At 37.5% G+C, this 72,089-nt stretch overlaps 2 long non-coding RNA genes across 6 annotated transcripts; one reads left to right on the top strand and one right to left on the bottom strand.

Moving 5' to 3' along the window:
- The first annotated feature begins 26,931 nt into the window (after nucleotides 1–26,931).
- LOC134807505 (uncharacterized) lies at nucleotides 26,932–64,987 on the top strand. Its single transcript, XR_010148135.1, has 3 exons — nucleotides 26,932–26,993; nucleotides 27,128–27,197; nucleotides 64,899–64,987. It is a non-coding gene; the product is annotated as an uncharacterized LOC134807505 (long non-coding RNA).
- Nucleotides 27,057–53,703, bottom strand: LOC107967621 (uncharacterized). 5 transcript variants are annotated; one of them, XR_001708233.3, is made up of 7 exons: nucleotides 53,564–53,703; nucleotides 50,220–50,337; nucleotides 49,230–49,339; nucleotides 45,860–45,984; nucleotides 42,497–42,731; nucleotides 41,010–41,044; nucleotides 27,057–27,277 (listed from the first exon to the last, which is right to left on the bottom strand). It is a non-coding gene; the product is annotated as an uncharacterized LOC107967621 (long non-coding RNA). The 5 variants fall into 5 exon arrangements; XR_010148133.1 differs by having other exon boundaries at nucleotides 27,060–27,277; nucleotides 50,220–50,342; nucleotides 53,564–53,666; XR_010148134.1 differs by lacking the exon at nucleotides 50,220–50,337 and having other exon boundaries at nucleotides 53,564–53,666.
- Nucleotides 64,988–72,089: the final 7,102 nt, after the last annotated feature.

The raw sequence follows: 72,089 nt of genomic DNA, 5'->3' as shown, positions 1-72,089 counted from the left end.
CCAGCCATGTGGAACTGTGAGTCCATTAAAACTCTTTCCTTTATAAATTACCCAGGTTTGGGTATGTCTTTATTAGCAGTGTGAAAACGAACTAGTACTCGGGCTATACATACTTTCAACTTTCCAAGATAACATCGAACAGCTTATTTTCCAACGAATAGTGTTTTTGTTCCCATTGTTCCACAGCCTCATCGACACTTACTATTTTTGATTGTCATCTTTTTTGTTGTTTGCTTGTTTTTAATGTAGCCATATGGTAGCTATTCAGCCATGTCTCATTATGGTTTTATCTTCCACTTCCCTGGTGACTAGTCAGTTTGAGCATCTTTTCAAATATATTTGTTATTCGTTAAGATTTCCTTTTTGTAGAGGAGGCTGTTTTTGCCCTTTTTTTAACTTTCTCTTTTTCCTAGTGAATTAAATAAGATCTTTATATATTTTAGATGTATCAATATTGTAAATTAGGTCAATATTACAAATATTTTATTCTACTTTATGGCTGCCTTTTCATCTTCTTCTTCATGTCCCAAAAGTTTTTAATTTTAAGGTAATCAAAATTTATAAATTATTTTTGTCTTGTGAAATGCTGTGACCTTCAGTTTGCATAAGTAGTTTGGATTCATATACCTTGAAATATACAGATACAGTGAAATATACTACCTCATTCAATTGTGTGATGAGACGATATCTTGTGCTATTTTTCCTAAAAAAGCATTTTGAGCGTCTGGAAAGAGAAATGATTTGCTTTGCAAGATAAATTTACCTTCATTTTAACTTCAGGTTCTTTTCATTTTGACCATTGAATACACATGGATATGGAACTAGTTATTTAAACAAAAGAGACCTGCAAAGATATAAAAATGTACAAATTCAAATTCAACTAATTTTTCAAAGTTGTAATCTCTTTTCAGTAGACATGATCGTTGCAGTAGTTGAGGAAAAAAAATTAACTCAGCAGGAGGCAGAAAAGAAAATCTGTCATGTACAAGCTGGAAAAATGAAAAGGGTTTAAATGAGTTAATGGACTGATGGTTTTGTAATGGGATTATTTAAAGAAGTTGAAAGTTTTAGGGTCTGTCCATAACCTTTTAAGAACTATGTCACTTAGGGCAATGACTCCCAGCAGTTCCTTAAAGCCATCTCATTGGCCATTAGCAAGGTTATTTGACCCTGACGTATTTCAAACTGTGAATTTCCTTTTCCCCTGTGCATCTCCCAGGGCCAAGAATGTAGGCGCAAATTTAAGATGGTGGAGATTGAAGCTGTGCCTGCATAGTGGGAGTTTGACTTGTACATCTTGCTGGTTTTGCCAGCTGAAGAAGTGATTTTATCATCATAGAAGCTGGAGCTTATAGGGGAAAGTAACCTGGTCCTGGGGCTGGGCTTTTCCTTCAATAATGTCCTTCCTATCAAAAATAAATTTCTGCTCTCCTCCTTTACATCTTTGCCATTCTCTGGCCTAAAATGTTGGGTGCTCATCTTTCCTAGCATTACATCTCAATTTTTCAGTAGACGTTTGGTTACACATATCTGTGCTGTAACCCAAAGTTGAGAGTCTCTGATATCAAGCAACCACACCTCTCCTTTTGTTGCTAGCTAGATACTTGGTACTATTTAGTGACTGGCCACAAAAGGGGAATTGTCATGCTCTTATGTTTGGGAAACCCAATCTGTCATTGTACTTCAGTATTCCTATTAGTGATGTCTTATCTGTGTGTCCTTGTGCCAGGAGGAGCTCCCATCTGAAAAGTTAAATTTCCATTTCTGTCTCAAGTAAAGATGTCAACAACCCATAGCTTTTAATTAATTAACCCAGAGTGGACATTTTTTTAAAGTAATTATGAGCTTTAAATCCTCAAGTCTCCAAGTTTTGATAGGTTAACCCACTTGGCTTCAATAAACACTCAAAATCAACATTTTCCTAGCAACCTTTGCCTGGGTCCAGTAAACATTATTCTTTTTCACTGCATAGGTTTTGATCAAAATTGAAAAAATAAAACAAAACACTAAAGGAACTATGACAAAAATCCTGTGATAACATGCCCTATGAAATCACGGGATTGGTGATCAGGGGCAATCCCCCATCCAGCTCCCTCTCTCAAGTTGCAGGGGATGAGTGACACAGAGGGAAGGGCAAAGCTAGGTGAGGAAACTTCAGACAACCACATCTTGACAAATGGGGAAGTGAAAGGTGGGTCTCCATATCCCTGGTATTCTCCTGGCCCAATATCCCTGTATCAGTATGACAAAACAAATATCAAATATCTGGGAGAGCCTGAAGTTGCTGCCACTACCCTTCAAGTCCTAGTCAGGCACAAAATCTTGAGTCAGTCATCCTCAATGGTGTAGTGCCAGAATAGATTTAGATCACAAATTGGAACACCATAACCAGGTGCTAGGACAAATTTAGATCACAAATCGAAATACCAGCTAGCTATACAGGTGTACCTGATTAGTCCATCAATCTCACAATAAACTGACTGAAAATCCAACAGCTGAATTGTTTGGCCCCCTCACCACTTACTATGTCAATGCAGGGTCTTTACTATTTGTCCCATATTACCAGTGAAAGCTAAGTTGAAGGAAGTCACTTAGCTTGAGACAAAAAAGCTTGCTGCCTGAGCCCTAGAAGGAGACAGATTTGTCCACCAGACAGAAGCAATGCTCCTTATATTGGAGTCAGGAAAACGGTAACTAGACTAAGACTTACGGCACAGAAAAGCAGAAAACTTCCTGTGGCAGCTTCTCCAAAAGGGAAAAATGGATGAGCTGAGGCAAGCATACACAGTTTATTCTTTCCAGATTTTCCAGTTAGACTCAACTGTTAACACTCAATGGTCTTCTGTTAAGTGGAGATATACTAACTCCTTTCCAGGTATTTTCAGGGTGTATGATCTCAAATCCTTGTCCCTCTACACTTAGAAAATCTTGGAAAGAAGAAGTATTTGTAGAGATTCATCTGAAGAATGGGTAGACCCATTCTTTTCCCTGGGTAAATGGGTCTCAAAAGGCCTTTGTTTGGACTCTTTAGCAAAATACTTTATTTCAAGTGAAGTATGTAAACAGATCCAAGAAGATACTGTAAACGGAATGGAACTCTGGGACACAGATCCACCTTTACTCGTCCTGATTCTTGCCAGCCTTGGCAAGTTCTAGAGACCACTGGGATCCTTCCAGTACTCCACAGGAAATCGTAGGTTTAGAGAAACAAGCAATTTGATGGATTAATCCAGGGCTACAGAAAGCTGGATTCCCAGAGTCTGTGGTTGCTGGCCCTGGTAGAGTTATTAGGTTACTAGGTGTTTGCATTGTTGAAGTTTGCCATTTGATATTAGAATACATTCTTAAATAAATGTGGTAATGTTATACATCATTTTGATGCACATTTCTTGCTTTTTTTTTTTTGCTAATTACTTATTACTTGCTTATTTTATATTTATTTTAGACTATGCAAATGATGTTAACAAAAAGCAAACGAGTGATTTTCTTATTCAACTTCAAAATGGGTCATAAAGCAGTGAAGACAACTCACAACATCAACGCATTTGGCCCAGGAACTACTAATAAACGTACAGTGCAGTGGTGGTTCAAGAAGTTTTGCAAAGGAGATGAGAGGCTTGAAGATGAGAAGCATAGTGGCTGGCCATCAGAAGTTGACAACGGCCAATTGAGAGCAATCATCGAAGCTGATCCTCTTACAACTACGTGAGGAGTTGCTGAAGAACTCAACCTTGACCATTCTATGGTCATTCAGCATTTGAAGCAAATTGGAAGGGTGAAAAATCTCGATAAGTGGGTGCCTCATGAGCTGAGCAAAATTTTTTTTTTAATTTTCATTTTGAAGTGTTGTCTTCTCTTATTCTATGCAACAACAACGAACCATTTCTTGATCGCATTGTGATTTGAGATGAAAAGTGGATTTTATAGGATATCCGACAATGCCCAGCTCAGCGGTTGGATGGAGAAGAAGCTCCAAAGCAAGCACTTCACAAAGCCAAACTTGCACCAAAAAACGGTCATGGTCACTGTTTGGTGGTCTGCTGCCACTCTGATCCACTACGGCTTTCTGAATCCCAGCAAAACCGTTACATCTGAAAAGTATGCTCAGCAAATCAATGAGATGCACCAAAAACTTCAATACTGGCAGCCAGCATTGGTCAGCAGAAAGGGCCCAATTTTTCTCCATAACAATGCCTGATGGCATGTCACACAGCTAATGCTTCAAAAGTTGAATAAATTAGCTTATGAAGTTTTGCCTCATCTGCCGTATTCACCTGACCTCTCGCCAACTGACTACCACTTCTTCAAGCACCTTGACAACTTTTTGCAGGGAAAATGCTTCCATAACCAGCAGGATGCAGAAATTGCTTTCCAAGAGATCATCGAATCCCAAAGCACAGATTTTTATGATACAGAAATAAACAAGCTTATTTCTCATTGGCAAAAATGTGTTGATTGTAATTGTTCCTATTTTGATGAATAAAGATGTGTTTGAGCCTAATTATAATGATTTAAAATTCTTGGTCTAAAACTGCAATTACTTTTGCACCAACCTAAAACTTAGTTATATTTAGTTGTAATGTCTTCCACTTCCACTAAGAGAAGTTATTGAAAAACAAACAGGCATACAAAACTAATTATACTTATTGTAAGGATGTTATTGAGAATGTTTACTGCATTAAATAATGTCATTCTTTTTTTCAAATTCAACATACATAATTAATGTGTACAACTTGATGAATTTGGAGCTGAGTACACACCTGCAAAGCCATCACCTCAATCTATGCCATTAACCTATCCATCACCTCTAAAAGTTTCCTCCTGCTCTTATTTATTATTTTTTTGTGTGATTAGAACACAATATAATATATATCCTTTTATGGCATATATGCAATATAGTATTGTTAACTTTAGGTGCTATAATATACAGTAAATCTCTGTAATTTGATTAAGTTGTATAACTGAAACTTTATGCCTTTTGACTAATACCTCTCTGCTTCCCTGTTTCCCCAGTCACTGGCAACCACCATTCCACTTTCTACTTCTAAGCGTTTGACTAATCCAGATTTATCATATAAGGGGTGTCATGTAGTATTTGCCCTTCTGTGTCTGGCTTATTTCATTTAGCATAATGTCCTCTAAGTTCACCCATTTTGTTTCAAATAAGCAGGGTTTTCTTCTTTTTTAAGCCTGATTAATATTCCACATATGTGTATACCGTATTTTCTTTTTCCATTCATCTGTTAATGGACATTTAGATTGTTTCCATATCTTTGCTATTGTGAATAAAACTGCAATGAACATGGGAGTGCAAATATCTCTTCCAGATCCTGATTTCAATGTGTTTGCATCCATACTCAAGAATGAAATTCCTGGATCATATGGTTGTTCCACTTTTAGTTTTCTGGGGACCTCCAAACCGTTTTCTGAATTGGCTGTACCAATTCACATACCCATTAACATTGTAAAAGGGTTCCTTTTTCTCCAAATTTTCACCAGTATTTATCTTCCATTTTCTAAATGGAAAGATTTAGAAACAAAAGCCATCCTAACAGGTGTGAGTTGGTACCTCATTGTGTTTTTGATTTATATTTCTCTGATTATTACTGATTCTGAGCAACTTTTTATACACCTGGTGTTCAATTGTGTGTCTTCTTCAGAGAAATGTTTGTTTATTAATAGTTTCTTTGCCTATTTTAACATTAGGTTATTTGTTTTTTTGCTATTGAGTTGTAGAAGTTCTTTACCTATTTTGGGTATTAACCCTTTATCAAATATGTGGTTTACAAATATTTTCCCCCATTCTGTCAGTCACCTTCTCATTTTGTTGACTGTATTCTTGGCTGTGAGGAAGACTTTTAGGTTGACTTATCTAATTTTACCTATATTGTCTGTGTTTTTTGTGTCATATCCAAAAAAATTATTGCCAACGTCAGTGTCCAAAAGGTTTCCCTTATGCTTATTTTCAGGAATTATGTGGTTTCAAATATTGTGTTTATAATGAATTATTATTATAATTCATTTTGAGTTGATTTTTAGGACTGGTGTGAGTTGAGGGTTCAATTTCATTCCTTTGAATGTGGATATCCAGCTTTTCCAACACTTTATTAAAGAAACTATTCTTTCACCATTATGTATTCTTGGTACTCTTGTGAAACATCATTGACCATATATGCCTGGATTTATTCCTGTGGTCTCTATTCTGTCCCATTGGTTTATATGTCTGTTTTGCCACCAGAACCACACTGTTTTGATTACTGTAGTTTTATAATATATTTTGAAATCAGGTAGTGTGATGTTTCCAGCTTCATTCATATTGCTCAAAATTCCTATGACTATTTGGGGTCTTCTAATATTATTTTTCTGTATCTCTAAAAATTGCTATTGGAGCAGCAAGATGACTGACTAGAAGCAGCCAGGAAGAGCTTTCCCCACCTAGAGACCAGACCATCAAGAAGACTGGCACATTCTGAGTAAATCCTTGGAAGGAAGGCATTGAGAGTGGATGGAGGGAAGATGCAGATCCTGGGATCATGGGGGAGGAAGCTAGGAACCCTGCATGGGATTGCTAAACACAGGGACTTGTCCCTGGTCCTGAGCAAATCTCAGAGAAGGGGTGAGTTAAGCAGGTGTGGAGTAGCACACTCTTGCCACAGACCTCAGGAATCCTAGCTGCAGGGGGCCCCATGAACCCCATGGACATTTGAGCTGGAAGGCAGAGCTGCTTGCAGAGTCAGCAGTGACAGGACTACAGCCTGTGCAGAGCCCAGATCGTTTGGCATGAGAACAGTTACAGTGGAGCATGGCCAGGGATGCCCATCTCACAAGGATCACCATGCTCCTCTAGGTGGCTTTGGCCTTTGGTGACTGTTGGACCTGGACAAGTAGGGTGGTCTTGCTTGTGGAGTGGTGTCAGTCTGGTCTGAGCACCAATCTGTCTGCCGGCCTCTCCCAGGGTTCTTGCCTGGCTGAGCTCAATTGCAGTGCAGCCTCACATGCCCAACCACAGTGCTTCCCAGTGCCACTGTCATAGCTCCTTCGCTGGCAGAGGTCACCTATCTGTCAAAGAGCTTCTGCAGGTGAAGCTAGTGCATGCTTGCCCACAGCCTCTCCCTCTGTTTTGCTGGCACTCACTCACCCACGGCCATCCCCTACTGTGTTACTGGAGTGTGTATGCAGATCCTGTTGCTTCACCGCCACTATTGCATGTGTGCAGACCTCACTGTCACTGCCTGCTTCTGTGTGTGTGTATGTGCACAGGTGCTGCTACTCTACTGCTGGCAGCACACACATGTGACTGTGGATCCTGCTGCCTCTGTCCCAGTGAAACACTTTTGCTGGGACCCCCTCCCCCATTGGAATGTTATTGTCAGTGGACTGGGAACACCTGGGTCTCTTCAGTACAGCAGGTGCTCAACCTTAAGGGGCCAGAGAACAAAGCCATGGGCCTGGTCCCAGCCCCCTACAATTACAGCATGCAGCCCAGGAGTGCTGAGCTGAGGCTTGTCTCACTGAAGTCATCCAGAAACAAAGCCGGTTGACTGAACCCAACTCATACAAAAACCAAACCCTCACAGCCATCAAAGAGTATAAAAGCAAAAAGCCCTATCCAAAGGAAGGAACTTCAAAGATTGAAGGAACATCAGCCAGACAGATGAGAAACAACCAGTGCAATAACTCTGTCAATTCAAAAAACCAGAGGGTCTTCTTGCCTCCAAGTGACCATACTAGCTCTCCAGCAATGATTCTTAATCAGACTTAAATAGCTGGAATAAAAGACATAGCATTCAGAATCTGGATGGCAAGGAAGATCATCGAGATTCAGGAGAAAATTGAAACCCAATCCAAGGAATCTAAGGAATGTATTAAAACAATACAAGATCTGAGAGATGAAACAGTCATTTTATGAATGACCCAAACTGGTCTTAAAAAGCTAAAACAAACTCACTACAAGTATTTCACAATATAATCGGAAGTATTAACAGCTGAATAGACCAAGCTGAGGAAAGAATCTCAGATCCCCACCAAGGGAACCCTATCAGGCTAACATCAGAACTTTTAGCAGAAACTGTACAAGCCAGAACAGATTAGAGGCCTACATTCAGCATCCTTAATGAAAATAAATTCCAACCAAAAATTCTATATCCAGCCAAACCGAGCTCCATAAACAAAAGTGAAATAAAATCTTTTTCAGACAAGCAAATGCTAAGGGAAATTGTTACCACCAGACCTTCCTTAGAAAAGGTACTTAAGGGAATGCTAAACACAGAAATGAAAAAACATTACCAGCTACCACAAAAACACACTTAAGTCCATAGACCAATGACACTATACATCAACTATACAATTAAGTCTACATACCAACCAGCTAAGAACATGATGACAGGATCAAATCTGCACGTATCAATATGAGTCTTAAATGTAAATGGGCTAAACACCTCACTTAAAAGGCACACAATGGCAAGTTGGATACAGAAGCAAAACCCAACTGTATATTATCTTCAAGAGACCCTCTCACATTCAATGACACCTGTAAGCTCAAAGAAAAGGAATGGAAAAAATCTATCAAGCAAACAGCAGACAAGAGTAGAGGTCGCTATTCTTATTTCAGAAAAAAAACAGACTTTAAACCAACAATGACTTAAAAGGACAAATAAGGGTATTGCATAATAATAAAGACAGATTCAACAAGAATACTTAACTATTCTAAATATATATATGCCCAACACTAGAGCACCTAGATTCATAAAACAAATTCTGAAAAACCCACAAAGCGATATAAGAGTGGCAGACTTCAATATCCCACTAATAGTATTAGCCAGATCATCGAGGCAGAAAACTAACAAAAATACTTGGGACCTAAACTCAGTACTTGACCAAATGGACCTAATAGACATCTACAGAACATACTGCCCAACAACAACAGAATATACATTCTTCTCATCTGTACGTGGTGTATACTCTAAAATCAACCACATACTTAGTGATAAAACAATTCTGAACAAATTCAAAAGAACACAAAACGAAATCATATTAAACATACTCTAGAACACAGCAATAAAAATAGAAATCAACAGCAAGAAGATCTCCCAAAACAGTACAATTATATGGAAATTAAACAATCTCCTCTTGAATGACTTTTGAATAAATAATGAAATTAAGGAAGAAAGCAATAAATTGTTTGAAACTAATGAAAACAAAGTTACAACATAACAAAACATTTGGGATACTGCTAGCACAGTGTTAAAAGGAAAGTTTATAGCACTAAATGCCCATATCAAAAGACTCCTTATACAATAAATGATGTCGGGATTCAATAATTGGCTAGCTATGTGCAGAAGATTGAAACTGGACCCCTTCCTTTTACCATATACAAGTATAAACTAAAGATGGATGAAAAACTTAAATATAAAACCTAAAACTATGAAAACCCCAGAGGCAAATTCAGGAAATATCATTCTGAACATAGGCCCTGGCAAAGATTTCATGATAAAGACTCCAAAAGCAATTACAACAAAAACAAAAATTGAGAAATTGGATTTAATTAAACTAAAGAGCTTCTGCACAGCAAAGGAAATTGTCAACAGAGTAAACAGATGACCTACAGAATAGGAAAAAATATTTGCAAACCATACATCTGACAGAATCTGATAGAATCTATAAACAACTTAAAAATATTAATGAGCAAAAAACAACCCCATTAAAAAATGGGCAAATGACATGAACAGACAATTTTCAAAAGAAAATATACATCTAGCCAACAAGCATATGAAAACATGCTTAACATCAATAATCATAATATAAATGCAAATCAAAATCACAATGAGATAGCATCTCATACCAGTCAGGATGGCCATTATTAAATGTCAAAAAATAACAGATGCTGGCAAGGTTGTGGAGAAAAGAGGATGCTTATACATTGCTGATGGGAATGCAAATTAGTTCAGCCACTCCGGAAAGCAGTTTGACAATTCCTCAAAGAACTTAAAACAGAACCATCATTCAACCCAGCAATTCCATTACTGGGTATATACCCAAAGGAATAGATATCATTCTACCATAAATACACATGCATGTGTATATTCATCATAGCACTATTCACAAAGCAAGACATGAAATCAACATAGATGCCCATCAGTGGTGGACTGGATAAAGAAAATGTGGTACATATGCACCGTGGTATACCACACAGCCATAAAAAAGCAAAATCACGTGCTTTGCGACAACATGGTTGGAATTGGAGGTCATTATCCTAACCGAATTAACACAGTAACAGAAAACCAAATACTGAATGTTCTTGCTTATAAGTGGGAGCTAAACACTGAGTTCATATTGACACAAAGAAGGAAAAATAGACACTAGGGATTACTTGAAGCTGGAAGGTGGAAGGAGAATGAGGATTGAAAAAAATACCTATCAGGTGCTATGTTTGTTACCTGGGTGATGAAATAATCTGAACACCAAACCCCACCAATACACAATTACCCACCTAACAAACCTGCACATGTACTTCCTGAAACAAAATAAAAGTTGGAAAAAATGCTATTGGAATTTTGATAGAGATTGAATCTAATTTATAGATCACTTTGGGTAGCATGTACATTTTAACAATATTAATTCTTCCAATTCGTGGACATGAGATGTCTTCCTTTTTATGTCTTCTTTAATTGTTTTCATAAGTGTTTGTATTATGATTTTCACTATAGATGTTTTCCACCTTTTCACTTGAGTTTATTCCTAAGTATTCTATTATTTTTGATGCTATCGTAAATGAAATTGTTTTTTGAATTTTCTTTTGGTATGCTTCGTTGTTAGTGTATGGAAAGGCAACTAATTTTTGTATGTTGATTTTGTTTCCTAAAAATATGCTGTATTTATTTACTAGTTCTAACAGTTTGTGGAGTCCTTTAGGCTTTTCTAGATATGAGATCATGTCATTTTCAAGCAAAGGTAATTTTACTTTTTCCTTTTCAATTTGGATGCCTTTTATTTCTTTCTCTTGCCTAATTTCTCTGGCTAGGAATTCCAGTACTCTACTGAATACAAGTGCAAGAGTGGGCATCTTTGCCTTGTTTTGATCTTACAGGAAAAGCTCTTCAATTTTCACTGTTGAGTATGCTACCTATGGGTTTTTCATATATAGCCTTTATTATGTGTCGAGGTAAGTTTCTTCGTATCTAATTTTTTGAGTTTTTTTTTTTTAGCATGAGATGTTAACTTTTTTCAAATGCTTTTTCTGCATCTATTGAGATGATAATATGATTTTATCCTTCATTTGTTAATGTGGACTATCATACTGATTAACTCGCATGTGTTAAGCCATGCTTGCATTTCAGGGATAAATCTTACTTGGTCATGGTGTATGATGCTTCTAATGCGGTTTGAATTCTGTTAGCAAATGTTTTGTTGAGGATTTTTGCCTTCATGTTCATCAAGGATAATGGCCTATAGTTTTGTGTTGGTGCCATTGTCTGCTTTTGGTATCAGAGTGATGCTGGGCTCACAAAAAAGAGTTTGGAAGTATTCCCTCTTCTAGTTTAAAAGTGATTGGTATTAATTCTTTTTTAAAAAATCTTTGGTAGAATTCACCTGTAAAGCCTTCTGGTCCTTGGCTTTTCTTTATTGGAAGGTTTTCGATTACTGATGCAATCTCTTTTGTTTTTGGCCTATTCAGTCTTTCTATTTCTTCTTGTTTCAGTCTTCTTAGATTGTACGTTTCTAGGAATTTATACATTTCTTATAGATTGTTCATTTTGTTGGTGTATAATTGTTCATAATTCCTTTTAATCTTTTTTATTTCTGTGGAACTTGTAGTGTCCCCTTTTTAATTTCATATTTTATTTAATTGCTTCTTTTTCTTGTTGATTTTGCTTATCTTTTTGAGGGAAGAACTCAGTTTTATAATTTTTTCCTTTTTTTATCCTTTATTTATTTCTGCCCTGACATTTATTATTTTTTTTTCTGTTAACTTAGAGCTTAGTTTTTTCTTCTTTTTTCTAGTGCCTTGAGGTAAACTATGAGATTGTTTAAATATTTCAGAGTTTCTCTCTCTTTTTTAAATATAGGTGCTTATCACTATAAATTTTCTCTTAATATTGCTTTTGCTGTATCCCATAGTTTTGGTATGTTGTTTTTATTTTTGTTCGTCTGAAGATATTTTCTAATTTTTAAAATTTATTCTTTGACCCATTGGTTGTTGATGAATGTGTTGGTGAATTTTCACATATTTGTGAGTTTTTCCTTTTCATTTTTTATTCATATTTAGTTTTATTCCATTTTGGTTGGGAAAGATACTTATGGAATAATTTCAATCTTTTAAAATTTGTTAAGATTTGTTTTGTGTTCTAGCATGTGATCTGTCCTGGAGAATGTTCCATATGTGCTTGAGAAGAAGGTATATTTTCTGCTGTTGAGTGGAATGTTCTGTATATAATTGTTAGGTTCATTTGCTCTACAGTGTAGTTTAAGTCAGCCTCCCTTGTTGATTTTCTGTCTGGATGATCTGTCCATTATTTCAAGGGGGATATTGAAGTCTTTTGCTATTATTGTATTGCTGTCTATTTCTCCCTTCAGATATATCAATCTTCGCTTTCTGTACTTAGGTGCTCTGATGCTGGATAAAAATATATTGATTGTTTTATCCTCCTTTTGAATTGACCTTTTTATCATTATGTAATGACCTATTTTGTCTCTCGTGACAGTTTTTGACTCAAAGTCTATCTTATCTCGTGTTACTATAGCACCTATTCTCTCTTTTGGTTACCATTTGCATGGAATATCTTTTTCCACCCTTCACTTTCAGCCTATGTGTATTCTTTTTTTTTTTTTTTTTTTTTTTTTTGAGATGGAGTCTCGCTCTGTTACCAGGCTGGAGTGCAGTTGCATGGTCTTGGCTTAGCTGCAACCTCTGCCTCCCAGGTTCAAGCGATTCTCCTGCCTCAGCCTCCTGAGTGGCTGGGACTACAGGCACACTCCACCACACCCAGCTAATTTATGTATTTTTAGTAGAGAGGGGGTTTCACCATGTTGGCCAGGATGGTCTTGATCTCTTGACCTCATGATCGGCCCACCTCAGTCTCCCAAAGTTCTGGGATTACAGACATGAGCCCTATGTGTATTCTTAAATCTAAAGTTGGTTTCTTGTAGGCGGCATATAATTGGATCTTTTTTAAAATCCAATCTACTAGTCTGTTATTTAATTATTGATGTAACTATTAATAGCTACTTACTATTGTTATTTTCTTTGTTGTTTTTGTCTGTTTGTGTTCTTTTGTTCCTCCTTTCCTCTCCTGCTGTCTTACTTTATCATTTGATGATTTTTTGTAGCAATATATTGTATACTATAGAATTTTTGTTTGTGGTTTTAGTGAGGTTTGTATAATACTTTTTATTGCTATAACAGTCTACTTTGAACTGAGAAAACTTTGTGTGGCTGTACATAAATTCAGTCACATACAAAAACTCAAACTTTTGCTCCTTCCACACACACTTGGTGTTACTGATGTCACAATTAGTTTTATATTGTATATCCATTTATTAACCAATTTTTATGGTTATAGCTCTTAATATTTTCTTTTCTTTTCTTTTTTTTTTTTTAGACACAGAGTCCCACTCTGTTGCACAAGCTGGGGTACAGTGCAATCTCAGCTCACTGCAGAGTCTGGACCTCCTGGTCTCTAGTAATCCTCCTGGCTCAGCCTCCCAAGTAGCTGGGAACACAAACATGGGCCACCATACCCAGATAATTTTTTTCTCTTTTGTATTTTTTTTTTTTTTTTTGTAGAGTGGAGGTTTCACCATGTTGCCCAGCTGGTCTTGAGCTCCTGAACTCAAGTAATCTGCCTGACCCAGCATCCCAAAGTATTGGGATTACAGGCATGAGCCACTGCACCCAGCCTGTCTTTTAATTTTTATACTAAGGTTAAAAGTGGTTCGTGCACCACCATTACAGTATTACATGATTTTGTATTTGTTTATATGTTTAGCTTAACTATGAGATTTATACCTTCACAAGTTTTTGTGTTGCTGTTTAGTGTCATTTTGTTTCAATTTGAAAAACTGTATTTGACACTTCTTTTGTAAAGCAGATCTAGTGATGATGGACTCTGTTTTGGTTTTCTGAGAAATCTTTTTTCTTTATTTATTTTTAGAAAACAGTTTTCTTGGTATAGTTTTCTTTGTTGGCAGGTTCCTCTCCCTCCAACAGAACTGTGAATATACGCAAACTACTCTTTTCTGTCCTGCAAGATTTCTACTGAGAAATCTACTGATAGTCTTATGAAGACTCCAGTATATGTAAAAAATCACTTTTCTCCTGTTGATTTTAAAATTACCTTTGTCTTTGACATTTGAAAACTTATAATGTTTTCTCAGTGTAGATCTCTTTAGGTTTAATCTATTCAAGGTCTTTTGTGTTTCATGAATTTGGATGTCTATTTTCTTCCTCATATTTGGGAAGTTTATGGCCATTATCTCTTTGAATAAACTTTCTGCCATTTTCTTTTCTCTTCTCTTTCTGAGAATTCCATAATATGTACATTGGTTTACTCGATGGTGTCACATAACTCCCACAGGCTTTCTTCATTCATTTTCATTCATTTTTCTCTTTTTGTTCCTCTGACTGAATAATTTCAAATGAACTGTCTTTGAGCTCTTTTATTCTTTCTTCTCTTTGATTGAATCTGCTATTGAAGCCCTATATGGCATTTTTCAGTTTAGTTATTGCATTCTTTAGCTCCAGAATTTGTTTTGTTCTTTTTTATGATTTCTATCTATCCTCAGCATTCTTTGTAGGCTTGGATTGATATATGTTCATTTGAAGAAGTATATCATAGTCAATATTAGATGTCAACTTGACTGGATTGAGGGATGCCTTGATGCCTGGTGAAGCCTTGTTTCTGAGTGTGTCAGTGGAGGTGTTGTGAGGGGGCTTATTTGACTCAGTGGGCTGGGAGAGGAAGGCCTACCCTCACTGTGAGTAGGCACCATCCAATCAGCAGCCAGTGAAGCTAGAACAAAGCAGGCAGAAGAAGGGGGATAAGCAGCTTGCTGAGTCTTCTCACTCTCTCTTTCTTCCCATGACAGACACTTTGCTTCTTCTCCTCCTGCCCTTGGACATTAGACTCTAGGGGTTGCCCAGAGGCTCTCAGGCCCTTGGCCTCAGACTGAGGTCTGCACTATCTGCTTCTCTAGTTTTGAGGCTTTTGGATTTGGACTGAGTCACACTACCAGCTTCTCTTTTGCCCCAATTTGCAGACTCCTATGATGGGACATTGCCTTGTAATTGTGTGAGCCAATTCTCCCAAATAAACTCTCTCTCTCCTCTGTGTGTGTGTATATATATATATATATATATACACACATGTATATCCTATTGTTCTGTCCCTCTGGAAAACCCAGACTAGTACAAAGTAGTTACCTCTTTCCATTCACACTGGACCTTGATAAAGAAAATGCTTCTCAACTCAGTCTGGCCAAATATTTTGAGTAAGTTGGCTGGCTAGGATTGTGGGTGGCCCTGCTGCTGAAGTCCATAGGCAGGCAGGTCTGATGCCTGGGTCTGTGGGTAGGAAAGCCTGTTGCCCAGGCAAATTGTTGTGGTTCCACTGGGGTGGGCCTGGTGCCTGGGTTTGTGGGTGCAGGCATGAAGCCTGAGTTCTCAGGAAGTTGGATGTTCATTTTACCCACTTTTTCCCACTAGAGCTCCTAGGAGGAAGATGTCTCTCTCAGGCCTACCCCAGGCCTACACTATGTAGATTTGGGGAATGGGTGATGTGAATGGAGTTAAACTGTCCTTCCTACACTCTTCAATGTTCTTTTCTTGTTTTTGTGTCCCATTTGGAAGCTGTGATCTGTCACTTGGATTTTGGAGATCTTGTGAAGGTATTTACATGCATGAGTGTTGTTAAATCAGCTCACATTTCCTTGAGGAGAGCTAGAATCTCTATCCCGCTGACATCTCCCAATAATGTCTCTTTTATGAAAGCCCATGAGAGAAATTTCTCTCCAGTTCCTGTTTCTAGGAATACTTGCTCTCCTTAAAGCATCTGGCTTGTTTTATTCTACAGACACTCTGAACCCTCAAAATAACTTCATATTTCTGTCTTTGTACTGACTGCTAAAAAGCTCAGACCCAAATCAGTGGTCTACCTGAAGCAAGTAGATGCATTTTGTGTGTTAATCCCAGCCTTGTTTTTGTCTCATGTTTTTAATTTTTCTTTTGATATTTGTTTCCATTAGGAGTTGTTTCTTTTGTAAGTCACATAAAACTCAACTAAACCTATCTTAACCAATTAAACAAATAGGAAAATCCAGAAGGAATTCTCAAATGCTAAAGTGATATTAACACACTCAGTTTTATACTCAGCTCTGTTGTTTTCCATGAAGCAGCTACATTTTAAGACTGACTTCTTTCATATTAGCCATATTTTGTTGCTATAAAGGATTACTGGAGACTGGGTAATTTGCAAAGAAAAGAGGTTTATTTTGGCTCACAGTTTTGTAGGCATAAAGATTTTGCAGGAATTGTGGTGCTGACACCACATCTGATGAAGCTTTCAGAAAGCTTACAATCATGGCAGAAGGCAAAGGAAGAGCCAGAGTATCATATGACAAGAGAGGAAGCAAGAGAGAGGTGGGGAGGTGCCAGCTTCTTTAAGCAATCAATTCTCATGTGAACTACCAGAGCAAGAACTCACCCCTTACATTGTGGATATCACCAAGCCATTCATAAGGGATCCACCCCCATGGCCCAAACACCTCCCACTAGGCCCTTCTCCAACACTGGAGGTCATATTTCAACATGAGATTTGGAGGGGAAAAATATCCAAACCATATCGCATAGTATCAAAACGGCTTCTGTGGTTCCAATCCTCACATCACATCACCAATAAATCAAGTGAAAGAAAAGACAACAAATATGCTGCAGTGTATACTGTTCAGGTGATAGGTGCACCACGTTCTCACAAATCTCCACTGAAGAACTCACTCATGTAACCAAATACCACCTGTACCCCAATAAACTTATGGAAAAATAAAATTAAAAAAGAAAGAAAAAAAGAAACATGTTAGACATTGCCAAAAAAATAAAAAGGAATCAAGTGAAAGAAAGAAACATTATCTTTTCCCAAAACTCTGGGAATTGTCTCCTTTTTTCTCCTTGGATCTATTCAGGTGAACTGCTCATTTCTGAACTAGTACAGTAGAAACACTGCTTGCCATAAGCCACACAGAGCCCAACTCTGAAGCTGAAGATGAGATTGAACCCACCCAAGAAACATAAATGAGAGAGGGAGATTTCAAAGGAAATTCAGAGTACTCTTACCAGAAGGAGAGAAATTGAGGTAGCAAGCAGTACACATTTACTATTCTGTTTCCCTGCCTGCCTATTTTTTAAAACTTGGCATAATTGTATGTAGTTTTGTAAGCCTCCTTAAATCCTCTTTTTGTAAGGAGTCAAGGCACACACAAATAAATGTTAAGTTATGTGGTGACCAGTGCCATTAAAAGTGTAGCTAGCAAGTGCTACAGAAATAAGAGGAAAGGTGAATTGAAAAGTTTTGGGTGAATTACCCAAAACTTTATTCCATGGCAAATCTTGATGCAGCTGCTGCTAAGAAAATGACAACAATTCCAGCCTTTTTTTAAACTTAGGACATTATTACCTTCCAAGAATTGCCCAAGTATAGATAACAGAGATACTTAAATGCCAATTATTATTCAGCCTTTCTTCAACTATTTTCCTCATTCTCATTGATATGAAAAGACCATACATTGGCAAAACAAAAGTATATGTTTTAAAGGGGCAAAGAGATCTTTACTTGCCATGATCATGTCTTCCTATCAAGAATGGAGTCTATAGCATGACCTCAGTGGTCATCCCATCTGCCCTTTCTGAGATACAGCTTAGCTTGGTAGTAAAAGTTGGCTTCTAGGGCCAGACAGCCTGTATTTGAATCCTATCTGCATTAATCATTAATGTTGTGACTATGGGAAAGTTCCCTAATGTCTCTGTGTTTCAGTTTTTTTTTTATTCTGTAAGGCAGTTAATTGTACTTATTCCATGGAAGCTTTATGAGGATTAAATGAGTTAGTCTGTAAAACTGATCTGTAAGATGCACTTAAAATAGTGTGTGGCCCTTGGTAAACATTATATAAATAGTATTATTCCTTATCTTGCTAAGGCAAAACAAATCATTCTTACCCATTTTGAGTTCCCTCCCTCCAAGAGAATGAGTCTAGTATTCAGAGCTAACCCTAAGAAAAACAAAAAGTCAGGAAAACCTGACTAGAGACTTCTTCCAGGATTTGATGGTATAGTATGTAATGTTTTATTGTGCTTTTGTGAGTTAGAGTAAATTTTTTTGGAACAAAGCATAATCTGAAATACAAATGAACAAATGAGAGAAGTGGTTAGTACCATCAAAGTAAGGTGGAAAGGGCAGAAAACAGGGTTCTCAGCTACATTTCTCTCTTTGGCTTTAGTTTCCTTTCCTGTTATATTAGGGGAAAAATAGGATGCGTCTTTCCTACATCTTATAATAATAATGAGGAGTAGACTGGTGGAAGATAATTCTGGAGCCCAAGGCCACTGGGTTCCAGGTGTGTCACCTCAAGAGCTTACATCCCACTTGAACCTTGTATTTTAAGAGATTGTATCCCTCACATACATCCATTAATTCATGATTTTTCATGAAATTTTTATGTTTCAAATTAATCAATCACATCCATAATAGCCAATTAAAAAACCAATCAACAAGAGTCTCTAGTGTCCTTATGATGAGATAACAAAGTTTCTGCCAAGAGCAAATGATTTATGCCATTTTGATTAGACAGTGTACCATTTCTTAGGCTTTTAAACATAATGAAAAATCACTTTTGAACCCATGTCAGCTCAAATTTTAAGTGCGTGGATGAAAGGCAAGAACTCTAAATTCTTATTCTCTTACATACCACCATCACTGAAAATTTATGAGGAAGATTAACAGAAGGAATACTCCTGGAAAACTGTTTTTACTATTAGCTACAATTTGACGTCATACTACAAGACAGTCTTTGAGTAAGCTGGATGAACTTTACGGAACCCTATGAACTTCTTTCCCAAGTTGATAGATAGTCCTAAAAGCCTATAGCCATGAAAACAAACCTGGTAGCTTTCTTGACCTAGTTCCACAGTCTATATCCTACTCTCTTCTGTCAAGAGACGGTAACTATAACAAAAGGTGGAAGTATTAATAACTTCTTTTGTATGTCCAGAGCTGTAATTATAAACCTACCATGCCCTAAGACTCATTTTACATGGGCCCCACTCTGGACCAACTTAGTTTCTTAAGGAAGGGAGCAGTTGAGGATGGCCAAATAGAAGGTTTTGGCCATTTTACCACACAAGGACTTGAAAGACTGTTTCTCAAGGGACATGTTGTATTAGTACATTTTCATGCTGCTGATAAAGACATACCCGAGACCGGAAAGAAAAAGAGGTTTAATTGGACTTACAGTTCCACATGGCTGAGGAGGCCTCAGAATCACGGCGGGAGGTGAAAGGCACTTCTTACATGGGGGCAGCAAGAGCAAAATGCAGAAGATGCAAAAGCAGAAACCCCTGACGAAACCATCAGATCTCATGAGAATTATTCACTACCACAAGAAGAGTATTGGGGAAACCACCCCCATGATTCAAATTCTCTCCCACCAGGTCCCTCCCACAATATGTGGGAATTACAGGAGTATAATTCAAGATGAGATCTGGGTGGGAACATAGAGTCAAACCATATCACATGTCAAAGAGACTGAGATTTCCAAGAGCCTGGCAGGAGAAAAAAGAAGGAAAGAAGGAAAGAGGGAAGGAAGAAGGAAGGAAGGAAGGAAGGAAGGGAAAAAGAAGGAAGGGTCTGTAGTAGATATTGTTGATGCTTACCCATATGCCAATGGTCCACACCTAAGTTCACCTGCAACTACAGTGGACGATGAGTGATCAAGCACAATCATAACTTCCTAGCTGAAGTACCTGTGACTCTTTGCTTATCTGCTGAAGAGCTTTCTCCAACACCATGGAAGCTAGCTTAGCCCAAGCACAGGTAGTCCAGAAATGTCAGGAATTTAACACTTTATCTAGGAGTCGCCCTTAGCCAATGAGGGACAGAAGAATCCAAGAGTAAATCCTAAATGTCCACAATAGAAAACCTCTTATGAATGCACTCTTTATTGCTTTTTCTCCCTGCTCAACTCATTTATCCCATACCCTTAGTTACTGTATTAGTTTTTTTAGGGCTACCATAAGAAAATACTACAGATTGGGTGGCTTAGACAACAGAAAATTATTTTCTTATCATTTTGGAAGGTAAAAATCTAAGATCAAGGTGTTAGTGGGTTTAGTTTCTTCTGAAGCCACTCTCCTTGGCTTGCAGATGGCTTCTTTATTGCTATGCCTTCATATGGTCTTTCCTCTGTGCATTCACATGTCTACATCCTAATCATCTTTCCTTACAAAGACAATAGTCATATTAGGCTAAGGATCACTTATATGACCTCATTTTTTCTTAGTTACCTTTTTAAAGACCCTATCTTTAAATATAGTCACATGCTGAGTTACTGGGGGTGAGAACTTTAACATATATATTTAGGGGGGGTGACAATTCAGCCTGTAGTACTTATGTTTTGTGTAATCATCTGCCCCCATGTCTTTGACTTGGGGTCTTCCTAAACTAGAAGAGAAACCAAGAAAGAATCTACCACAGAATTTTCTTTGTTTCTCATATACAGAGCACTACATAGCCATTCCCCACCCTCATCTATACCTTTCAGTTCAGATCCCTCTTCTCTAATATCCTTATCCCCAATTTTGTGCTTTCAAAAGGAAGTTTGACAATTATATGCTAGTTACAAAAATCTCATTTCAAACTCAATGACATAGGTAGGTTAAAATTAAAAGGATGGAAAAAGATATACCATGAAAACATTAATTTACAAAATCACTAATTTACTATATTAATACCTGATAAAGTAGACTTTAAAGAAAATTACTAGAGACCAAGTGGGGCATTATATAATGATATAAAGGTTAGTCCATCAGGAAAACATAAAGATCTTAACAGGTATGCACCAAACAATAAAACCTCAAAAGATGTGAAGCAAAAATTGATAGAGCTGAAAGGAGATAGACTAATCCTGAATTATAGTTGAGGATGTCAACACACAGTGTCCCCAGAAACTGACAGAATTAATAGACAGAAAATAAGCTTGGTTATAGAAGCTCTAAACAACATAATCACCAATGTGAGACATTATATATTAGCAGTGGCAACATACACAGCTTTTTCCAAGCATCTATGGGACATTCCCAACCAAGACAGAACATATCATGGGACATAAGACAAACTTCAACAAATTAAACAAAAACTTGTAATATAGAGTATATACTATAACCATAATAGAGAGAAACTAGAAAACAAGGACACAAAGACAACAGGAAAATCTCTAAATAGTGATTATTAAAAATACATTTCTAAATAATCCATAGATCACAGAGGAAGACTCAAAGTAAGTAAAAAATATACATAGAGCTAAATAAAAACGAGTGTATAAAATGTGGAAACATGTGAGACATAGTTAAAGCAGTGCTGAGAAGAAAATTTGTAACACAAAAAGTTTACATTAGAAAAGAGGAAAAATCACAAATCAATAATCTTAGTTCCTGTTTCAAGAAACTAGTAAATAAAGGGAAAATCAAACCCAAAGAATGAAAGGAAATAATAAAGATAAGAGCAGAAACCAATAAAATAAAAAATGTAAGACAATAGAAACAATTAATGAAACCAAAAGCTGGTTATTCAAAAAAAAATGATACATTGATAAATATCTGGCAAGACTGACAAAATAAAAATAAGGATAAAATTCACCAGTCTCAGCAATAAAATATAAAATCTCACTATAGGCTCTACATCTATTAAAAAGAGAGCAAGGGCTGGGCGTGGTGGCTCACGCCTGTAATCCCAGCACTTTGGGAGGCCAAGGCGGGTGGATCACGACATCAAGAGATCAAGACCACCCTGGCCAACATGGTGAAACCCCACCTCTACTAAAAATACAAAAATTAGCTGGGCATGGTGGCACGCTCCTGTAGTTCCAGCTACTCAGGAGGCTGAGGCAGGAGAATCTCTAGAACCTGGGTGGCAGAGGTTGCAGTGAACTGAGAACGGGCCACTGTACTCCAGCCTGGCGGCAGAGAAGAGATTCCGTCTTAAAATGAAATGAAATGAAATAGATCAAGAGAATGCAATTAAACCAACTTTATACAAATTCTTTCACAAAAATACAAGAGGAGTACAGTGATTATTATAAAAGGGCACCCTTGTAGTGATGGAATTGTTTCCTGACTATGATGGTAAATACTTGAAACTACATATGTTATAAAATTAAATAGAACTAAATGCACAGACAGAAATAAGTACAAGTAGAATGAAAAATCTGAATAAGATCAGTGGATTGTATTAATATCTATGTCCTGGTTGTGATATCACATTGTTTTACAAAATGTTGCTATTGGGAGATATCAGCAGTAAGAAACAACAGTTTTTGCTTTACATATTTTGAGGTTCTGTTGGATAAAAGCTCTAGAGTGTTTTTCTGTATTATTTCTAACAACTTCATTTAAATCTACAATTATCTCAATAAAAATGTATATGAAAAATAGAAATATAAGAGGAGGGAGTTGAGGGTAGGGTATTAGTAAAACCCCTAGTGGTTAGTGTGCCATGAACTAAACCTTTATTAGTAACTGTTTCTGACCCAATTCTTGCCTTAGGTTACCCGCTACTGAATGCAATGCCATCACATGGGTAGAACTGAGTAAACACTGTTCTCTTGACCTTACCATTCCTGCTCTGCTCCTCCTCTTTGCCATTTTCTTCAGAATTTACCTATTTCATATCTGTTTCTTTGCAGCTTTGCCCTGAGCTAGGATGGGTCAATCAGATAACTAATCCGTTCTCAGCTGGTAACTTTCAGATAACATAATGCCTTAACCTCATTTACAAGTCCCTTAAAAGACCAATAAATGCCATGGCTCTGGTATATATTTTATTTAAGAACATAAAATGGAAGTAAGAAGGAGGCTAATAAAAACACACATAGTATTGAGTCCCTTCTACTTGCTATTGGGAATGAGCAAGTCTGGTTTTTGCTTTTTTAGCAGCCTAAATTAAGAGGGGGGAATAAAGACCAGCCATGTAATTCTCAGTGTCCATGAGTTAAAACAAAATAAAAACACGAGAAAAACCCTACGATTACTAATCACCTAACAGAAACAACCACCAGAAGAGTGGTCGTTCTAATTACTAGGCAAAGTAATGACCACACTCAACATCATTCTTTCAAGTGACATGGTGGCAAAATGAGAAGGAGTCTTTCATCCTAGGGAAATACAATATAAGCTTATGGCATTTCCCAAAGTCAGCCTAGCATTTTATTAAATGTGTCTTAGCTTTTCTCCCTACCTGTGAGACAGGGTAGGGGTAGAGGTGTAGATTATAGGTGAGTGGATATCTTTCAGACAATCTCCATAAATGCTATTTCTCTGGTGAGTTTTTGATGGATATGGTGTAACTCTAGAGGTCAGGCAGTACCTGCTACAGAGTAGAATTTGTTGGGTGAATGAAGAAGATCATTCTGGTACTTTCACAGTTTACGTAAAACTAACCTCGTTGGGGCTCCCATGAGAACTGATGTCTGCCAGTGGATTCAGATTAACTTCCCCTTTTCAGCTTACACAGGCTACTGGTGTTTCAAGCTGAAACAAATGTAGCCGTGTTACCAAAGCTACCTCCACCTCTGTCTTTCTTCTTTTTGTAGAGGGACATCTATTTTGTTGTTGAGTGACCCATTTCAAAGTTTGGAAAGTGAGACCTAAGCTCCTAAGTTCCATTTATGGTATGCTTATGATTTTACAATGCTTCTTCTCTTGAAAATTTCTCATCCACCACTGGAATATTGCTTCCTAATTCAATCTCAGATCCTTGAATTTTTTTTATTTTTTATTTTTTTTAATTTTTACTTATTTATTTATTTTTTTAGATGGAGTCTTGCTCTGTCACCAGGCTGGAGTGCAGTAGCACATTCTTGGCTGACTGCAACCTCTGCCTCCTGGGTTCAAATGATTCTCCTGCCTCAACCTCCCTAGTAGCTGGGACTACAGGCGTGTGCCACCATGCCCAGGTAATTTTTGTATTTTTAGTAGAGACGGGGTTTCACCATGTTGGCCAGGATGGTCTCAGTCTCTTGACCTTGTGATCTGCCCACCTCGGCTTCCCAAAGTGCTGGGATTACAGGCGTGACCCACCGCACCCAACCCAGATCCTTGAATTTTTAAATTAGTTAGGTCAAAGTATAAAAAGCAAATTAGTGGGCTGGGCACGGTGGCTTATGCCTGTAATGCCAGCACTTTGGGAGGCTGAGGTAGGCGGATCACCTGAAGTCAGGAGTTCGAGACTAGCCTGACCAACATGGAGAAACCCCATCTCTACTAAAAATACAAAATTAGCCGGGTGTGGTGGCACATGCCTGTAATCCCAGCTACTCGGGAGGCTGAGGCAGGAGAATCGCTTGAACCCAGGAGGTGCAGGTTGTGGTGAGCCGAGATCACGCCATTGCACTCCAGCCTGGGCAACAAGAACAAAACTCCATCTCAAAAAAAAAAAAAAAAAAAAAAAAAGGAAATTATTTTAAATGCAGATTCCTGGGCTCTACTCATATGGAATTCTCAATCAATATCACAGAAGGTGTGAGTCCTGGAATCTGCATTTCAATAAACAGCAACCTGGAAGATCCTGACCCAAGAGAACTGTGCTAAGCTATACAGGGGCTTTTTCTCCAGTGCAAATATTGCTCCAAACTCCATGTTAGCCAATGAAGTCAACTCTCTTTGAGTTTGTAACAGCCAACAATAAAACCACAGATTTAAGTCATTGTTTTTCAATCTTTAGTTCGTTATTGCCATCCCAAGGATCATTTTCAGACATGTTTTTTTCCTACTTGCCACCTAATTTTCTCCCCTCCTCGCCATGAAATTGTAATAGCATTATAGATATATAGGTATGTGTTTGTGACCCTTTGAAGGGCCACAAACCATTGTAATATGTAAGAGCTTTTTGCTGACTCCTCCCACCAAAAGTAAATTTTCACCTTTTTTTTTTTTTTGAGGGAAATGTTGGCTCCATTGGGAAGGCATAGTTTAAATCATTGATTTTTGGAAGCTCACTCTACCTGTGTCTGACTGCCTCCTAAACTCTGTCCCACTGTCCCAGGAGGCACCAGAATTTGTCATGCTCCCTATTTACTTCTCCTCTCCTCCTTCACCTTCAGATCATTCTTCCTGGAGGCCCTCTCTTGGTCAACAGCACTGTCACCATCCTGTTGTCTAAACTAGAAATCTGGGAATTATCATAGCCTCTCCCTTTTCCTGATCCTGCTAATTTTGCCTGACATACATTTTACAAATCTGAATTTCTTCCTCAACTGCACCACCAAATCCGTCATTCTGAATTTTATTCTTTCTTCCCTGAATGGTTGTAATAGTCTGCTAACCATTCTCCCACGGCCTGTTTTCAAATCCATTTACGTGAAGATATAACTAAATTTAGATCTGATCCCCTCATATTTCTGATTTGGCCTTTCAGTGGTTCCCTGTTGCCCTTGAGACAAAGTACAGATGCTTTAAAATGGTGGCTGGACTCTCCACGGTGCAATAATCCACTATTCTTTTTCTCCATCTCATCCCCTCTTTTTCTGTTCTCACATTTTATGCTCCAGGTCTACTGAACTGCTAATCCCACCATTTTATGCCTCTTTGCCTTTTCTTACATGGCTTCTTCTTCCAGAAATTTCTTTCTCACTTGGTTAATTGGTTTATTCCTCCATATTCTTCAAATCTCAGCCCATTCTTCACTGCCTTGAAAGGTCATTCCTGAAAGTCCCAGGTTATGCTAAAAGTCTCCTTCCCAATAGCCACAAACCACTCTGGGTTTCTTTTCATGACATTACTTTAAATCATGTCTGTCTCCCACAAAATCTCAAACTTTTTGATAGCAACAATCACCTCTTTTTATCTTTCTATCTCCAGAAGCTAGCAGAGTGCTCGGCGCATGACAGATGTTCAATAAAAATGTTCACTGAAGTAAACTGAAACACCCTTCTCAAGTTTGGGGTATGAATTAGTATTAAAATAGGCCCCAAAAAGCAGGTGCCTAGAAAGAAAATAGAAAGAAAGCACAGGCCTTGATTATCCACCCATGGGGTAATTACTTCTAAATAATTCAGATTGAAGCAGAGTTGTTCCTGAAAGATGCCAAAACAACTGGTCAGTTCATTGGAAAAGTCAGCCAGTTGGCATCATGGAGATCAAAACACTCGGCGAGTCATTTCACAGGACTTGTGACTTTCCAGCAGGTGTCTATGCAGCCTGTGATGGAAGAAGTTACTGACCACTCTTTGTTTATTTCTACTTTCTCTTCCTCCTACCCTCTCACATCCCCCACAGTTTATGCTGGTTTTTAAACACATACTTGAAAATATAAACATTGAAAAACATCCATATATGAGCAGGCTTCTCAAAACGCCTAGAGAACAAATATTGTCCACATGGAAAATCCCACATATGAAAAGGCAAGTTTAACCACGTTGCTCTAAAGCACTAGCCCCTTTCAGGTTTCGGACACGTGGCCTCTCTGGCTGAATGGACAGAAAGTCTGAATGTGTAAGAGCAGCTCAAAACAACAACCACCCAAACAAGACAGCCATTCTCGCTCCTCTCAGACCACTGCTCCGAGAGGCTTGCTCTCCGACGGGTCCTACATGCTAAATAACTCCTATTCTTAGTTCACGTTGACTTGGTGGCTCGAGCCAGGTGAAAAGACAATTGACCCAAACAGCCAAACCGAACTCGAAACTTCACTAACGAGGCAGCTTATTTTCTAATCCCAGTCAGCATTGTAGGGCACCGAGTGAGTGCCACTTTCTAAAAATGTGTCTTTTATGCAAAAGAAAAAAAATTATTAAAAGAAGTTGGGGGTGGGTAGAAAAGGAGCCCTTTAATGGACTGTTTTATACTTTTGTTGTGTGGTGTGCTTTCTTGCAGGCGACTTCTTGGCAGATACTGCATCTTCAGCCAGGAGAAGTTGGCTTAGTACAAAAGGGCTTTTGAAGCGGTGAGTGTAAATTCAGGCTCCTTTTCTTTCTTCCTTCCTTCCTTTCTTCGCCGTCGCTCTTCTCCTGTGTCTGGAGACCACTAAGAAATAATAAGCACCATTGCTTGCAGTACACGTTTCATGAATTACTCAAACATCAAATGTAACTTTAGAAAGGAAACACGCTTTATTCTTTTCTGCAAAACTTTCCCTATCCATTCTTTATTTACATGTTGTCGTGAGGCTAAGCGATGCACTGCTGTTAGCGCACACACACACACACACACAAACACACACACACGGCCATTAAACAAATTAAAAGGGATGAGGATGACTAATACAGTACTCTTGGAATCCCCAATTTGATTAGTCTGAGTTTAATACACAAAAGCAGCGTCGGAGAAGGAGGAGAGGCAAACTGCTATTTAATAACCTGTACAATTAAATTATGTGATGAATTTAACTATTCTGTACTTCTTAAAGGAGTCTTATTATCTGATTTCTTGTAAAAGAAAGTCAGTTTTTCAGCAGAGTTTCTGGCCATGCCCCTGGAAGGCCCATGGTCGCAGTTCTATGCTTTAACAATGATTTCTTTCCCCCATATAGAACTGCTTTTCTGTTTCTCAAGCTTTGTCTCAAAAAATTATTCAAGCAGTTTTAGTTCCTTGGGGTCCCTTACATTTCTTTAGCTCTTTGGAAACCTGGAGTCAGAAAGGGTAGTGCAGTGGCTAGGGAATAGTTCTCTCTTTGGTAGCTCTAGGTAGATACTTAGGGGTAACTTTTGGTCAAAGCCCTTTACATAGTTTAGATTGTGGAGAGCATTTTGTTCTTACTTTATGGAGGCTCATCTTGCCTTAAAAATTTAGTCACATCACTGAACATCCAAGGGCCATTGTGTCAGAAGCTGAGATGGTGTGGCTTGATTTTCTAGGGATCAGGCCGTCTTATTTGTTTTCCTCTTGGGAGTCATCATTCTATCATAAAGAAGGGTATGGATATCCTTCCAATAGAATTTTTTTTTCCATTTGCCTTTACTTAACAGTTATAGTTCAGGCAAGTGCTATCCTAACAGAAGAATACTCTGCAATTCAGGATACAGTCTCATAAACTGTTGAATAATGAATTAAAATGGAGCAAGGGTCACAGAAAGTATGAGGAGAATTTTTTTTTTTATGGCTGGCTTCAAACATAGCTTCTATTAGACCTCAGTTCCTTTTAGAAAATCAGGTCTACCTGTTTCCACTAAAATGTAAGTGATGAATAATAACTACTCATGGGGACATAATTTTCAACTACAAATGGTCGTGGTGTCTTATCGGCACCTAAGTTCTGAGAGAGTCCCATATGATTTTCCTATGTGGTTGCCAGATTGGACTTTGTTTTGAGGTAGTACAGCATGAAGATGAAGAGCACAGATCCTAGAGCCAGACAGCCTACCTTCAAATCCTGGTCCTGCCATGACTATCTTCAGGACCTCACCCATGAGGTGAAACTGTCTGTGCCTCAGTTTCCTTATTGCAAAATGGGGATAATAGTGATACCACAAAAGATTGTTATGAGAGTTAAATGACACATATAATACCACAGAATGGGACCAGAAAATTAGAAATTGGGCCAGAAAATTGGGACTCCATTCATTATTGAACATTTACCAGTGTGCCAGGAACTCCGATAAACCCTTATGTGCATTATTATCTCATTTATACAAGAAACCTAAAATGTAGTTGCTGTTTTCTCTGTTATAAATATGAGAAGTTGAGGCATAGAGAGACTCAGCTGCCTGCCTTAAGGTCACAGGGATAGAAAGTGGTAACTCACAGAATTAGGACTATAAATGTGGGAAGTCTGAGTCTAAAACACATGTATTCAGACATTTTTATACGATGTATGTTTGAGAATATTTTCCTGGTCCCCAAGAGTGTCTAATCCAATCAGGGACAGAATAGCAATTCCCTTTTGTTTTTTTAATAGTGGTGGGATGAGATGCAAACAATTAGCCGGTAAGCAATTCCAAGGAGTAGTATTGAACTGGGGGGAGGTGGGATATGGCATGGCGGGAAGAAGCAGAATAAGAGAAGTGCCACATGGTTGATGAAGCCTGCAGGACAACAGGGCTCTGGCATATGGAGCAGCAGCAAGCAATGTCAGTGGTCTCGATGGAGGATCAGTGTCCAGTGTCCAGCATCCGGTGTGCTGATCTAAGGAGGTCAAAGCTTAATCATGGGGAAATGTGCCAGCTGTAGTTATCCTGGCTGCTTTGTCCTCCCTTTCATCTCAGTATGTACTTATTAATTGGCTGATTTAATCATCCACTTGGTTTGGGTCATGGTGCCCGGTCACCTTGCCAGAGATCAGCATTAAGAAAATATTCCAGGGCAGAGTCAACTGATAAATGCTGCCTCTCTCTCATTGTCATATACCCAAATACAGCCTGAAGAGTTGTGCAATGCTTTGTTAGATTTCTCACTATTTTCGTAATCCATCTGGAGAGGTTGAAAGTGGAGTGTAACAGAAAATTATTCCATTTTTTTCCCCTTTGGATTCTAAAACTTGGTGGATCCCTGAACTTCACGCCACTCTTTTTGGCAGTTGAGGCCACATAAGCTCCTTGGGCTTTATTTTTACTGTGGTGAAGATGAGCGCCCAATTTTTAGAGCATATGCATTTTAAAACTTCTAGCTCACCAACTCTTGGCTGGGATGAGCTTTGCAACATTTTCTTGTTCAACTGTCCTTTCATTGTGGTTTATTAGATACAATGTTGAATAGTAGGTTTGTCCGTGAATGGATTTTGTTTTTACTTTGTATTTATAACTTGGGATCAGAGTGACTTTGCATCTTGTCCCACCACTATTAAAAAAACAAAAGGGACTTTTTAGAGATTCTATATAGAATACAGTCTGGTCTGCCATTTTATTCTTGAATAAAACTGGTTATAGATTCTCATGCCATAGGACATATTTCTCTTTACTCCATAATAAGATTAAAGTGTGCCTTTGATTACCTATTAGGGTAGTTACCTATTAGGAGACAATATCCTATAGCATATAATATCCTTGCATTTTGAGCAAATAGAAATTATAATGCATCTAAATTGGTTGGATATCAGTAATTATTATTTTTATTTGTGCTACTGATTTGTCAAATGGTAATCAGAATAATTTCATACATTAGCATATGTGTGGCAAATCATAATGCAATTTACTTTTCGCTGGATACATGAAGTAACTATCAGTAAAAACCATATGTACATTATATTGGTTCATTTGGAGTAAAATTCAAAGTTCTGGGAACTTTGACATCACTTGGTGAGATTTGATAGCACTTTCTTCCCACTAGTCACTGAATTTTATTAATACAATTTAAAACTGTTAGAAGATATGAATTTGAAAGTGAATTAGGTATGCTTTCTAGTTTTGAGATAGAAAAATGAATCATAATTTTGATATACTTTGATTGTTTACAAAATGGCTTTCAAATATTTTAAACATTTGAAGATTGCTGTTAACTAACAGATTTTCAGAGGGAATGTTGGTTGGCGATTAGAAGTCAGGCTGAAAAAACAGACTCCCTGAGTTTGAATCCTATCTCTATTACCTACTAGCTGTGTGACCTGGGGCAATATACTTCTCTCTACCTCCACTTCCTCATCTGTAAAGTGAGAATGCTGATGCTAGTATCTACATCATGGGTTGACTGAAGAATTGTGTTACTTAACACATGTAAAATACTTAGACCAGTGCTTGGTACATAGCTCCCAAATTAACCCTGAGACTATGTTCTTTTGGCACACTTTGAATCACATTAGTCCTTTTGTTCTCAAAAAACCACTACTTCTGATATACATGTATGTTTAGTTGACCCTGAATCCAAGTAAGGGCTCTGCCATAGGTTGTGTGACTTTTGGCAGAGCATTTAATTTCTGAATTCCTTCATCTATGAAATGGGAATCATAATAATGACTTAATAGGATTATTATAGTAATGAAATCAGATAATGTGATAAAGCACTAGGCAGAATGCCTGAAACACAGTAAGTTTTGAACATATGGTAACTGTAGCATTTATTAGTCAATAGAGGCAGTGTTGTTTCAAGAAATAAGCAGCGATCTGTAAGTCTAGAGAGATAGCCTCTAATTTGGATTCATAATCTCTTTTATGTGGGGCAAGTTGATCCAACACCTTGTCTTCTATGTTTAGGAATGCAGATAGGATGTCCTGTATTTAAATCCATCGTCACTTCCCAAATCTGTGAATACCTAGAGTGAGAGCAATATGAGTAAATAGAGGGTATGCTTGAGTTCCTGCAGTGGATGAATCTGGTAGAACAAGATGAGAGAGAAGTGAGCGGGAGACAAAAGTGGAGAAGAAACCACACGATTAATCAGGAGAAGAAGAAGTGAGGATCAAGCACAATCCACCAAAGGAAAGAATCACAGGGAGAGGACTTTTAAGAGGGACGGGTGCATTTGTTTAATGGAAGGCATTAATATAAGAAGAAGGAGTGGAGGTCTAATGAAAGTTACAAAGGGCCTTTGGTGATTTCTCCATAAAGGTCTAGGATACAATGAAAGACAAAAGTTGTCTTGTTACAGTATGAGGCACTCAGACCTGCATGAAAAACTTGGTAAGATCTCAGAAAGTCTGCAGGCAGGGGCTTTTAGATTCCTCAGATAACACCAGAGTTCATGATTTAGGAAGTCTAGAGTGGGAAGGAGATTTTCTTTAAGACATGAAAGTGTCCATCAATCTCTATTTTGAGAAGCACTGTCCCATGTGAAATCTCCAATAGGGAATTGGGTGCTCAGCTTTTTTGCTGCTTTCCCATGTGAACTCAGAAGTATCACTTAGACTCTCTGAGCCTCTGTTTCTTCATTTATACAATAAAAAACATTAAACTGGATATTTTCTGATCAATTTTACTTCATGTTTTGTATACAGGCTATATAGATGCCAGCAAAAATAAATAACATGGATTTAGTAAAATGCACGAACAACTCTGGACCCCTAAACAAATCACTAAACTCTTTGGTACCTGAGATTTGGTCTCTAATTAAGGAGCCTGGACTGGCTTATCTCTAACAGCCACTGTGGTGCTAATGTTCCCCCTAAAAACATTTATTTCCTGGAGAGAAGTGGACACACACTTCAAAACCTTGTTTGGGAGAAGCTTTGTCATTGGAGGTAAATTATTGGGCAATATAAACTAACAAAACAAACAAATCTCTGGAGGTTATGTGGTGGAAACTTTAATTATTAACTCCTAGGGTACGAGTTCAAGAGATATATTTGACGAAATTTAGATTCTAGGCACAAAGGAGGCTTATGTTAGCTTTAGCATTGTGTTATTATACTATGTTCTTCTTTTGGATAAAATTCCAGGAAAAACATCTGAAACTGTTGGAAATATTTTGTAGCAATATCCTTGAAATAGGCCAATAAAATCTGGGTATGATTTATTAGGAAATACAGTGATGTCAGCAGAGGACTTTGTGGGGTTGCCACATGACACTGCAGTGAAATAGCTCACCTCCAACTTAGAGTTTGTCTAGGGAGAGTGACACTTTAGGCAAGTCTTTTGCTTCTCTGAGCCCCTGTTTCCTCATCCATAAATAGTGGGGGAATATTATATACTCCACATAGCATTGTGAGGAATGAGATATATCAGCAAGGGGAAAAGGTAGGCAGACCAAAGGAAACTGATAGCTCTATAAAAATATTATAATTGCTAGTATCATCATAATTGTCCTACAACTGTGGGCTGCTCATCTCTGGCTCATTCCATCAACTTCCTGACACCATCTTGTCACTTAGTTACTTCACCACGTACTCATGAGCTAGACTTCCTTAGAGCTATTTCTTCTACCCACTCAACTCCCCACCTTTCCTGCTTTGCTTCATGCATATTACCCTATTCTGTTTTTCCTGCTATCACAGATTGGGAAATTAATGAAAGCAGGAGACCTGTCTTATTCATGAATTTAGGCAGGAGGAGCCTCCCTCCTGCCTAAAATTTGAGAAATGAATGAAGGAATGAATGAATGATGCCCATTCTTAGAAACAGACTGGACTTGGCCTTTGCCTCTGGACTCACCATTCTGCCCTATCTTGTGCCCTACCTAATTCATTCTGGTTCTCCAAACAAGCCATTTTCTTATTGTAAGTTCCTACAGTGCTCAACATAGGGACACTGGCCTTTTACATTTTCTCCCTGTGTTATCCCCACCACTTTAGTGTTTCTGTGCCATTGACACTGGGTTCCCTTTGTCATCCCTGGCCCACTAATTAACTCACCTTCAGTCTGGCACATTTCTTCAGTCCTATAATACCAATATAGAGAAGAGGGAGAAGACTTGTCTCTTCTTCCCCAAACCTAGGCGTAGGTGGGCCCCAAGGCTTAATCTTTGACCTTTGTTGTTCTCCTGTTTCGTTCCCCTAGTCTGAAATCTTATGGAGTCCCATACTTCAATACCACTGTCTCTCTAATGCCTTTAATTTCCTTCTCTAACACTTAAGTAAGTGTTTTCCAACTCTTCAATTTATTAAAAATACTATTCTTCCAGCTCCTGCGACTCAATATCTTGGTGTACTCTTTAACTCTACCTTCCCCATTGATTTCTCAGATCCAATCAATTGTGAGAGTTACAAAATACTCCTTCTTAAAAGTTCTTCCTTCTATTTCATCCTTTGCTTATACTTTTAAGAGTTACTTCTCATGCCTATCCATTTGTTTATTCACTCACTCATCCAGTCTTTTATTCAACAAATATTTATTGAGGGCCTCTTAGTGAACAAGGCAGACAATGCCTCTGCCCTCATAGAAGTTACTCTCTAGGAAGGGAAGATAGACAATAAACAACTAATAAGTATATACTGAGGTGTTTATATAATCTCAGTTATTGATAAGTGATATAATGAAAGATTGTCATTGGGAGATATACCTAATGCTAGATGACGAGTTAGTGGGTGCAGCACACCAGCATGGCACATGTATACATACGTAACTAACCTGCACAATGTGCACATGTACCCTAAAACTTAAAGTATAATAAAAAAAAAGAAAGATTGTGCAGGGTCAGTGGATAGATGGTATTGGGATGTCTGCTATTTTAGTGGTCCTTTTGAGTTAGTGATACTTTAGCAGAAATCTCAATAAATAAAGGTGACAATCTTGGATGAGTGTTATCTAGAAAAGCTAAGAAGCTCCAGGAAAGAAGGGACTTGGTATATCCTAGAAACAGTACAGAAATCTATGTGGCAGGAGCATATAATATAAAAAGCAAGTATAACATAATGGGATGAGTATAGGGTAAAAAGATAAATGATGTAACTTCTTGTCCTGATGTGCAACCTCAAAAACGTCACTTCTCTTCTCCAGACTGAAAGAGTTGCACTAGATGATCTTTAAGATATCAGGAGGCTCTAAAATATCTTATCAACTCAACTACATTGTCAGTTATTTTAAGACAAGAAGCCAATTTGTATTTACTAATATATTCTTCACAGTTCACAAAGCAGTAGCATACACTGAATTGAATTGAACTGAGTGCGTTGGGTGTAAATGGAGTGATGAAAAGGGGTTGGAGAAGAGAGAGAGTTGGCAGGACACAGCTCATGCAGAAACTTGTTGAGGATCACAATAAATCTTGGATTGTACTGGGTTAGATAATCAATGGAAAATGGCAGGATTTGGCTTTTTTTTTAAAGGATCATACTACTATATAGAGAACAGAGTATGTGTACGAGGAGAGGAGAAATGGACAAGTAAGTGAGAAAAGTGGAAGGCTGATGGAAGCTTGCACTAGGGTATTGGGGAAGTATAAAATGGTCAAAACTTGAAAATAGATGTAATTTGCTGACAAGCATTGTGTAAGGAAGAGTCAAGACTGACCTTGAGCCACTGAATGAAGAGAGGAGGAGAAAGATCCAGAGGAATACTAAAATGTCAGGTTTTTATCTGACTACATGTAAGGCTAGACATCCAAATGAAAATATTAAGCATGCAATTAAGAATTATTAGCATATGCAGGCTATTTAATGTCATGGCATAAGGGTATAATTGTACATAGAGAAGAAAAGAGATTTGACAATGGAAATCTGGGACACTCCAAAATTTAAGGGCCAAGAAGATGAAAAGTACCCAGCAAAGGAGACTCAAAGGCATAGCCAGTAGGTTGGGAAAAAATTAGTGGAGTGTTCACCACTCAAGCCTGGAGTACTACACTGGTGTCTTGCCTTTTAGCTTCTTGACTTTCCAATTTTTTGATGTGTTGCTTTTGGTTCCTTCCATATACAAAATTAAACATACTTTATTCAATGTCAATTCTCAGTTGAAAAAAGCTCAATGGGAGCTCCTTAGTCCAGTACCGGAGCTTATTTATATTTTCCTTCTGAACCTCCTATTCCTCTCAGCATGAACCATTGCTCTAACCTTGGTCTGTTCACTAATCTATGTCTTGCACATTCACCTTTACTCATATCTATTCATGCTCTATCTTTTTTATTTTATCCTTTTTATTTTATTTTTAGCATATCAAATTTTTATATGTATATCTTTTTAATGATATATCCTATCTCATCCCAAACACCTTCTTTAATCAATTAACAATGTAATTATTTTGCCCACTATAACACTGTAGTAGCATTTATTTTCTGAGTAATCTACAGGTTTTGAAAAGTAATGCATTGTGTTTAAGAGCACTGACACTGGAGGTGGATTTTCTAGACTTAAAACTCATTTCTCATACATACTAACCATATGATCTTGGATAAGTTACTTGTCTTCTCTGTACCTCATTTACTAATTTGTAAAAAGCATGTTATAATAATGTCTACCTCCTAGAGATGTTCTGATTTTTTTTTTTTTTTGAGTTTAAGAATGGAAGTTTAATAGGCAAAAGAGAAAAGCTCCCTTGTGCAGAGGGAAGAGGTTCGGAATGGGTCTCCTGGTTCCCAGTGAGATGTGGTTGGTTTTATAGATGAGCTTGAGGAGGCAGTGTCTGATTTACATAGGGCACAGATGATTGGTTGGACCAGGTATTCCATTTACATAGTGCACAAAGAAGCTGGCTGCTCCACCCTAATCTTTATTTTATTTATTTATTTATTTATTTATTTATATTATACTTTAAGTTCTGGAATACCCGTGCAGAACATGCAGATTTGTTACATAGGTATACACATGCCATGGTGGTTTGCTGCACCTATCAACCTGTCATCTACATTAGTTATTTCTCCTAATGCTGTACCTCTCCTTGTCTCCCATCCCCCAACAGGCCCCAGTGTGTGATGTTCCCCTCCCTGTGCCCATATGTTCTCATTGTTCAACTCCCACTTATGAGTGAGAACATGTGGCATTTGGTTTTCTGTTCCTGTGTTAGTTTGCTGAGAACGATGGTTTCCACCTTCATCCATGTCCCTACAAAGGACATGAACTCATTCTTTTTTATGGCTGCATAGTATTCCATGGTATATATGTGCCACATTTTCTTTATCCAGTCTAATATTGAAGAGCATTTGGGTTGATTCCATGTCTTTGCTATTGTGAATAGTGCTGCAGTAAACATACATGTGCATGTGTCTTTATAGTAGAATGATTTATAATCCTTTGGGTATATACGCAGTTCTGATTTTTAAACGGGTTAAGAAATAAACTTAGAATGGTGTCTGATACCTAGTAAGCACTCAATGAATGAAAACTAATGTTGGTTTTATAATATTTTAGCTCTCATCCTATACTGCCTTGCCATGTTGAATTTTTCATGTAAGTGTAAGCTCACTATGTAAAGCAAGTATAACATAGTGAGAATAATGTATTTAGGTAATAAGATAGGGATGTGACTCCTTATCCTGATGTGCAACCTCAGGAAAGTTACTTTATCTCTCTTGATTGAAAGAGTTGAACTAGATAATATCTAAGATATCATCAGGCTCTTAAATATGTTATCTGCTCAAGTAGCATGTCAGTTATTTGAGGGGAAAAACTGAGTCATATTTATATTTCCCATAGTTCACAAAGCAATATTATACACTGAATAAATTGAGTACATTGAATATAAATTCATGTATGGTTGGATGGATTGGTGTAAGCAGAAGAAAAGTGGGAGGAATCTTCTTTAGATGATATGCCCTGGGTCTTGCCTCTTAATGTACATCAACTTTATGTTTAAAGACTTCCATTGTGGTGAATAAAAGTATCCACAGTAATGTAATCATTTCTTTTTTCTCCCATTCTCCCTCACCAATAAAGAGATGCATATACATATTAACATAGACACAATTAAAAACATGGAAATTATTCAGAATTCAGTTGTTAGAGACTGCTCTTTCTAATCATTTGCAGTATACACACACACAAACAGACACACACACACACACACACGCCCACCCCTCAGAGATAGTGTGCTGCATATTTCTTTATGTTTCTAGCTTACTTTTTACCTCCATTTAAAGCGCTTTTTTTTTCATTTACTATTGGTTTGTCTCATAATTCTAAAAGTTTCTCAAGAATAAGTCTAATTTATTTTTTGTGCTGTTAAGTGCTTAAGCTAAGAGATACATCATACTAAATGCTTATTGAAATGAAATGTTGAAATCCCTTTCAGTGGATGGAAGAAATGCAAGAGGAGATTTTGGCCAATAGTGAATGAGGAGCAACATATTTTTTCCTGGAAAAAAATCCACTGGGTTGAAACAGTAACCCAGTCACTGGCTGGGGCTCCAGGTTGAGGGAGCTGTTAAGAGATAGGAATTCATCGGGGCTTCAATGAGTTCAATAAAAGACTCAGCTTAGAGAAATGACTAGTGTTCAAATCAAGGACTAGAGATTTGTAGCCTAAGCCAGGTAGAGGGGATGAGTGGGAGAAGCTTCAATTTGGGGGGACACAAAATTGTCCAGTGAATCTCCGGGAACCCTATAGTTCAGGCTTAGGAAAGTAAGCCAAATATCTGCATGAGTTTCTGGAGGAGATGCAGCTCCTAATCTCCTGCCAGACTTGGTTCTCTTTGGAACAGGACCTTGGTGATACTGACTTGGGTTTGAAGGTCTGTAGTACCTGGGGCTGGGCCAATTCGGAGCAGGCCAGAACATACACCTGGGAGGATCTAGATGTGAAGAACATGATTGCGCAACCACTAAGACTATCAGGGTCAGAGAAACCTGTCCAATCTGAGATGTAATGTGACACACAGGCCATACACACTAGTGAGAAGAGCAATTTATTTCAAAAGCGTGAACATTTGGATAACAGCAAGGAGAAATTTAATTTAGGACTAGAAATATCAAAATGTTGTCAGGTAGATGTTTTAAAAGAGTCGATAAAGATAAAGACTAATAACACTTATAATAAAAGCTAATTTTCTGAGCCGTTAATAAGTGCCAAGCTCTATTTTGAGCTATTTGTATTGCAGAACAACATAAGGAAAAAAAAAAAGATGGATGAAATTTTGCCTTAAGAAGTTAATTTGCAGGTTGAGAAGAAAATACTTACCCATCTCATCATAACACTAAATCAAATGGGTATGAAAAGAAAGAGTAAAGACAGCACAAGAAGAAAGAAAAGGATAAATATGAATTGAAATATCTCATTTCAGGCAAGAATTTTAAAAATGAAGAGAAGGGTTTATTGCCTTTGAATTCAATAATTTATTAAATCAGGATTGACTAGCTGAAGGAGTATGACTTTTGGGAAGAAATAGACCTGGATTCAAATTCTGACTCCATTTATTATGTGACCATAATTATGTTATTTAAAAATCTTTGTATTCTTGCCCATAAAATAAGAATAACAATACCTACATCATTAAGTTGTTTGGAAAATCAAGTGGAATAAAATAAAATACACAAACTATTTATTAGAGTGTCTCATTCTTGAGAATAAGAATATCACCTTTCTTTAATAACAATAATAGCTAACTTTTTTAAAGCATTTATCATTTAATAGGAGCTCCACTAAATTATTCCTCTATTATCTCATTAAATATTCAGAACAACCACCCTATAAACCTAATCCTATTTTCTTCACTGTATAATGGGAGAAAATGAGCCACAGAGACATTCATATTACTTGCACAAGGTCTCAGAGTCCTTGCTGGGAGCTAGGATTCAAACCTAGAGAGGCTGACTTCAGGGCCTGTGTTTCTACTCACACTTCTTGTGGTTTCTTCCTTCCTTCCTTCCTTCCTTCTCTGTCTCTCTCTTTCTTTTTTCTCTTTCTTTTTTTTTTTTTTTTTTGAGACGGAGTCTCGCTCTGTCACCCAGGCTGGAGTGCAGTGGCGCGATCTCGGCTCATTCCAACCTCCCCCTCCCGGGTTCACGCCGTTCTCCTGTCTCACCTCCCGAGTAGCTGGGACTACAGGCACCCGCCACCACGCCCGGCTAGTTTTTGTATTTTTAGTAGAGACGGGGTTTCACCATGTTGGCCAGGCTGGTCTAGAACTCCTGCCCTTAAGTGATCTACCCCCCTCGGCCTCCCAAAGTGATGGGATTACAGGCGTCAGCCACCGCACCCGGCCTGGTTTCATTCTTTATGCGCACTGTGATGTCTTCAGATTATAAGCTTCTTAAGGGCAGTGATTTTGCCTGGCTTTGTTACTGCTATTTCCACAGCTCTTGATACAGCACCAGGCACATGACTGGTTAAAAGACTAACCTGTGTGATTTTTTTAATTGCATTTGTTAAAGAAAAACAGGAAGGAGATAGTCCATTAGTTGGCTAAGTTATGTGAATTTGAGTCTCTACCTGCCACTGTTTCTATATGCCACCTTCAGACCTATTGTTATCTTTGGCATATATTTGCAATCCTCTCCCTCACTTCACAGGTGAATTTCGTCATAAAGAAAGTTGAACCAGAATCCACTGAAAATAATTTTCTTTTGAAAAGGGGAAAGAGACTTTATTACAGCTAACAGTTTGCAAACCTGGGAGATGCAGCCATGTTTCAAGAGAACAAAGAGAGGGCCTGTCTTTTATAGGGAAAGTGCCTGCCCGGTTTCCCACTTTGGTTTACTTATGCGGATAAAGAATGCAAACTTGCTTAGTTCTAATTGGTTGATGCTTCTTGAGTTCTGATTGGCCAATGCAGGTCATTGTCCATTGGTTGATTCAGGTGGCATAAATAGGAACAGACAGCTATACAAATCCCAAAGTTAAGTGAGCATGGGGGTTCTCCAGGAACACAGACTATGTGTGTGACCTCTAGTCAGCAAACGGTCATTTCACTCTATTTTGAATTTAGGCCCAGTTAGCCACTCAGGATCCAGCTTTACAGACTGGCTCTTTCAGGGTTCACATATGTGATAGTAAACCTTAATTTCTCTGTCTGAAGACATTTGTCCTACCTAAGTATCATGGGTTTCATTAAATTCTCTCAACTCTGAGCATATTTTATCCTAATATCCTAATACTCCACATTTGTGAGTATACTGATACACATGGGTTGCCTGCCAATTTATCTTGTCTCTCCTACTGAACCGGTAATTGAATTCAATATGACAAAATCAAAGCCTACTCTTGTCTGGAGTGTTACATGGAATAAATAAAGGAGTATTCATCATGGTTTCCGCTCTCCAAGAGCTTTGAGTCTGGATAAAAACAAAAGGTTTACAAAAGTAACACAAACAACAATGCAAACTTAAAAATATTAGTATAAGTATATGGAAAATATTGATATACTATGTAAATTTCTTCAGGACAATGTCTTTTGTACTGGCACCCACCCCCTGTGCCTTAGACAGAAGTTATGCAAGCAATGCCCAATTCTTTCCTGGCAAATAAAGAAATGTACTCACTTATTCAGTAATTCATTCGTCCAGCATCTATTTGCTCAGAACTTACCATGAAAATATCAGGCAATATTTGCATTCAAGGAGCTGCTGCCAAGAAGAAGAAAGAGTCATATATAAATGTATAATTTCTATGAAAGGGGATAGGAGAGTCTGTAAGTATACAAACAGCTGTGATGTTAGAGAACAAGAAGTGACTACTGAAAGTTTCCTAAGATTCAAGCCTGGTAGCATAGGATATATGGAGATACGAATAGGGTTGTTGTTGTCTGAAGTGACACAGAGCATCTTTTGGAGACTCTTATTCCACTTATGGTCAGCACCATACATTAGTGTTCATTGTCTAGGTTGCTTTTGAGAAGAGAAATGATACATTGGGTTTCCTTTGCTTTTCCATTTTACAGATCTTAGCACAGAGCATACAACACTGGGCTTATAATAATTGCTTCTGATCATTGCATCATGACCTGGTGGAAGGTGCATGGGCTTTGGTGTACAGTAAATCTAGTTTGGACCCCCCAACTCTGTGGCTTATTAGTAAGGACTGGGATAAATTGACCTCTCTGAGCCTTTTTCCCCAGATGAGAATAAGAAGCACTGTAACAAGTGCTTGTTAAATAATTATCACATTTAATCCTCTCCATGACCCTATGAAGTAGGCACTTTAACTATCCCAATTTTACAGATGAGAAAACTGAGGCTCAGAGAGCTAAACTGACTCACCCCATATCACACAGCTAATCACTGGGGGCTGGGATGAACATCCAGGCAAACCTACTCAGTTATACTTGATAACTGACTTTCCAGGCCTGTAGTATTAAAAATAATTTTGTAAAAGATCTAGTTCAATGCCAGAAACATAGAAGGTCCTCTCTGCTTTTGTTTTTTAATTAATTGGTGATGGAGGGTCAAATACAGACTGGTCAAGCCGTGGACAGAACAAAAGACACAATGTCTAGATTAGATTTCTCTAGTTCTCTCTTTCTGAGCTCACTGCCATCCAGCCCTCAGCTCAAACACAAGGGCAGTCCTGGAGCACACAATTCAAGGGCACTGGTGTTTAAGGGGTAATAAAACCAACATGAAATGGAGGCATTTTTACTCCTTAAAGCCAGACTTCTACCCTAGAAATAGTTGGCTGCCTGATTCCTTCCCCTCATTTCACATCACACCTCAATCTGCCATTGATTGGATCTAGATGAAGTACCCTTTCTATGAAGCAGGATCAATTTAGCCAATTTGTCCAATTTAGATGCTGCTGAGATCAGTTCCTTGAAGCCCAGGATTGGCAAAGAGCAAACTCCTTTATGTGATTTTGTATTTAATTCAACTGCTCCTTGTTCAACTAGTAAAATTCTTCCCCTAGTTGCCAGACACTGATGTGAGTAAAAAGTGAACTCTGAAGTTGGGCAATTGATGTTAAATGGTGCTACCAGGCAAAAAGACGAGCTCCTGGGAAAAAGAAGGATTTTTCCTCCTTCAATAGAAATGGATTTCAAATGTAATTTACTGTTTCTACCTGGTGAAAGGGCATCTCACCTCATGAATCCATGGGATGCTGAGAGAAGCGCCATTTCTTTCCAGAAGGCTGTGTTTCCAAATTAACTTGTTCAGATGCTAAGCAGAAAAGCAGCCGTGCTGCTAGGATGAACAATTACTTTCTCTGGGTTGCCTGCAGGCTGATTCATTCAGCTCACTTTATGTTCCAAACCTTGGCTGGGTCTGGAATGGTGGTTCAATATTGTGGGGGCTTTGAGTTTTTATTTCAGCCAAACTAGTGACACAAAAAAATGAGAGCCTGATGAGAATCTTGTAAGATGCCAGGTTTGTGCAACCTGCCTTTGGAGTCATGCAGGTTGACTTCCAAGAGGAGAGCTAAGAAATACAGAGAAGTTATTGATTGGCTTCCCTCTTCTTAGGTGTACAGATGTGTGGTTACACATGCTCCTGCACACACACACACACACACACACACACACCAGCTTGTTGGCTTGACATCTGTGTACCCTCACAGTTGTAACTGAAGGTGCTTTTAAATAAAGGGCCATTTCACTATGGCTACAGCTTCCCCCAGCCAACCTTGCAAAGTGGGCCCTGCAGGGGATTTGGACCTGAGCACTCTTTCCATGATATTGTCTGGTGAGGCAGCAGTCTGCCCCAGTGGGTACTGAGCTCAAGGTAGAGATTGACAGGAGTGGGGGTGGTGGAGAGGCCCCCGCAGGCTTGCTCCATACTGTCACTGTCACTCCTGATGTACCAAAAAGTGCTGCCTCTTTACCGAGTGCTGCTTATGCCAATTCACTCTCAGGGGACATAGGACAAAGGCGCATGCTGGATCTTCACATTTTAGAATGAGGATCATCAATCTTACTCCATATATAGAAAGGAGCCAATGTTGGGGAAGAGCAATAAACCCTACCAGCTGCTCTGGGGCATTAGGAGGGAAAAGGGAAGGGGGCTGGGGGATTGTAGGCTTCTTTTATATTCCCCAAACCTGTGGGAACAGATTCTATAGTAGATTACTATACAAAGAGAGTGCGAGAGGGGAAAACAAACTGGTGTGGAATGGAGTTCGATGATCAGTTTTCTAAGAAACAATTTCTTCTGAAAAATCAAAATCAAACTCAAGCTATTTGTGCTAAGTACATAAAGTTCTTCACAAACAAATAGGTCATTTTTGTGTACATGACCCCTGTAACCACGCCAGTGTGAGCAAGACCTCAGGTATTCAGGCCCAGGTAAGATCATTTTGTGAAAGGAGAGCTTAATTGTGCCCAGTACTAACTACTGTGCAATTTTTAAGATTCTATTTTTATTTTTTTAGAATTTCGCAAAATGGAATGCTAGGTGTTTCCAGTACCATCATTTATTATTGTACTTGACAGTCTCCTCCATTTCCAATGTGTTTTTCTAAAAACAAGAGTTCCAAGATATTAACAAAGTATCTGTGGTGAAATAAGTGGCAGAAATACTATGTGAGATGAAGCTGAACAGGTTTTTTTCTGCATGATCTTTTCATACCTTTAATATGTTGAGGTATATAAAAATCTACAAGAGAGGGAGATGGTAGGTGGTAATTTTTTAAAATGTATTTGATCATGGGGTTTTTTTTAGCATTTTGCAGAACTAGTGCTAGGCACTAGTCACTTTGGGACATGCTAGTGAGAAGGCTGATGCCCTCAAATTACTTTAAAAGGACACTTTTTCAATCCCACCTTTCAATGCTTAACTATTTGGAAGTTATAAATTCCCTCTTCTAGTCTTGGATTCAGGATTAAGCAGTGAAGGTTTTCCTCAAGACTTGGGTATCTCCAACAGAAACTCTAAGATTTAGAATTTATGCAATCACAAGAGTGGAAAGCCTGCCCCACTTTGGAAAGTTATGGTATCCATGACACGTTTTGCGTCTGAGATTCAGTGGAGTGGGACAAATAATAATTTACTGAGCACTCATGCCAGACGTTATGCTCAACGTTTCACACAGGTTGTCTAAATCAGTCTTCAAAATAGCTCAGTAAGGGTTATTTCTACCTTTCCACAGCTGAGGAAACTGAAATTAAGCAAATTACTCCACAGGGTGACTGTATAGTGAGTGGTAAAGCTGGCACTCAAACAAATCCAGTAAGTCCAGAATAAAATGAGGCAATCTGACTTTTAGCCACTACACTATGTTGGCATGTCTAGATAGCCTGCCTCATCCAGGGTCACAGTTTAGTTGTGTTCCAGAACTGTATTTTCCCAAAAGCATGGAAATCATCTGTGAAGTCTAGCTTAGAAGGAGTCTAACTGCCTTAGGAAGTATGGGCTGGGATTCAATAAGGGATTGGGGTGTTGCACTGTTCAGTGGCTACTCAGCAAGGGGTTTTATTAGCAAATATAGACAGCCTGCATTTGCTGTAGTCTTGAGGGATCTTCTTTGAGGAATCCATCCCATACCTTGTAAATGGTGATTTCAAGTCCCACTCCTGCTTATCCTTTGCTTTACTTGGGGGAGAAATTTACTTGGGGGAAAATTGTATTAGAGAGCAATGTTCAGGGTATTAGATTTAAAGACATAAAGTCATTCTAAAATGTGAATACAGGGTATTAGAGAACAGGGTAATTCCTATAAACCTTTCACATTGACTTCTGGAATAACTGGACGCCTTTCTAAGAAAGGAGAAGTGGGAATGGAATAGCACTTGGTAGTTTTGCTCATAAGAATTTTATTTAAATCTATGCAACTCCCTGTGGTTCTAGGAATTATTCCACTCTACTTTGCTGTAGAACCTCTGGAATTTTTGATGTTAGGACAGATTCTGGGAAGGATCAATGATGGAATTTTCCTTTAATTCTCTCTGACTTTTTTTCTCACAGAATTAGGTTTTGCAAGGAAAGCGCAATGCTCATTATCAGTTACTTTTGACAAACTCTTGGCCTGTGATTATATGTCAAACACCATGAGCTAAATACCCCCATTGAATAGTGTGCCCTGTTGTTCCACCTCAGCTGGCCTCATCCCAAAGAAACACTTCTGGATTAGCCAATCTGTTTTGAAATATGGAATAGGTAGTCTCAGAGTCATCTATTGAATAGTCAGTTGACCAACAATATTTCCTAAGCTAAATTGACTATGCAGACCAACTCTGAACAAGGCATTCTAAGCATGCACTAACTAAGAGTCAGGGGTCCCCGTCTTCAAAGAGTTGGAGAGATGATGCATGTGCACACGCGTGTTCCTAGGATACAACTGAAGGGGACCATGAACATAGGGACAAATGGGACAATGCAAAGGAGAGTGTGAACCTGAGTATTGAAGGGGAAATTAAATGGATGGCAAACGGTGTTTGCTGCAGAAAACAGTTGACTTGTTAAATAAAAGTGCAGGGAGGGTGGAGGTTGGGGGGCTGTTGAGACAGATACCTTCTCAGATGGCTTGATCCAAGTAAAACCAGTGATTCTGCAAGTAGTCTATGGATTCAGGCAGCTCTGAGGTGATTTTAAGGGTACTGGGCCCCAAATCCATTAGTGACAAGACTGGAAGCTTTCTGAAGGCAGGAGAAATATCCAACTTACCATCGTAGCCTCAGCATCCAATACATAGAACGTCTAGTATATATGGCAGGCACTCAGTGAATTTTTTATTAAGAATTAAATTAATCTGTGTCATCACTAACATTAGCCCAGGAACTGCCTCTGTAGACATGCACCGCTGGAGTGGAAGAAAAAGTCGTGTGACTGTGGGCAAGAGGTAAAGGGGAAGAAGAGGTGCAGGGATAGAAGTTTGTTGATAATGCAATTCTATCAGTCTAATTGTAGCCTTTATGTATACTTTTAAAAAATCAATGTAAGAAGCTTTACTTCCCTATCTTCTTGCAAGGAGACAAATAAATCCATTCTCTCCTTTCTCTACCAGGAGGGTTTAAAAGTTCTGTTGAGAGTTCCACATGATAGTCAAAGATCTATGTTTTGTGATAGATTATTGATGGAAAATTTTTTTTCTCTTAACAGATAAAACTGTACCTTCTACCACCTTTCACTCATGTCTCCTTATTTTATTTATTGTAATTGATGTAAAAAATCAGCTTTAGTATATCTAGACTATCAATCCATTTTTTTTTTTTTTTTGAGTCTCGCTCTTTTGCCCAGGCTGGAGTGCAGTGGCATGATCTCGGCTCACTGCAACCTCCGCCTCCCAGGTTTAAGTGATTCTCCTGTCTCAGCCTCCCAAGTAGCTGGGATTACAGGCGCCTGCCACCACGCCCAGCTAATTTTTTGTATTTTTAGTAGAGACGGGGTTTCACCATGTTGGCCGGGCTGGTCTCAAACTCCTGACCTCATGATCAGCCTACATCGGCCTCCCAAAGTGCTGGGATTTTGGGCATGAGCCACCACACCTAGCCATCGATCCATTTTTATATTTTTACAAAGCAGAAGATGAAATTGAATCTCCAATACATTTTCATGGTGCTTCAAGCTCTATCTAAGTACTTAGGAGGGATATTAACTTAGGAAGATAAGGTTAAAAACAAAAACAAAAACATCCACAGCCTAAGGGTTCCTTAGGAATCCTTAGAAATGGAAGCGAATGTGTTCCAAGTCTCTACAGTGCTGAGTGGTCAGCGCAGAAGCTATCTTCATGGTATATTTCAGTGAACTGGCATTGTTGTGAGAAACAGACCCATGGGCAATGTGATGTGGTGCCAAAAGAACAGGTTTGGGAATGAAACCTGACATAAATCTATGTGGACTTGGGAAAATTAAATAAAATCTCTGAGCCTCAGTTATCCCATCTGCAAGAAAATAACAAAATTCATCTCATCAGACATTGGGAATATCAGAGATAATCCACGCAATGCTTGTGACATATAATAAACATTCAAAAAATGGTAGTTGTTATTTTTATGATTGGCATTCTTACCACCAGAATGAAAATACTTTTTTATTGTTTCTTAATATCCTCTTTTGAAACATAATAGAGTGAAAATTTAAAAAATCATAAGAAAATATTTCTTTGGGAGAGAGTAATGAATCAAGAAACTTTCAGAGTATAACAGAATTGTATGAAATTACTATTTCTGAATTTCCATACCATTTAACATATATGGTCATGTTTCTGCAAATCATTTATAGAAAAGGACTTGAACAAAATACTTCTAAATTTTTCACTTTTTATTGGAGTGTAATATTTCTCAGAGACCTCAGAAATAACACCACACACCTACAACCATCTGATCTTCTACAAACCTGCCAAAAACAAGCATTGGGGAAAGGATCTTCTATTCGGTAAATGGTGCTGGGAAAACTGGCTAGCCATATGCAGAAAACTAAAACTGGACCTGTTCCTTACACATTATACAAAAATTAACTCAAGATGGATTAAAGACTTAAATGTAAAACCCAAAACCATAAAAACCCAGTTAGAAAGCCTAGGCAATACCATTCAGGACATAGGCATGGGCAAAGACTTCATGACTAAAACACCAAAGGCAATTGCAACGAAAGCCAAAATGGACAAATGGGATCTAATTAAAGAGCTTCTGGACAGCAAAATAAACTATCATCAAAGTGAACAGGTAACCTACAGAATGGGAGAAAAATTTTGCAATCTACCCATCTGACAAAGGTCTAATATCCAGAATTTATAAGGAACTTGAACATATTTAAAAGAAAAAAACAAACAACTCCATCAAAAAGTGGACAAACGATATGAACAGACACTTCTCAAATGAAGACATTTATGTGGCCAGCAAACATGAAAAAAAGCTCAACATCACTGATCATCAGAGAAATGCAAATCAAAACTGCAATGAGATACCATCTCATGCCAGTCAGAATGGTGATTATTAAAAATTCAGGAAATAATAGATGCGGGCAAGGCTGTGAAGAAATAAGAACGCTTTTACACTGTTGGTAGGAATGTAAATTAGCTCAACTATTGTGGAAGACAGTGTGGCGATTCCTCAAGGATCTAGAACCAGAAGTACCATTTGACCCAGTAATCCCATTACTGGATATATACCCAAAGGAATATAAATCATTCTACTATAAAGGCACATGCACATATATGTTTATTACAGCATTATTTACAATAGCAAAGACATGGAACCAACCCAAATGCCCATCAATGATAGACTGGATAAAAAAATGTGGTCTATATACACCATGGAATACTATGCAGCCATGAAAAGGAATGAAATCATGTCCTTTGCAGGGACATGGATGAAGCTGGAAGCCATCATCCTCAGCAAACTAACACAGAAACAGAGAACCAAATACCGCATATTCTCACTCATAAGTGGGAGTTGAACAATGAGAACACATGGACACAGAGAGAAACAACACGCACCAGGGCCTGTTGTGGGGTCGGGGATGAGGGGAAGGAACTTAGAGGACAGGTCAATAGGTGCAGCAAACCACCATGGCACACATTTTCCTATGTAACAAACCTGCATGTTCTACACATGTATCCCATTTTTTTTAGAAGAAAAAAATTCACTTTTTATTGGAGTGTAATATTTATTCACATAATTGCACATTAAAACACACAGCTTGGTGAATTTTTACAATCAGAACCCACTCATGCAATCTGCACCCACATTGAGAACGAAGTCCATTATAGCACTCCTGAAGCCCTGCCCCCACCTTCATGCCCCTTTTCAGTCACTACCACCCCCAAACGCAACCACCATCTTGACTTATAACACCATAGATTAGCTTGGTCTGTTTTCGCCTTTAAATAAATAAGAATCATACATTAGGTATGCTTCTGTGGCTGGGTGGAACAACTTACATTTTTAAATGTCAAGAGAAACTGTGTGGCCTGGTCACTAGAACATTCAAACTGATTCAAAGAGGATAATCTTTCAGATGTGACCTGCCCAGAAGGCAGAAGGGACTAGTCTGTGAATAAATACAGAATATAAATTATAATTATAACACTACTTAATAAAATTATTGCTATTGATAATTATTCATGATTAGTATAAAATAATATTAACAAATGTTCATAATAAAATGTTCATAATTAGAAAATATTTTACACTAATACAAAATTAAATGTAAGATGTAGAAGAATACAAAGGCACAACTTGTTTCAAAGGAGGCATATATACACACATATATGTATGTATACACTCATATATGTATATATGTATATATACACTCATATATGTATATATGTATATGTACACTCATATATGTATATATGTATATATACACACATATCTATATATACACATACTGGTATATGTATACGTATTATTTTGTACTATATGTATATATACACATACTTGTACACATTTACATAAGCAATATGTATATATATACACTTGTATATGTATATATACAAGTATGTGTATATATACATATGTATGTATACATATGTATACAGACACACACATACATATAAAATGGTAACCCACCAGCAAGTACTCTTAATAAATTCTTTAGAAATAACCTGAATTAGCCATGAGCATCCCAATGTGCTCTCTGAGAGAGAGAGAGGCTTCCAAACAGGGAGCAGCAGCTCCAATGTGTCCCCACCGTTATTTTGTTATAAAATACTCATTATGTGCTCATAGAATCAGCTCACCATTGTTTTTTCTGCTTTCTTTGTTATTAGTTGCCTCATAGCTTATATAGAAGACACACTGGAGAGCCCAAATTGACAAATTTGTAAATATTTACCTTTCACCATTGAATAACCACAAAAATGTGACATTCCCAACAGCTTGAGGTCTCATGCCAATTGGAGGTGCATACCACCTACCACCAAACTCACCTGTTCAAATATGGTTCCCCACTCAGAGCTGTGATTTGGCCGTGGTGCTGGGGAAAAGATAAATTACTGGCAAGAAAATAATTTAGGAGGTAGTTGTCCAAGCATTATCTTCAAGGGCCTAAACTAAGAAAGGGGCCATGAGTATAGAAAAGAAAGACTGGTATATTGAGGTACATTTCCAGCTAAATTTCTAGTTCCACACAAATTTCTGCAGTGGGCTTTATACTGATTTACCACTGTGAAAAGAGGAGTGGGGGAGGTTTCGCTTTGGGCACCAGTTCACTGATAATACACAGGACTAAGTATTTTTTCAAGTAGTAATGGTATGAGGAGGGTGAGTTTTATTCCAGACACATGAAATGTAAAGTAGAGCCAAAGCCAGTAGACAGTTGCAAATGTATAATCCATAAATTCGACTCACTTTTTAAATAAAAAGTTATTTTTAACCAGTAAAGATTACGTCAAACATTATTTTTTCTCTTTGTTTTTTTCTGAGCATAATGCTTCTGTCTTATGGAAAAAAATGGAATTTCCTCCTTTTTTCCCCACATAAAACTAATTTTTCCCTAGTATAGAAAATCGGCAAAATATAAATGAGTTGAAAGAGAAAGAATGAATCCACCTTTTTATATCCAAAACAGTTGCTATTATTATTTTGGTCTGTTTCCTTTCATTCAACATTCTATCATAAGTATTTTCCATGTTACTGATATTTCTTCCTTTGATTTGCATTTCTCAGAGTACAAGTTAGAAATGTTTTGCATTTCTGAAAAAAAAATTTTGATGGAATGTAAAACTAGGATGGAACCTCTTATCCAGTGTGGATGAGCTGCCTTCTTCTGTAAACCTCATGATGCTGATGGGTACCTGAACTGCTTCCAAGGTGTTGGGTTTTTTTGTTTGCTTGTTTTTAAGTTTTACTTTTTATTAAAGTATAATATTCCAACAAAAAGGCAGACATATCACAATTACATAGGTTGATGAATTTTCACAAATAAAACCCGGCTGAATAACCTCTTTTAAATTAAGAAAGAGAGCATTTACCAGCACACCAGAAACTCACTCTCCAACTCCATGCCCCATCCAATCACCCGCCTTCTACAAGAGTAGCCACCAGCTTGATATTTGTCAACAATAATTAGTTATGCTATTTTTTACTTTTTACGTAAATGGAACCATATAGTTTTAACTCATGGGTCTGGCTTCTTTCCTCCACATTCTTTTTTTTTTTTTGCTGAGATTTGTCCACAGTCTTGTATGTCTGTGTAGATTGTTCCATCTTACTACAGTCTAGTACTGCACTGTATGAAAATACCACAATTTACTTATTCATTCTGCTGTTGATGGAGATTTTGAAAGTTATAGTTTTGGACTACTGTGAATAGCGATGCTGTGAAATATTCTGGTACTTGTTTTCTGGTGAGTATATGTATGAATTTCTGTTAGGCACACAGTTAGTAGAGAAACTGATGAGTGAGAGGATATGCAGATATTTAGATATTATAGATACTCCCAAACAGTTTGCGAGATGGTTGCACCAATTTACCATCCTGCCATTAGTGTATTAGAGTTTCAGTTGTTCCACATCCTTTTAGATACTGGTCTGTCTTTTTTATTTTGGTCATCTTAGTGGGTATATGCTAGTTTTAACTTGGATATCCCTGATTATAAATGAATTTGAGCACCTTTTAATAAATTTGTTAGCCATGGAAGATCCTCTTTTATAAAGTATTTGTTCACATTTTCAGTTTCTTTTTCTATTGGGAATGCCTATTTTTAAAATTGATTTGTGGAGGTTCTTTATAAGTTTAGAATATGAGTTATTTGTTGAATATATTTATTAAAATATTTTCTCCCACTCTGTAGGTTGCCTTTTAACTGTTGTATTTATGTCTTTTGAAGAACACACCATTTTAATTACAATATAGTTTGATTTAACAATGTGTATCTTTTAGAGATGTGCCTTGTGTGTCATGTCTTAAAAAATATTTGCTACTCTCAAGTGAGAAAGATGTTCTGCTGTATTTTTTCCTCCAAACGCTTTGTAGTTTTTTCCTTCATAATTAAATCTGCAGTATATCTGGAATTTAATTTGGTACACAATGTAAAGTAAGAGTTAGGACACATTTGTTTTTCTGTAATGCTATTTAATAGACACAGAACCATTTATTGAAAAGACCATTCTTTCCCTACCTAGCTGATGTGTGACAATACCTTTTTTTGCTCTTTTTGGACTTTTTGCATTCCCATATGAGTTTTAGAACAAGTTAATTTTATCAGAAAAAGTAAAAACTGCTGGAGTTTATATTGGGAAAGCATTAAGTACATAGGTTAGTTTGTGGGGGATTTGATGGATTTACAATATTGAGCCAATTCATGAACATGGTATGACTTTCTATTTGTTTAGATCCCCTTTAATTTATTTAAATATTTTATAGCTTTTAGTATAAAAGTCTTACACGTTTTTCATACTTCTCACATGTGTCTGCTTTTTCATGCAAGCACAAATAATATTTTAAAATTTTATTTTCTACTTTGTGTTGCTTATTAGCCACAAAATATGATTACTATATTGCATTATAAGAAAAAAAAATTATTGTCGTATATTGACATTGGACTCAGCAACCTTGCTATATTTATTGTCAATTCTTAAAATTTGTAGATTTTTTTGGATAGTCTAGTATTCTAGTTACAGAATCATGTAGTCTGTAAACAATGACAGTTTTATTCATTTTTTCCTATATTTGTGATTTTTATTTATTTATTTTGCTTATTTGTTTTGTTGCATTTGCTAGGATGGCCAGTACCGTGATGAGTGGAAATAGTGAAAATGCATTCCTGATCTCAGGAAAGACTGCAATATTTGCCATTGAGTATGATGTTCTCTATAGATTTTTAGGTACTTGTTTACCTTAGCTCTCTACTGCTGCATAACAAATTACCATAAATTCAGCAACTCAAAACAATACAAAGTCATTATCTCACTTTTCTATGCCGTACATCTGGGCAGGGTTCAACTGGATACTCTGCTCAGGGTCTCACAAGGCTAAAATTAAGGTGTCAACCTGTGGCTAGGTACTTATCTGTAGCTCTTGATTCTCTTCCAAGGTCATTCATTAGCAGAATTCAGTTCCTTTCAGTTGTACCATTGAGGTCTCTGTTGTTGTTTTCCTGGCTATTGGCTGGGGTTTTCTCTAAACTTTCAGCAGCCACTTTCAAATCCTAGCCATTTGGCTTCTTCCATTTTTGAAGCCAGCAAAGGAGAATCTCCCCTGCATCAAATTTCTTGGACTTCAGGGAGGTCCCATTCCCTTTAATGACTCATCTGGTTAAGTCAGGCCTACCTGGGTAATCTGCCTTTCAATTAAGACAACATCAAGTGATTAGTAACTTAATCCTGGGACTGAGTGTGAGCTTTTGCCCACACTCAACAAGAGAGAATTGTACAGAGCTTACATATAATTGTGTGGGAATCTTGGAGATCATAGAATTCTGCTTAACATAATATTCTTTATTAACTAATATATCTATAACTAGGTTACCCAAGAGTTGTTACCATGGTTGAGTGTTAAATCTGATCAGATATTTTTTCTGCATCTATCAAAATGTTCATTTATTTTTCTTTTTTTGTGTGATTTACATTGATGTTTTTCAAAGCTCATTAGGTTCTTAAAGATAACTAGATCCAGTTTGCTATGTTGATTTGAACCATGTGAGATTGCTGACATTTTACCATACTTGAACTATAAATGGCAGTTTATATAGTTGAACTTAATTTTAAAATAATTTTATACCTATTTGTATAAAATATATTGATCTGTAATTTTTCTTTCTTGAAATGTTCTTGTTGAGTTTTATAATTGAAGCTATTTAGGCCTCCTAAGGTGCTGGAAAGTATTCTTTCTTTTTATATATATATATACTCTGAAAGAGTTTGTGCAGAATTGATATTATCTCATTCTTAAATGTGTGAATTAATTCATTGGTGAAGCCATCTGGGTGTCTTCCAGTGTTAATCACTTTGAAAGATACACTCCTGGTTGGGCATGGTGGCTCACGCCTGTAATGCCAGCACTTTGGGAGGCCGAGGCAGGCAGATCACGAGGTCAGGAGTTCGAGACCAGCCTGACCAACATGGTGAAACCCCCATCTCTACTAAAAATACAAAAATTAGTCAGTCGTGGTGGCGTGTGCCTCTAATCTCAGCTACTCAGGGTGCTGAGGCAGGAGAATCGCTTGAACCTGGGAGGTGAAGGTTGCAGTGAGCCAAGCACTCCAGCCTGGGTGACAGAGTGAGACTCCATCTCAAAAAAACAGATACACTCCCTTCCGATGTTTTAATTGATGCTGAGGAAATCTTCATATACAGGTTAAGGCTGTAATCTATGAGAATTTTCTTGAGCAAAATGGTGATGATGAAAAATATATGTATATGAGTCAGTCCAAAACAGAAGAACTCAGATATAGTCGGGAATTGCTCCAACAATATTCTGACCATTCCAGTATTTTTTATATTAGAAATAGAGGCTCTGATCCATAAGTGAATTTTCTCAGAAGAAACAAACACTACAGGTCACTTTGACTCAATCCTATATCCTGGTTTCTTCTATTCATAGCAGGAATCTCTTGGGCCACCCTTTAGTAGATGCATGTACTGGAATAAGTGATTCTGCTTCACTCTGCCTCAGTTTCCTCATCTGAAAAAGGAATAATAACATTGTCTATGTCACAGAATTATAAGGATTCATTTAGATTATGGATTAACCTAAATTAGCACAGTGGCTAGCCTATGGTGTGCAGTCAATAAAAGCTAATTTTAAAAATGCTTTACCTAATCACTTTGTTTCAGAAGTGCTTCAGTTTTCTAGAATATGTATTATTAACACAAGTATCAAATTTGTGCGGATGTTTCCGAAGTTTTATAGCATCATTGACACTTTCTTACACATAGCTATTTCTGCTTTTGCCTATTTAACTGTGAGATTCCTGAAGGAGGGGATGTTACTTTATATTTGTATCCCTAGTGCCTAACATAGACCAGGTACTCAATACTCTCTACTAAATTTTCAAATTAAAAAATAAATCAATCCCCAAGTATCAGCAGTGACAGAGATTTATTAACTTATGGCATAATCTTAAATTTTAGGAGCATATATATACCTGAAATTTTTGGTTTAACAATTCATCCTGCAAAATATACTTATATAAATTTCCTAGATTTGAGCTAACTGGAAAATTTTAATATGGGTGCGAAAATAAGCTATCGTATAGGGGAAGGATGTTATAAAAAATAATGAGCAATATTTCATTGATACATCTGTGAGATATAACATTCCCAGACTTACTAATTTAAACCTTAAAGATGCTTCTTCAATCAAGGAACGTAGAGTGAATAAAAAAATGAAATCTTAATTTTATGACTAGGTGTATTAATCCTTTTTCACACTGCTATAAAGAAATATCCAAGACTGGGTAATTTATAAAGGGAGTAGGTTTGACTTACAATTCCACTTGGCTGGGGAGGCATCAGGAAACTTACAATCATGGCAGAAAGCAAAGGGGAGCAAGCTTGGACCTTCTCACATGGTGGCAGGAGGGAGAAGTGCGAGAAGGGGAAATGCCAGATGCTTATAAAACCATCAGATCTCATGAGAACTCACTCACTATCATGACAGCAACATGGGGGAAACCGCCCCCACAATCCAATCACCTCCCACCAAGTGTCTCACTTAACACCTGGGGATTGCAATTTAAGATAAGATTTGGGTGGGGACACAAACCATATCACTAGGTTAGTTCTTGGACATTTACAGAAGGCAAAGGGACATACTTATGTTTCTTTATACTAAAACAAAATCATTGTTTATCAGAAATTCAAATCTAACTGGGTGTCCTGCATTTTTACTTGCTAAACTGGTAACCCTAAATATATTACTTTTAGTGGTGGAACCTCTTGGGGCAACCTTTATCATACAATGTTCTGTGGAAGCACAGTTTAAGAATCACCACATTTTATGGTCCCAAATTTAGAATAAAAATTTTTGTTATGCTACTTACAGAGAACTAATTCTGAGCAGGGGAATTTTTTTGAAAATCAACGAGAGGAGGATGCAATTTAATCCCAGTCTTTGAAAATGGTTTTGCTTCCGTTGGACCCCAAAATAGATTTCTGAAGACAAGTAAATATTTAGGTATCAAGTAGTTGGGTATGTGGGCCACCTGACCCTCTACAAAGACAACTTGATTTTCAGGATCAACAAGAATAAAGGATTATGCACTGACTAGTCCAACTCTACAGATGTGCAGTCTTAATATAAATTTGTATCAAGACATGTTATAATATACAAATTCTTTCATGAGTTATAATGGGCAAATAATTTTCTAGATGCATATACATCTCAGGGAGCTTGTTCTAGAGTTTCTCTAGTCTTAATTTTAACAGGTTCAAGATTGAGCATGATTTTTTAATAACACTTAATTGACCAGATTAGGTAATAGTTTCACTTTCCACATGGATTAAGTAAATTATTCCACAGTTAAGTGTTTAAATGTGTTACATTATAGAGACAATTAAAGAAATATTGGAGTAATATGAAACTAATGCCAATTTATTTATTGGTTTTATTCTAAGATATTACATTTACTCAAACGAGCACTATGATTTACATCTGCTAGCAAATCCATTAGTTAGGATGAACTTGGTTTAGCGTCTGCTCACTCCATGGTCCAGAGACTCAGGGAACAATAAATAGCACTAAAGGAAGAAATTGAACTAGACCATCATGATGTAAGTCTAACCATCAAAAAAGATCAGTATAGTGTGGGCCAAGCTAGACCATAATAAATCAAAGTTATAAATTAGGCATTTTTAAAATGTAATTAGAACTATGGGGGTGGCTTGAACGAAAGCAAAATATACTTTGGTCTGAGATTGGTAACACCGAAGTCAAATTTAAGGGCTTGACTCTTGATAGAATCATAGAGTGAGAAATATAATAGTGATCTTTATTAATTAGTAAGGCCTTTTAATTGTAAGAACCTAAAATAATTGGACTTCTAGTAGACCCACACATAAACTTGACCATGGTTCTGTCACACCACAGTGAGGATCCAATTCCAGAAATCTGCATTGTTTGCTTTTATTGAATGGAGTGAATTCATTTTTCCATCTGACTTATTGTCACTCATCAATAATATATAGAAAAAGATATGATTCTACCATCTGTACTTGTCCTTCTAAAATTCAATGGTTCTCTTCTGTATGACAAATAAAAAAGGGAGGGGATGCTACCAACATTTATTTCTCTTATTGTTTTCCATGAGCTTTGTCCTGTGGTTTCTACTTTAAGAAAAGTTAAACCACAAAGTTGGTTAGGCTATCTTGGCTGCTGCTGGTCCATGTGTCTTGGGTAAACAGACTTTCTCTGCAATCTTTTCTCCCATGTTTCTGGGCATTTTGTTCTCTCTTGTAATGGTTGAACAAGGTTTTTCAAAGCCAAGATAGAAAAGGGGGCCAGGGACCTGTACACGGTGACATATACTGTACCAACATTCCAAGTGAACACCAGCCTCACACAATTGCGGCTTTACAGAGCAAACTTTGTGTAGTAGTTACTGTTGTTACATTACAAAAAAAAAAAAAGAGAGAGAGAGAAGAAGTGGCAAAGTACTGTGAGTCACATTCAATTCTGAGACACAATAACAACCAGCAGGAAAAAAGAGAGAGACAGAAGTTTCATCAGAAAGAACCAAAAAAAAAAAAAAAAAAAAAGAAAAAAAAAGAAAGAAAGAAAAATTCAAAAAAATTAACCTCTGTGTCACAGCCGTGGATTTCTATATAGAAAATGCTTCATTCACTGCAAAGGGCCAAACTTTAATTTGACATAATTCTAGTTCTTCATTTTACAAAGTACCTTTCTTCATTTTTGACCTGAAAATTCTTACTAGGCAACTGAATTAGAAAATAATTGCTTAGAAAAATGAAAACTAGAAGCCAAAATAAGGGGAAAAAACTAGGTTGTTTTCCTCCTTTGAGACTTAATTTTAACCACAGCACAGAAAAATACATTAGTGCTTTTTTCCTGCATTTTTATAGGCCTCCTTGTCTGTAAAAGCTACTATCAAGGCTTAATTTAAATAAAAAGTTTTACAATGTTAATCCTGAGCTTCTATAGGTGAATGTATCTTTTGTATACTTACAGGCCCTCTTAAGTATGCTCCATGAGCCTACATTGCCCTTAGAGAAATGAGGGTCTGGACCATTTATCTTGCTGCTTTATCTACTGAGTTCTTCCATGGGCCATGCCTCAATGGCCTTCAGGCTGAAGCATTCTTGGTACCTAAGTAGGCTTTCTGTTATTTTGTCAAAATGCAGGAGTTTTCTCATCTTCTTCCCATGGCCAAATGAAGCTCCCCATTTCCCATTACCCAGTGGTTTATGCAAACCACAGTTGGTAGATAATCTTTGGGGAAAAATGTGTCAGCCTCATATTGTGAAAAAAGATATACGAAATAACATGCTTCTTTGTCTCATAAAAATATAAGGATGTTTTCAATTGTTAAAAAGCACAACTTACTGTAATGCACACACTTTCTGATATATTATCTGTGACATTGGTTTTGCCTCCACATGCTCATTTATGTTAACCTGTGTTTACTTTTCTTTTTTCTCTTTCTTTCTTTCTTTCTTTCTTTCTCTTTCTTTCTTTCTTCTTTCTTTCTTCTTTCTTTCTTTCTTTCTTTCTCTTTCTTTCTTTTCTCTTTCTTTTTTTTTTTTTGAGACAGGGTCTCACTCTGTTGGCCAGGCTGGAGTGCAGTGGCATGATCTCAGCTCATTGCAACCTTCACTTCCCTGGTTCAAGGGACCCTCCCACCTCAGTCTCCCCAGTAGCTGGGATTACAGGCATGCATCACCACACCCAGCTCATTTTTGTATTTTTAATAAAGACAGGGTTTCACATGTTGGTGAGGCTGGTCTCAAACTCCTGACCTCAAGTGATCCACCCGCCTTGGCCTTCTAAAGTGCTGGGATTACAGGCATGAGCCCCCACGCCCAGCCCTATGTTTTCTTAATGTAAAAAACCTTATAAATAACTTTTATTATGTTTTAATTACATAATATGTATGGAGATATATATTATTGTAGTATGTATTACATAAAGACAAAAAAAACAGAAAACACAAGTAAAAGCATAAAAACCACCCATAATCTTGCCACTCTAGATTAGCATTAGCATTTTGATGTATAACCTCCCAGATGGTTTTCTCCCTCTCTCTCTTTCTCTCTTTCTCTCTCTCTCTCTCTATATATATATATACGAAAATTCACACAAACTCTATATCCATGTTTTTAAATCAGAAGGTCACCATACTTTACATATTGTTTGGACTCTGTTTTTTTTCTGTTCAACAACATATTTTACATATCTATAATGTTAACAAACACAATTCCATAACATCTTTCAATGATTGCAAAGTATTTCATCATTTTGATGTACCATAGTTTATTCATCCAGTTCACTTTTGTTGAATATTTTTGTGGTTTCTAATTTTTCACAATTATATACAATGTTGTAATAAACATTTTCATAACATCTTTGTGTTTACACTATTTTTTCCCTTTATGGCAAATTTCTAGAGATGATGTTAATAAGTTAGAGGATGTGAACATTTTAAGGCTTTTGATACGTAATGTCAAATTGCTCATGGCATAGGCTGTATCAATTTAATTTTCTACCAATAATGTATGAGAGTGGTTTGCTAAACCCTCACCACCACTTGTTATCATTCTATTTTTATGTTGGTCAATTTCATAGAAAAAATAATTTTAGTTCATCTTTTTCAAAGTGATGAAGGTGAGCCTGAACTGTAACATCTCTGTCAATGGCCATGAGTATCTCTACTTTTTCTCTAAAGGGCTCTTTGAGATTGACAAAGAGCAACTGAACTGGAACTGGAACTAGAAAAGTCAGAACTCTTAAGAATTACCTTTGTGGAGTAAGAATAGGATTATTTTAAATGTGGGAAAGATAGTAGCCATAATTAGAAATAACAGAGTTAAAATCTAAACAGTTCGAAATGCTTTAAAATGTACAGTATAAAAGTTTGCGTTTTTTGGGGAGACGGGGACTCTCCAATATTCAGTACTAACCCTTATAGCATCCTGATTGCTTTTCTAGATAATCCCTCATTGTGTGTAGTCATGGGAAAAGATGATGTCTACTGAAGACAGGACAGCCCCAATATATCCAGGGTAGATCACATGACTAGGACTTTGCCAGTCAGATATGCTTTCCTGGGATTTTGAATCTTGAGGGAAGGACACAATGATATAAAAGATGGTTGTCAATTATGCCTCTCAAGCAGCAATGGTTTAGCCCTCCAGAGTTTCCATGGTTTTTGCTCATTCTAAGCCTAGTCATCCCAAGCAGTATCTATACCCTTCCCCAAAATCCCTTTCTGCTTAAGTTGCCCAAGTCGTTTTCCGTTGCCAGCAGCCAACTCCAGCTACATACAAATGGATGATGTGATTGTTTTAAGTTGTGAATTCTAAGTAATTTCTCCTCCCCCCATCAAGATTATATCACCCATAAAAAGTTTCTTTTTAGCATCATTTACAAGGACGCTATTAAAGCTCAACTCTCAAGTATAATAAATCCATTTTGGAAGAGTTTTCTTACTGCCTTGCAGTGATGAAAGCTGATACCAGCACCTACTTTGCCTAGCCCACGGCAGCATCAGAAAACTGTACTCTCTGCCTCTACGATATCTCATTTTTCATTAAGGGACTTACCTCATGCATTTCAAATATGGCTTATGGATGGAAAACACCATGGGACTTTCCTCAGTCTTGCTAAGGTGACTGCAAGTAGCCACAAAACTCTGGAGTGACAAAGAGGCTTTGTATTCACAGCCAAGGTTGCCTACAAATGCACTCTTTTGCCTTTTTTCTCCTCATCTCCTCTTTTTCCTCTGACTTCTTTTTCTTTTACCTTTTTTCTCCTCGTCTCCTCTTTTTCCTCTGACTTCTTTTTTTCTATTAACAGAATGAAGCCAAAGTAACTTACTGTAAAGCATTTCAAGCCAAGATACAAAAGTACTTGTCCAAGACTCTTTAACTAAGAGTCTCCCCATAAATAGGCATCTCCCAAGTTTATATTTTCTTTCAGACCTGGAAGATAATAATAATGATAAACATAGGGAAATGAAGTTATTAAGTAATTATTAAACACTTAATATCTGTGATGCACTATGGTATATGCTGTGTTATGTTATTTGATCCTTACCATAAATAACCCTGTGATAATAATAATGATGATTAGCAGCAGTAGTAGTATAGTAGTATTATCCCCATTTTGCAAATGGGAAAGCTGAGACTAGAGATATAAAAATCCAGTTCAATTGTACATAAATAGTAAATGGCAGAGCTGGGATTAATACTCAGGCCATCTGGCTCTTAATCAGTGTTTGGTTTGTTTGTGTTTCACAGATTACAATTAAGTAAAATTTCCCCAAACAGTCCTGTGATTTCATTAGACAGATTCTTCAAAGTCTTGTTCTCCTATTAGAGAAAGACTTCGTAGACACTTCTTAGAACTATGCAGCCTTTGGAGGTACTCTTAAAATGAGAGGTGACTTTTCATTCCTCTCACATAAATGGATTGAGGCCTTAAAAGTCTGCCATGAGTCTGCAAAAACAATCCCAGCAATGGGGGTGGGGAAGCAAGTTTCTGACACCCACAGTAGAGCAGTTTTCTTGGTTTTGTGAGTTTCTACTGTCCTGGGTTGCTAGAACCCCCTGACTCCTCAGAACTGAGGTATGACCTGAGCAAAGAGGAAAGAGTGACAAAGACTAGGAATGCTACCGAAGATAAACTACCAGTCAGGGAGCCTGGCCTCCTCCAGATCCTCTGCCAGATTTTGCTTTTATAAATTATTTCTACTTCTACCCACTAATTTTCCAATTCTAGATTCCAAACCAGCCATTTAGTGAGCATTGAACTCCCAACGCCTGCTTTCATGGGTCAGGGTATTGGAAATGCTGTCGCTGGCTTAGAAAAGAGGACACCCCACAGTGTCTACTATTCTGCACTTGCTTTTTCAAAGGCAGAAAGTTGCTTAAGTACTTTCCCATTTTTTCCCCTTTCTATTTATTCCCTGAGGTGAAAACTTGCAGACAATAACCTTTTTGCCTGTCACGTTCCAGTGTAAAATGTGCTGCTCAGAGACAGATATTTTTAAACTAACCCCAGCCTCCAACCTTGCCCCCTTTGTGTGATCATGTTTTGAGCTGTGAGGCTTCCCCACAATGCAGTTTTGTATATTAAATAGAATTGCATATGCTTCCTTTGAAATTCAATGCCTTATGATTAAAAACTTGTCTTGGACACTCTAGGTGGACTTGATTAAAATATATGTTTATATTTTTACTGTTAGTTATTACTGAAAAAGGTAGTTTGCTGCACAAGTTGAGTTATATGTAAAATGCCTTGAGTACGGAGATGAAGCCCTCTTTGAGACATATAGACAAATTCACATGGAGGTTTTAGATTTCCTTTAACAGTAACTGCTATCCCCCTGCATTTCCTTTTCCTGTCTGATTTCTCCAATCACAGAATAAAAACTGTCATTTTATAGTTTAGTTCAAAGAGGTGGGTAAAATGAAGCTGTCACTCTCTTTTCTCTCTCTCTCTCTCTGATGCACCTAACTTTGGGGTCAGTCCTCAGTGAAAATTAAGTCTACCGAATTTAGTTATGTAGATCCACTGAAGATTTGCAAGAGAAATAAACCAGATAAAACTAATTTGACTGGGGTAAAACATTCCAAAACCATTCCAAATTAGCACCCTGAAATATATGGGGTTGTAAACTGTTCTTTGTTCTGTTCTGTTTTTAAGTGGTTATCTGTAAGAAGCAGCTTGTGAGTTGTGAGAAGGAATTAAGAATTTGTGTTGTTCATCTCAGAGAGAGTCCATTTGGAAGAAAGTGACAGTAAAATCTACTTTGGGCAAAATTTTTACCAAATTATGACTCTAACAATCTCATTAATTTTAGTTTACTAGAGACAACAACTTCAAAATAACATCAGTGAAATAACAACAGCAAAACTAGTCACTCAAACTTGATAATCACATCCTTTAACCAGCTTCTTTCATTGAGTTACATATCTGGAGACAATGTCATGTAAAAGGAAAACAGAAATGAAAGGGATACCTAGACATTTTTAAATGTCTAGAATGTTTTTAATTTCTATGTTTTTTTAATTTGTGTTCATTCTATTTTAATTTTGGGAGTCTCAATGTTCATTTATCTTTCCCCAACATTTTATTACAGAAAATTTCAAAATACAGATAAGACAAAATAATTTTATGGTGTATAGTATCTACTCACCACCTAGATTCTACAGTGAACACTTATCTATAATTGTTTTATTATGGCTGGGTGCGGTGGCTCATGCCTGTAATCCCAGCAATTTGGGAGGCTGAAGCAGGCGGATCATTTGAGGTCAGGAGTTCCAGACCAGCCTGGCCAACATGGTGAAACCCCGTCTCTACTAAAAATACAAAAATTAGCTGGGTGTGGTGGTGGACGCCTGTAATCCCAGCTACTTGGGAGGCTGAGGCAGGAGAATCGTTTGAAACTGGGAGGCAGAGGTTGCAGTGAGCCAAGATCCTGCCACTGCACTCTGCCTTGGGCTACAAGAGCGAAACTCTATCTCAAAAAAAAAAAAAAAAAAAAAAGTTTTATTATTTATCGATCCTTTATCCATTCATCAATCCATTTCACTTTTTGGTGGATTTCTAAGTCAGTTGCTTATATCATTCGGCTTCTTAAACATTTCAGCCTGCATGTCATTAAATAGAGTTTAATATTTAACTCAATATTTGTTTGCCAACTAGCTGGTTTTTAAGACACTTTATTATTGCCTTATATTTAGGGTTCTTTACTGACATGTATCTCCCGGATTTTCTTATCTTTATTTCACTATTTCTTCTCTCACCCTAATTGTCCCCAATCTCTCTTTTTTTTTTCTAATTCTTTGTTACCTCCAGTTTTATTCCACTCCTTTAGAAACAGTATTTTTCAGGTCAAATGTTATAGGTCACTGCTAAAAACTGAACTGTGTTTAGTAAAGATTACAAAGATTACAGGTGGCTAAATCAGGGAGCTTGAGAGTCTGCTAGGCAAATGCAAAGAACTGGGCTTTGTATAGTCAAAGTAGGCCTTGACTCCTTTCACCTTATGCTGAAGGTATTTACTTGGAAGATGGTTAAGGCAAAGTGCTTTTCCCAGGTCTGCAAAATTTGATATTCTAGTGCAGGCTTATATTTAGCTTTTAAATACAACAGCAATTTTTCAGTGGTTTCACTCATACATCAGGGATGTTGCATGTCTGTGTGCAATGCGTACATTGTATGGTGTGTGTGTGTGTGTCTCCCAATCACATTTGGGGCCTCTGTGGCCTGCAATTCAACATGGGGTTTGTCACCAAGCCTCTTTAGACTTTCAGCTTTATTGGTGCCATTTTTTTAAAGTTTGTTTTGTTCCCTATGCTAATAAAGCTTGTCTCTGCCTCAATCAAAGCATATCATCTCTCCCTTTTTCTCTTGTAAGTAAGGCAGCAATCTGTTCTGTTTAAATGCTTCATCATCTTTGCTCTCCCCCTCCCTGTTTCCTTAGATTTTCGAGATTGTTGACTATTATGTAACAGATGGCCCAACAGACCTCCGACTCTTTTGCGGTGTTGGCCAGCTTGGCTCAGGAAAATAGCAGCACTGGAGTAAGTATTCCCAGGCATGGGACGCTCATGAATTTTAACTCCTCCACAACAAAGGAATTCAAAGAGGGTAAGAGCCAATCTATCAGGAGCTGAGGCAATTAAGAGACATAGGTTGGCATTCTGCTGAGGAGGATTCCCTTCCCGGGGTCTGAATATTTAGACTAGATTAGGTCAGCCTGTCTTCCATTCATCTCTGCCCTGCCACAAGGTATCAAAACAATGAAATGACTCAAAAACAGAAGCCAGTGTGTTTTTAGCTTTTAATTATAAAATGTGTGTATTGTTGTATAAGAATTCCATGGAGGAAGAGACCAAGGAGCCATAAAGATGACACCCCGATCTTGCCAAGGACAATTCCAGTGACAACCAGGAAGAGGCCACTGTTTCTGTTTCAGATTTGATTCCTGAGGCCCTGGTTTTTAGTACTTTAGCCATCTCGAGGTTGGGCTGAGTGCTCAGATTGTTTCTACTTTGGCGATTATTTCAGGGCATAAGGAGAGACCTACAGAGCAATGAGATGAGGAGATGGGGTGGTAGTTATTTGTCTGTATTTTAACTTAAAAAGTACAGAAATGGACAAAGAAGAAAAATAGCTATTTTTCACAGTACCACCACTAGAAAATATTTTGGGCATATTTGCCTTTTCTCCTTTTTTTAACCCCATGTTTACATTTTATTTTAACCTGCAAGCACTGCATATGCATTGTCTGTATTGTCTCTTTAAATAATGACCATTACAGAAGAAGCTGCACAGACTCAGCCCCTAAGCCCTCCAGTACCACCCAGTGCCATCTCCAGCGTTCTCTGGACCTCAAAGTCAGCCTATATTCATTTCTGAGTTTTCTGTGTATTGATGCTGCTTCTTTCTTTCTTTCTTTCTTTTTTAAAGAGATACATACGTCATAATTTTTTTTGGTCTTTTTGCTTTTGCTTTTGGCCCCCTTTTTGCTCTTCTTTTTGAGCCAGCCACACATAAATCAATATCTTGAAATACTGTCTTTAATCATGTCTGTGAGAGAAGCAGAAGAATAGGGATGATTCTGTCTGTGCTCAAGCTTCCATCTGGAACATCCAGAACAAGAACTCTGAAGTTACTTTTTAACCTGGAATAATATGAATGGTGAAATCAAAAGTCAGTCTTTCAATTTACTGAATAACATTGTTTTAAAATGAAAGGAATTTATATGACATCTGCATGTCTGGAAAATAGTATCCAATAACAATAATTATTATTATAATCTGGTTTAATAATGCGCTTTATTGATAAAGAAAATGAGGGCTAGAGAAGTGAACACTTCAGGTCATGCAGTGGATAAAGGGCAGAGCTTGGGCTAGAAGGTCTCATTTCCACTTTGGTATTATTTCTTTTTGTTTGTTAGTAAAGTATGGTATTCAGTTAAGCATCTACTTAGTGCTGGATTCTGTGGGGAATGAAAAGAAAACACAAGACAAGGGCACTGTTCTTGTAAAGCTGAAAATCTACCAGATAAACTTACATGACACCATCGAGAACAATACAGATACATGATGGTGCTAAACTGCATGATATTGATGGTAGGGGAAATAAGAATTCTACTAAGGTAGATGGTTAACACTGTAGAGAAGTTTGATTTTGAGATGAATCTTGAAGAATAAAATTGTGAAAGGATAGCAGGGGATGTGTGGATGCAAGAGAGAGGCCAGAGGGTGAGCAAGGCAAAGTGGAGCGTGAAGTGGCTTGGAAGGGTCAAAGGAAAGAGGCAGTCTGATTGGCTCCAGGGGTGTGCCAGGACATCAGCTGAAAGTGAAACTGAAGTGAGAACAAGAATGATGACATTGATTTCTCAGAAAGTGCAGAAATTTTGGTTTCTGACTGGTTTTCTACCAGGGATTATATAGTGTATTAGTGCATTCTCACACTGCTGTAAAGAACTACCCGAGACTGGGTTATTTTTGAAGAAAAGAGGTTTAATTGACTCAAAATTCCACAGACTATAGAAGAAACATGGCTAGGAGGCCTCAAGAAACTTACAATCATGACAGAAGGTGAAGGGGAAGCAAGCATGTCTTCACATGGCAGCAGGAGAGAGCGAGCGAGCAAAGGGAGAAGAGCTACACACTTTCAAGCAACCAGATCTTGTGAGAACTCACTCACTATCACAAGAACAGCAAGGAGGAAATCCGCCCTCATGATCCAACCACCTTCCACCAGTCCCCTCCCCTGTCTGTGGGGATTACACTTCAACATGAGATTTGGGTGGAGATACAGAGCCAAACCATATCATGTAGCTTCCAGAGAAAGAATTTCTAGTGAGCATCTCAGAAAGGGATTTTTTTAGTTGATACAAATATCTGTACATATTTATAGGTTACATATGTGACATTTTGTTACATGTACTGACTGCATAATGATCAAGTCAGGGTTTTGGGGATGTCCATCACTTCAATTATTTATTATTTCTATGTGTTGGGATCATTTCAAGTCTTCCTTTCTAGCTATTTTGAAATATACAATACATTGTTGTTAACTATAGTTATTATACTCTGCTATCAAACATGAGAACTAATTCCTTCAATCTAACTTTATGTTTGTACCCATTAACCAACCTCCTTTATGCCCCCACCCCCACACACCCTGCCTGGCCTCTCATGTCTATCATTCTACTCTCTACCTCCAAGAGATCAACTATTTAACTCCTACATCTGAGTGAGAACATGCAGTATTTGTCTTTCTCTGCGTGGCTTATTTCAATGAACACAACGCCCTCCAGTTCCATCCATGTTACTGCAAATGACATGATTTCTATGTTTTATGGATGACTAGTATTCCATTCTGTATGTATACCACATTTTCTTTATCCCTTTATCTTTTGATGGATACTTAGGTTGATTTCATGTCTTTGCTATTGTGAATAGTGCTGTGATAAACATGGGAATGCCAGTATCTCTTTGATATGTGATATGTGAATTTCTTTTCCTTTGGATAAATGTCCAGTAGGGAGACTGAAGGATTGTATGGTAGTTCTATTTTTAGTTTTTTTTTGAGAAATCTTACTGTTTCCACAGTGGCTGTATGATTTACATTCCCATCAACACTCTGAGTTCCCCTTTCCTGACATCCTTGCCAGCGTCTGTTTTTTTTTTTTTTCTTTTTAAAAATAGCCGTTCTAAGTAGGAATGGGATGATATCTTGCTTTGGTTTTGATCTGCGTTTCCCTGGTTACTGATATTGAGCATATTTTCATATATGTGTTGGCCATTTGTATGTCTTCTTTGGAGAAATGTCTATTCATGTCCTTTGCCCACTTTAAATGGTATTATTTATGTTTTTACTGTTGAGTTGTTTGAATTCCTCATATATTTTGAATATTAGTTCCTTGAATGAATAGTTTGCAAATATTTTATTCCATTCAACAGGTTGTTTCTTAACTCTCTTGATTGTTTCCTTTGCTGTGCAGCAGCTTTTTAGTTTAATATAACTCTATTTGTCTATTTTTGCTTTTGTTGCCTGTGCTCTTGAGGCCCTCATCTTTGCCTAGAACAGTGTCCTGGGGTGTTTTCCCCATGTTTTCTTTTAGTAGCTTTATAGTTTTGGGTCTTACAATTAAGTCTTCAATCTATCTTTCATTTATTTTTCTAAGTGGTGAGAGATAGGGGTTCAGTTTTATCGTTTTGCATATGGCAATCCAATTTTCCCACAACAACTAATTGAAGAGGGTGTCCTTTCCCCAATGTATGAGGTTGACACCTTTGTCAAAAAGTGGTTGACTGTAAACATATGGATTTGTTTCTGGATTGTGTACTCTGTTCCATTGTTTGATGTGTCTGTTTTTATACAAATATCTTGCTGTTTTGGTTACTATAGCTTGTAATATATTGAAGTCAGGTAGTCTGATGCTTCCAGCTTTTTTATTTTGCTCAGAATTGCTTTGACCATTTAGGTTATTTTATGGTTCCGTATACATTTCAGGACTGTTTTTCTATTTCTGTGAAAAATTACATTTGTATTTTGATAGGAATTGCATTGAATCTATAGATTGCCATGGGCAGTGTGATCACTTTCAATTAATATGGAAGATATTAATTATCCCAATCCATGAGCATAGAATGTCTTTTGATTTGTTTGTATCCCCTTCAATTTCATCAGTGTTTTGTAGTTTTTTTCTATGGAGGTTTTTTATACCCTTGGTTAAATTAATTCCCAGGCATGTTATATTTTATATAGCTTTCTTTATTTCTTTTTCAGCTAGTTTGTTATTGGTGCATAGAAATGCTACCGATTTTGTATATTGGTTTTGTATCCTGCAACTTGCTGAATTTATTATCAGACCTAAGAGGTTTTTTTGTGAAGTCTGTAGGTTTTTCTAGATAGAAGATTATGTTCACTGCAAAGAGGAATAATTTGACTTCCTCTTTCCCAATTTGGATGGTTTTTTTTTTCCTCTTGACTGATTGCTCTGGCCAGGACTTCTAATACTATGTCAAATAAGAATGAGTCTCTTGTCTTGTGTCAGATCTTAGAGGAAAGACTTTCAGTATTTCCATATTTAGTATGATGTTAGCTGTGGGTTTGTCATACATGGCCCTTATTATGCTAAAGTATGTTCCACCAATGTCTAGTTTGTTGAGAGTTTTTATCATGAAGAGATGTTGAATTTTATCAAATGGTCTTACTGTGTCTATTGCAATAACCATACGTTCTTTGTCTCTCATGCTGTTGATATCAGGTATTACATTTATTTATTTGCGTATGTTGAACCATTCTTGCATTTTTAAGATAAATCCCCCTTGGTCATGGTCTATTATTTGTTTGATGTACTGTTAGATTCAGTTTGCTAGTATTTTGTTGAGCATTTTCACCTCTATGTTTACATTCAAAATTGTTATTGATATGTGAGAGTTTATTCTTGTCAGTCTATTAATTGATTCATGGTTGTTTTGTATCTCCTTTGTTCCTTCTTTATCTCATTGTTAATCACTGTGGTAACATCTATGATGGTAACATTTGAGTCCTTTCTCTTTCTTTTTCTTTTTCTTTTTTTTGAGATAGTGTCTCACTCTGTTGCCTACATTGGAGTGGAGTGGATCAATTTTGGCTCACTGCAACCTCCGCTTTGGGGCTGAAGCCATCCTCCCACTTCAGCCTCCTGAGTAGCTGGGACTACAGACACCTGCCACCATGCCCGGCTAATTTTCTTTGTATTTTTAGTAGAGATAGGATTTTGCCATGTTGCCCAGGCTGGTCTCAAACTCCTGAGCTCCAGTGATCCACCTGCGTCTATCTTCAACAGTGCTGGGATTACAGGCATGAGCAACCCTGCCCAACCTTTCTCTTTCTTAATTGTGTGTTTGATCTACCAGTAGGTTGTATACTTTTGTGTGTTTTCATGATGATACGTATTGTCCCTTAAGTTTTTGCTTGTCTGGGAAAGACTTTATTTCTCCTTAATTAATGAAGGATAATTTTGCTGCATATAGCACTCTTGGCTAGCAGTGTTTTATTTTTTTTATTTGTTTTGTTTTGTTTTTTAGCTTTTGGAATATGTCATCCCATTCTCTCATGACCTATAAGGTTTCTGCTGAGAAACACCCTGTTAGCATGATGAAGGTGTCCTCACAAATAACTAGACACTTTTCTTCATGTTTTTAGAATTTCCTCCTTGTCTTTAGCTTTTGACAGTCTGTCTATCATTTGCCATGGAGAAGAAGTTTTTGCATTTATCTATTTGAGGGTCTCTGAATTTCCTGTGTCTGGATGTCTAAATGTATTTCTAGACTTGGGAAGTCTTCAGCTACTCTTTTCTTAAATAGGTTTTCTAATGCTTTTCTCTTCACCTTCTGGGATGGCAAAATTTTGATTATTTGATCACTTTATGGCGTCTCATATGTCTTATAGGCTTTTTTCATTCTTCTTAATTCTTTTTTCTTTATTTTTGTCTGACTGAGCTATTTCCAAATACCTGTCTTTAAGTTCTGAAATTCTTTCTTCTGCTTGATCTACACTATTGTTGAAGATTTTTCATGTATTTTGTATTTCATTTAATGAATTTTTCAGTTCTAAAATGACTCTTGGTTCCTTTTTATGATATCTAGCTCTTTGATAAATTCATCATTCTTATCCTTAATTATTTTTCTAATCTCTTGGTATTATTTTTCCTGTATTCTCCAGTATTTAACTGAGTTTCTTTAATATCAATATTTTAAACTTTTTACTTGGGACTCCATAAATTTCTTTTTGTTAGGAATCTGTTGCTGGAGAACTATTGTATTCCTACGGAAGTGTCATGTTTCCTTGATTTTTCAAGTTTTTTGTGTCCTTACACTGATATTGGCACTCAGGTATAACAGTCACTTCTTTCAATTTTTAAAATTTGTCTTCATGGGCAAGAATGTTTTCCTGAAGAGGTATCTATGATATTTATAGTGTTGGTTGGGTCAGTGCATTAGTTCATTCTCATGCTACTAATAAAGACATACTTGAGACTGGGTAATTCATAAAGGAAAGAGGTTTAATTGACTCACAGTTCCACAGGGCTGGGCAGACCTCAGGAGATGTACAATCATGGCAGAAGGGGAAGCAAACACATTATTCTTCACATGACAGCAGGAAAGAGAAGAGAGGCGAGTGAAGGGGGAAGCCCCTTATAAAACCATCAGATCTCATGAGAGCTCACTCACTATCATGAGAATAGCATGGAGGAAACTGCCCCCATGATTCAATTACCTCCCACAGCATCCCTTCCACCACACTTGGGGATTACGGAAACTACCATTCAAGATGAGATTTGGATGGGGATGCAGCCAAGCCATATCAGTTGGGTACTTTGACTTTGATTCTGGCTGTGTGCAATAGTGTAGTCTTCATATGATTTCTTTGGCTGTAAACAATGTCAGTGGTATCTGTGGTTTTTGTTTGTTTGTTTTGTTTTTTCAGTGGCTTGGGGTATGGTTGTTAATGGAGGCAGTGGTGAAGTTTTGCTAGAGACAGGGATGCCAGGTGAGTCCTTGGGCCCCAGTAGTGACAGCAGTGAGATGGGCATGCCTGTTCTTGGGCAACAGGTTTCATAAGTTGGCATTGGTGTTAGTGAGTCCAAGGGGGTAGATTTTTGGGC

This window comes from Pan troglodytes, chromosome 10 (assembly GCF_028858775.2).
Source record: "Pan troglodytes isolate AG18354 chromosome 10, NHGRI_mPanTro3-v2.0_pri, whole genome shotgun sequence".
Lineage (NCBI taxonomy): Eukaryota > Metazoa > Chordata > Mammalia > Primates > Hominidae > Pan > Pan troglodytes.
This window is presented reverse-complemented; position numbering and strand designations above follow the sequence as displayed.